A 72,089-nucleotide genomic window follows, 5' to 3' on the forward strand; every position below is an offset into this window, starting at 1 on the left:
CTAAAACGAATAAATATCTGAAAAACTGGAAAAATTAACGAAATTACAGACAGCGGACCCCCTACAACTTTATTTATATAGATTCCCACAATTGTTATCAAGTCCCCGGTCTCGAAAGCCAAGAATAACGGCCGAGACGATTCGTCGTGCTGACCACACGACACCTCATAATCTGCAGGCCTTCGGGCTGAGCAGCGGTCGCTTAGTAGGCCAAGGCCCTTCAAGGGTTGTAGTGCCATGGGGTTTGGTTTTTTTTCACCGGTATGAAGTAATTTAATATTTATAACTTCAATTTTTAACGTAATGTCACTTAATATTTGAGCCGTTGCTATTTAGTGGCAGGGTTGAATGCCCTACAGCGTGTAGACACTGTAAGTTGATAGACTTCAGTATATGCTAAACTCGAGAGTCAACCCTGCTGGAAAATATTTATTTAATTAATTTTCTTTCTTTCCTTCTTAACCTGTTTACCCTTCAGGGTTGGTTTTTCCCTCGAACTCAGCGAGGGATCCCGCCTCTACCGCCTCAAGGGCAGTGTCCTGGAGCGTGAGACTTTCGGTCAAGGGATACATCTGGGGAGGAGGACCAGTATCTCGCCCAGGCTGCCTCACCTTCTATACTGAACAGGAGTCTGGTGGGAGGATGGGAAGATTGGAAGGGATAGACAGGGAAGAGGGAAGGAAGCGGCCGTGGCCTTAGGTTAGGTACCATCCCGGCATTTGCCCTGAGGAGAAATGGGAAACCACGGCAAACCATTTCAAGGATGGCTGAGGATGGAATCGAACCCCTCTCTACTCAGTTGACCTCCCGAGGTTGAGTGGACTCCATTCTAGCCCTCGTATCACTTTTGACATTTTGTGGCAGAGCCGGGAATCGAACCCGGGATTCTGGGGGTGGCAGCTAATCACTCTAACCACCACGCCACAGAGGCGGACTAATTAATTAATTAAGTTGATTTAATTTCAGCTGCGATGAAAAGCTGTAAATTGATAAGTAAGTCAGGTTTCTTGCCTGGCTTCCGATGAGAGTAACAGGAATATTGAATTGATAGCCCTTCAACCAGGTAGCAGCCCGGCTTTATGGCTAAATGGTAAGCATGTTGGCTATTTAAACATGGGTACATGGGTTCGATTCTCGGCAGGATCGGGGATTTTAACCTTAATTGGTTAATTCTAATGGCTTGGGGGCGGGGTATGTGTGTGTGTGTTGTCTTAAGCATTAGAAATAATCCAAGGTAGGGCTCTATTCTCAAAGAAGTGCAGGTCGCCTATAGGGAGTCAACTAGAAAGGCCTTCACCAGGCCTCTTCAGAGGTCGCACGTCATTATTATTATTATTATTATTATTATTATTATTATTATTATTATTATTATTATTATTATTATTATTATTATTGTTATTATCATCACCAGGTAGCAAATCAAGGACTGATCTTACATCCTACAGTACGCTTCGAATCACACGTTGGCCAGTATAAAGAGATGGATGCCCAGAAGACGTTGATTTACCAGCCAACTGTAAACTATTATCTAACTATTACATTTTCATCCATGGACTCGTGATTGGTGCTTGGGGTACACTCCCCAAATTTCTCGTGCAACAGTGGGATTCTCTTGGACTGTACCGGATACGACTTCACGACGCTATCGCCGCAATACGAGGTTCATTAACCAAAATCCTCAATCATCTGAGTAGCATTCGTCGAACTGTACATCGTACTATATTGACATTAATACAGTATGTCTTAGGGCTGGAAGTCACCCGAAAATTTGCGCGACGTGAAGTGATGCGACAAAATGTATAACATAAGTGACGTCACTAATTTTTTACCTAGGAACAGTGACCTTGAGAGGTGCACGGGCTGTAGATTTGTATAAATAGAGTGGGTAGTAGACCTACTAACATTCAGTTCGATGGCCTTCCCCTTATGGTACACGCTGTAGGACTAATATGTAAATCCACAGCCTCCTGTTTAGGCTATGTCTTATGACTGGTGGTCATCAGAAATTATCAGCCGTTGATGGATGGCCATGACCGAGAGACATATTCATGATCACTTGATTTTCGCGAAGGCAAAAATGCTTCCTTTTGATATAGCAGGTTTAAAAGTTATTGAAGCTCTGTTTTCCATAATGGATTAATGCTGAAATTAGTATTTTTTTCAAATTTATTTCATAACGTTTTGTTCTTCTCCATCTGAGTCATTCTATTATTTAAACCAGTGACTTTCAAAGACGTACAATTTCCGTTACTTTATTATGTATTGTGTTTTGTTTATGCATTGCTTATATTTTCAGTTTGTATGTAACTTTTTCGTTTTCACTTTGTCTTATTCCTTTTTACTTTTTTATCTTATGTTTATTTGATGAGCTTTGCCTTGGTTCTTCTTTATATGTTGTAACCGTACAACAGGGTTACAGACTCCATTCTGTATTTATTATTATTATTATTATTATCATTATTATTATTATTATTATTATTATTATTATTATTATTATTATTAACCCGATTCATTAGATTTTATATATTCTGTTTCTCATCATATAGACTGTAATAATTAGGTATCACGTATATTATTGTATTTCATCATAGGTTAAGTGAATATGTTTGTAATTATTCTGGATTGTAGTAAGTGAGATTTGTTGGTTTCATATTGTCATGCTGTGGCTTGTAACTTTGGCTAGATGAGCTGGCATAGTATTTTGCAATCGAGGCTATGTTTAACTGTGCAAGGAGATTTCCCGGTGACGCATTCGGTATAGTCATTCTCGGACCGCTTGGGTACGCTTAGACGACACATGACTGATGACATCAGTGCGTGGACACGTGATTGCGACCAAGTGTCAGTATTCGCCAGCTACTGTATGTGGAAGTGGAAGGGATGAACAGGAGTAGGGAGAGGAGTCGTCATCGCGAGGTTATATAAAGTCAAGGCGACGGTGGGGAGAGGTATTCTGTTCTTACTCAGTTCATCATATCTATTCAGTTGATGGTACTCAGTTCATAAGCAGTTCATATCGTGCAGAACATATGTAACAGTCAGATGTATCAAATGGAAGAAGTGGTCTTAGTGTGATGGTCAGAGCTAAGAGTTGTGTTTGAAGAAGTAATAATCGAGGAGGTCTACAAGTGGTGCTTGTATCCGAGCAGAGACGGGTACTATGCTGATAAAGAAACATCATCTTCTTGTGAGGATGGACTTCACAAGATGTTTCAATAATATTTTCCAATTATTTAAAATATATTGAGTGGACGTAATTACATTGGAGCTCCCTACACGCGTACATGGTATGTAGGCCAACTCCTTGTTATATAAGAAGATTACAACAGACGGCTCCCGACTTCAGCTCACAGGTTTTCCCAAGAATTTCAAGTTCAACAGCGGTGTATGCAGACAACAGGTAATTAAAGCATCAGACATGTTATGCATTCATAACATGAAGAAGATAGTAATCAGCGGCGATATCACATCTCACTTCAAGTTCATGCCAATAGTTTTTTTTTTGTTTAGATTAAATTTTCCTTTTCTTTGTACCGCAAATCTCACGATATATTTCTTTTGTTAAATTAAAAGACGTAAATGATTGTTCATTGTGACGTAAATTATAGTCATAAACTCAGTTTTATTTTAATTATAATAAGTGATTCCAGTTCCATGTACAATCCTCAATTGTGGAAATGCAATAGTAATTTAATATTTTCCTGATCCATATCCCTGTATATTGCCAGATATGTGAGTTTATCACCTCACGCCTTGAGATAATTGATATAAGAGGTATGCTCTACCGAATTTTGTTGTTTTTCTTAAAAAAGCAACTGGCGCTCAAACAAATGTTATGTATATTGTGTGAAGGAGATGTAAGTATAAGAGTAGTGGTCGGAGTAGCCACAACGTGTCGCCAGCAACGTGGGACTCGAAAGGTTCAGAAAAAGTGTTTCTGAATGGCAACATACATGGATCAGTTCTTTTAATGAGTACGCACATGTTAAATTCACCGAGTAATGTTAGGAAGGTCATTTTGTTGAAGTTTGTATTTAAGGGGTAATGTCAGAGGAATTGCAAGGGGAAATAGCTTTGAGATCGCGAAAAATTAGTAGGAAACCGAAGATGGACAAGGATAGCAATATGCAGTCAGGTGATGAGGCTGAGGTTATTGTGTCCAAGGAAATCCAAGGTGGTAACATAAATAGGAAGTTGGTGACTAAGGTGGGACCTACTGAAAGTCAGAAAATAGTAGAAACTGAGGAAAACGCTGTCACGCAAGATCAAAGTAAAGGGGTGATTGACCTGGGTTTACTTAATTTGCTGATGTCCAAAATGACTGAGCAGAATAATATCATTAGTGAGAAAATTGAATCTCAGAATATTATTATGAGTGAGAAAATCGAAACGGTTATTAGTGAAAAAATTGAATCTCAGAATAATATTATGAGTGAGAAAATTGAAGCGGTCATTAGTGAGAAAATTGAATCTCAGAATAATATTATGAGTGGGAAAATTGAAGCTCAGAGTAAGGTCATAAATAGTATTAATAAGAAGATTGATGATGTTAGTAATAAGATAGATCATAAGGTGTTAGAAATAAGTAAGCAAATTAATAATTTAGAAAGTAAGGTAAATAGGGAGTGTAGTGACATCAGAGCTGAGATGGAATTGGGTCGGAGCAATCTCCATACGGAAATCGAGCAAATTAGTGAGACATGCATCAAACAGATTGATGAATTAGGCGCCAAGATCGAGTCCAATAAAGGAGAAATCAATGAGTTAGTAGAAGAAAGGTTTGAAAAGATAACCAATACAGTGGGGCAAGAAACTAGGAAATGTATTATTAGGGTAGAACAGGTGGAAAGAAAACTTGGAGAAGTAGGTGATCTAGGGAGTGAGCAGAAATCATTATCACAGAAGGTGAGAGAATCGGAAAAAAAGTTGAAGGAATTAAGAAAAATTCAAGAAAAGACTGAGGAAACAGTGGAAGAAAAATTTCTGAGTTGCCAGAGAGTACTCCAGCAAGAAGTGCGTGATAGTACGTGAAATAATTGTAAATAATGGTTTAATCACTAGAGATCATGACTTACCTAAGTTTTCTGGGAAAGAATTTAACCCGATGGAATTTATGAGAGTAGTAGAGAAGAAATTTGCTGTTCAATTAAGAGACAATATTATTAGCTGGGAAACTGTATTGGAGATCTTATCTAATGCTTTCGTAGGAGAGACTAAGTCTTGGTTTCAAGTATATAAAAGCTCGATGTCTAGTCTAACTGAATTTAAGGAGAAATTCATGGCTAAATTTTGGAGTGAAGGTGTTCAGAGTAGAGAGAGAGAGAGAGTAATGTTTGGCAGGTATAATTCTAACGAGGGTGTTAGAATGACTGAATACTTTTTGGCTCATGTTTTGGTGTGGAGAAATTTAGAATGTATTGGACCTGAGGCTGATATAGTTAAACTTATGGCTAAGCACTATCCCGATAGAATAAGAGAAGCTGTTTGTATGCAAAGAGTGGAGACTATTAAGGAAATGGAGATTTTGTTGGAAAGTTTTGATGCTTTAAGTAGTAGCTTGAATAATAGTAGGACACCTAATAGGAATGTAGAAGGAAGGGGTAACCAATCTAATAATCAGGACAGGACTATGAATAATCGTAACTACAGAAGAGAATATCAGGAGAGACCTAATAATAATTTCCACAGGGAGAGAAATTATCAAAATAGTTCGGAAAATTTCAGGACTGGGAGGCGTGATTATGGTAATCAACCAGAAGCTGGGAGGCGAGAGAATACAGGCCATAATAATAATAATAATGACGCTAGAGGAAATAGGCAACATGGGAGGCCGACTGAGGTGTGTAACCAACAAGTCGTAACCGAACCAAGTACTTTAAACGAGCAACGGACTGTATAAACAGGTCACTGAGACAGTCCGTAAATGGTAAGTTCACGTATAAGGTAGATAAGTATGACAATGTCGACCAGCCTATAGTTGTAAGTGAACATGATTGTGACCTAAGTAGCAATAATTCAAATGTTTTAAGTGACGACTTAATCGTAGACAATAAATTTTATAAGTGTAATTTAAATTTAGATATAAGGCAAGATTTGTTAAGTGATCTTATATTATGTAATGAGGATAATTTAAGTAGTGTTACTGTTACACCGACGATTGAACTGCTGATATGGGGCAGAAAAGTTAAGATTTTGTTGGACTCTGGTAGTGAGAAGTCATGTGTAAATTCCAAGCTGTATGAGGAAGTTTTGAGAGAGAAGTATGAGGTAGCGGAAATTCCAGTGAGGAATACGTTCATCGTAACAGCTGTTGGAAACAAGTCTCAAAGAGTGAATAAACAAATAGCTGTCCCCATTAACATAAGTGGAGAATGTATTTTCCAACCATGCTTAGTTGTGCCTAATTTAGTTTATGCCGTTATTTTAGGTACCGACTGGTTAACGTGTCACAAGGCTAAATTAAATTTTGATCTGTGTAATGTCAATCTTATTTGGGGAAAGAGTAGCAGGGAAGTCAGTTTACCATATGATGTTTTGTCAGAAATTAGTGCGAATAAAGTGTGTTCTAGTACGGAAGGATCTTGTGAAATTCCTAATATGAGGAAAAATATTGATGTCTGCCATGTGTCTATACAGAGAGATTCTAGAGATGAATTGTATGAGACAGTGGAGAAATGTAAGTTAGCGGAAAGTCAGAAAGACGAATTGTGTGAATTATTGATATCACATAGTGATGTTTTTAGCGATCGGCCTGGTAGAACACATCTTTACGAACACAAATTTAATGTTATTGATAACTCAACTTTTGTAGGACCGAAATATCCCATTCCGTTAAAATACGCTAGCGCTGTTGAAGAGCAAATTGACATTATGCTAGATTATAATATAATTGAACCATCATGTAGTCCTAATTTAAATCCACTTGTTATTATACCTAAGAAGGATAACACGGTAAGATGGTGCATGGTAATTTTTGAAAGACTACATTGGATGAATTTGAGCTTGGTGACAAGGTTTTACTCAGAGTGCCACTCCCGTCATCAGCAGAAGCTGGTCAATTTTCTAAGTTTTTCTTGTTATATCAGGGATACTTCACCGTAGTGAAACGGATTGGGAAATGTGCTTATTCATTAGAAGACAAGGAAGGAAATATCGTAGGCACATACAATATAAGAAATCTTAAGAAATATATCATGCGAGTTTGTTGATTAATTCTCATTACTATGTTAATTCACCATATTTTATGAAGCTGGCATTGCGAACAGGACTTCAGTGAAATTAGCGTGTGTTGTGATAATAAGTGAAGCACGGTAGTGCAATAAACTCCAGTGCTTGGAGACAGTGTATATAATGAAATGTCTTCGAGAATTACTTTTGAACACTCAATGAACGTTTGAAACGACAGAAGTGAGAAAGAAATGTAATCTGTATGTAAATAATACTGTATAATCAAAGTGAAAATGATAATTGATAAATGTTTTATATGTGTAACAACGAACATCCAGATGGATGATACTATGTACCAAATTTGTAAAGGGCATTTTTATACATGTATCTATGGTGTACTCGATTTCAGGTGATTATGTATAGATTTCATGAATCAATCGATTCATTTAATCGATTATTTCACGAGGGAGGCGTTCTGTAACCGTACAACAGGGTTACAGACTCCATTCTGTATTTATTATTATTATTATTATTATCATTATTATTATTAGTATTATTATTATTATTATTATTATTATTATTATTATTATTAACCCGATTCATTAGATTTTATATATTCTGTTTCTCATCATATAGACTGTAATAATTAGGTATCACGTATATTATTGTATTTCATCATAGGTTAAGTGAATATGTTTGTAATTATTCTGGATTGTAGTAAGTGAGATTTGTTGGTTTCATATTGTCATGCTGTGGCTTGTAACTTTGGCTAGATGAGCTGGCATAGTATTTTGAAATCGAGGCTATGTTTAACTGTGCAAGGAGATTTCCCGGTGACGCATTCGGTATAGTCATTCTCGGACCGCTTGGGTACGCTTAGACGACACATGACTGATGACATCAGTGCGTGGACACGTGATTGCGACCAAGTGTCAGTATTCGCCAGCTACTGTATGTGGAAGTGGAAGGGATGAACAGGAGTAGGGAGAGGAGTCGTCATCGCGAGGTTATATAAAGTCAAGGCGACGGTGGGGAGAGGTATTCTGTTCTTACTCAGTTCATCTTATCTATTCAGTTGATGGTACTCAGTTCATAAGCAGTTCATATCGTGCAGAACATATGTAACAGTCAGATGTATCAAATGGAAGAAGTGGTCTTAGTGTGATGGTCAGAGCTAAGAGTTGTGTTTGAAGAAGTAATAATCGAGGAGGTCTACAAGTGGTGCTTGTATCCGAGCAGAGACGGGTACTATGCTGATAAAGAAACATCATCTTCTTGTGAGGATGGACTTCACAAGATGTTTCAATAATATTTTCCAATTATTTAAAATATATTGAGTGGACGTAATTACATTGGAGCTCCCTACACGCGTACATGGTATGTAGGCCAACTCCTTGTTATATAAGAAGATTACAACAGACGGCTCCCGACTTCAGCTCACAGGTTTTCCCAAGAATTTCAAGTTCAACAGCGGTGTATGCAGACAACAGGTAATTAAAGCATCAGACATGTTATGCATTCATAACATGAAGAAGATAGTAATCAGCGGCGATATCACATCTCACTTCAAGTTCATGCCAATAGTTTTTTTTTTGTTTAGATTAAATTTTCCTTTTTTTTGTACCGCAAATCTCACGATATATTTCTTTTGTTAAATTAAAAGACGTAAATGATTGTTCATTGTGACGTAAATTATAGTCATAAACTCAGTTTTATTTTAATTATAATAAGTGATTCCAGTTCCATGTACAATCCTCAGTTGTGGAAATGCAATAGTAATTTAATATTTTCCTGATCCATATCCCTGTATATTGCCAGATATGTGAGTTTATCACCTCACGCCTTGAGATAATTGATATAAGAGGTATGCTCTACCGAATTTTGTTGTTTTTCTTAAAAAAGCAACTGGCGCTCAAACAAATGTTATGTATATTGTGTGAAGGAGATGTAAGTATAAGAGTAGTGGTCGGAGTAGCCACAATGTTCTCCATATATGTTAGGCCTATTTAGCCCAGTTATCCTTGATTTTATAATAGAACAGCACATATCTTTTATTAAATAAATAAATAAATAAATAAATAAATAAATAAATAAATAAACTTTGTCCTTGTGACAGCCTCCACATGGGGAGAGTTGTATTCATAAAAAAATACGTAAATCTACATTTTAGAATGTCATGCCTTCCAGCTTTTAGTTTGCAAACCTCTGTGGATTTACTGAACGCTTCCACATCCCCTATTTGTAGCGAAATTTAGCTCTGTGGCGTCGTTTAGTTCCATACCTCTTATAATCATTAGAAACTGAGTCTAACAATCTTCACCTAGGTCTCCCTCTCCTTCTCTTACCCTCCATGACCGAGTCCATTATTCTCCTAAGTAACCTATCCTCCTTAATTTTCCTCACATGACCCCACCACCGAGGCTGGTTTTTGCGTACCGCTTCATCCACAGTGTTAATTCCTAACTTAGCCTTTATCTCCACATTCCGAGTATCCTGCTGCCATTGTCCCTCCTGTTTGTACCACCGACCATGCTCGCTACTTTCATGTCTGATAGTTCTAGCTTATGAATAAGATATCCTGAGTCCACCCAGCTTTTACTCTTGTATGACAAAGATGATCCGAAAACAAGCCTGTGTAATGATAAATTCATGACTTCACTGTTGATCGCAACTGAAAACCCACTGCATTACCTTTGCTGCACCTTGATTCAATCTCACTGCTATCCCGGAAGAACACACATCCTAAATACTTGAAATATTCTACCTGTTCCAATTTTGTACATCCAAATAAAAAAATGTTTAATTAAAAATCATTTTAAAGAGAGCAATATATGAGAGAGGTGGGGAAGGTTGATACGGCTGGAAATCATGTTTGTCCTTGACGATACTGACTCTAGCTTAAACATCAGGCTACACACATTCGAACCTTGGTGTAACGAAATCTTGTGGTCTTATTCGGGATTATAACTTCGAAACTGATCCAATCTCAATAATAGAGGTGCCATTTGATTGAAAATGTAGGACATGAGAGACAGTATGATACTGGTGCACCTCAGTTAAGTACTCAGGGGGCTTTAAAGAGAGTGACGATTTATAAAGGTTTATGACATGGTTTGCGATTAATAACTTCGAAATCAAAAGATATATGAAGGTGGTTAAGATGTCCAAAGATAGAGAATTTGACGCCTTACATTCGCATAACAAATAGGTCCAAACCGCAAAAGAAAAACCCTGTGTGTAGGTGCGGTATCCGCTGCCTGTCGTAACCGCCACTAATAAGGATCAAAGGAGCTCTCAGCTTGGAGCGTGGGTTGGTTTTCATCGGGCCCTTAGCTGAGTTCTGGCATTACTTTCACTCACTTGTGCCAGGCTCCTCACTTTCATCGACCCTATCCTACCTCTCTTGGTCAACACTTGTTCTTTTCCTACCCCAACGGTATTAGGTTTGCGAATCGTAGGGAGTCTTCCATGGAATGTAAAGCCAAAAAACATTATTAGGAGTCTTTCATTTTCAGCCTTTCATGGCCCTTGTCATTCTTTATCCGATAATTTCATTTTTCCCCTTCCAGTTGTCTCTCTGATTAATGTTAACAGAGGAGGGTTGCGCAGTTGTACTTTCTCTTGAAACAATAATCACCGCCACCAACACCATCACCACAAAAAGAAAAACACCGTAAGGTAAGGGATCAAAATTTGAAGTTGGATTTGTCTTTTGATTCGGAAATTTGACCGTCTAAATATGGATTCCGCTACCGTTAGAAAACTCTTTCAGAGCCCGAGATGTTGGTACTACAACGGTTGACCTACGATTCCTAGGGGCAAAGTTATATGAGGTCGAACATATGTGAGATCAGCCAGATGAGTTATCAATCAATCAATCAATCAATCAATCAATCAATCAATCAATCAATCAATCAATCAATCAATCAATCAATCAATCAATCAATCAATCAATCAATCAATCAATCAATCAATCAATCAATCAATCAATCAATCAATCAATCAAATAATCAATCAATCAATCAATCCTGATCTGCGTTTAGGGCAGTCGCCCAGGTGGCAGATTCCCTATCTGTTGTTTTCCTAGCCTTTTTTAAAATGATTGCAAAGAAATTGGAAATTTATTGAACATCTCCCTTGGTAAGTTATTCCAATCCCTAACTCCCCTTCCTATGAACGAATATTTGGCACAATTAGTCCCCTTGAATTCAAACTTTATCTTCATACTGTGATCTTTTCTACTTTTAAAGACGCCACTCAAACTTATTCGTCTACTGATGTCATTCCACGCCATTTCTCCACTGACAGCTCGGAACATACCACTTAGTCGAGCAGCTCGTCTTCTTTCTCCCAAGTCTTCCCAGCCCAAACTTCGGAACATTTTTGTAACGCTACTCTTTTGTCGGAAATCACCCAGAACAAATCGAGCTGCTTTTGTTTGAATTTTTTCCAGTTCTTGAATCAAGTAATCCTGGTGAGGGTCCGGTACACAGGAACCATACTCTAGTTGGGGTCTTACCAGAGACTTATATGCCCTCTTCTTTACATCCTTACTACGACCCCTAAATACCCTCATAACCATGTGCAGAGATCTGTACCCTTTATTTACAATCCCATTTATGTGATTACCCCAATGAAGATATTTCCTTATATTAACACCTAGATACAATGATCCCCAAAAGGAACTTTCACCCCATCAACGCAGTAATTAAAACTGAGAGGACTTTTCCTATTTGTGAAACTCACAACCTGACTTTTAACCCTGTTTATCATCAAACCATTGCCTACTGTCCATCTCTCAACATTATCGAGGTCATTTTGCAGTTGCTCACAATCTTATATCTTATTTATTACTCTGTACAGAATCGAAAAAAAAAAAAAACACCAGTAACAATACATTCGTGAATGATGTAATACCTATAAATTGGTTTTTATTTATTTCGTTCTGTTTATTTATTTACACAACGTTGTGCCGAACTAAGGACCGCGACTGAATTTATTTAGCATATGAATTTGGTTTCTTCTCTTCCTTGGATCTCTTCATCCTCTCGCTGTGAATTTTCTTCCGTTCTTCCGGCCTTGCAGTGGTGGTTCTTTTCAGCAAAATGATGTTTGTTCACCAATGTTCTAAAGCCAGGTCCATCCCATATAGTTTCACTTTTTATGCTGATTTCTTGAAGGTTTCTTCAATTTCGATTATCCCATTATACTTGACTTTAGTGAGGAGGCATACATTAAGTCTTTCACTGTCCACTTGTAGCATAACTCACAGACCTCCTTTGCATCCACACTTCTTCTATGCATACTGGGCCGAAGATTTTAATAAGGATCTTCATTTTTTGTTGTTTTAAATGTTAGTTCCACTCCTTGGCCGAATGGTCAGCGTTGAGGCCTTCGGTTCAGAAGGTCTCGGGTTCGATTCCCGGGGGGTCAAAGATTTTAATAGCGTGTGATTAATTCTTCTGGCTCGGCGACTGGTGGTTTGTGTTTTGCCCAATACCTCCTCTTCATATTCAAACAACACGCCACACTACCAACCACCACCCTCCACATAGGGTTGCGTCAGGAAGGGAATTCGGCCGTAAAACAGGGCCAAATCCATGTATGCGACGAAGTTTGCACAGCGACCGTACAAGGTGTGGGAAAAGCAATAGAAGAAGTTCTTCTAAAATTTTAGTTAGTGATCAGCCTCCAATGATCAAGGTGTCTGATGCATTTAAAGCTTCAGCTTAAATTACCGTGTTATAGTGTTTTAATTTAGCTTTGCGAGTTATTGAATTTTATTTTACCTGTTCCATGTTATTATATAGCCGTGAAGAAGGTAAAGAAAATCTGTTACTAACTTGAAGAATATTTAACAGGAAGCAACAGAAGCTGCGAGGGGATAAAAGAGAAGGTGAAAAAGATGAGGACGACCTACCTTGCGACCAGAGACAGCTTATGAATGGACGTGAAGATCAGGTACTAAAAGGCAACAGTGAGGAACGCAGTACTGTACGCGGCCTAGACGATGACACTAGGAAGGTATGAGGCAGAGAAACTGGGGAAAGAAGAGAGAGAGACAACCTGATGAAGATACTGGGACCGAAAAGAGGAGGTGAATGATATTAAATGAAGACCAAGGGAAGAACTGTACCGAAATTTGAAAACGATCACAGTAGAAATAAAAAGGAGCAGGACTTGCTGGACATGTGATCGGGGTGGATATGGAGAGAATGACCAGAAGAATACGGGAGACAATGGGTAGAACGAGAGGAAAGGCGGGGACCACACTGAAGGACCGGACTGAGATGCGGATCAAGGTGGAAGGGACGGACAATATGCCAGAGCTCAATAACAAAGAAGAGTTCAGGAATAGGATAGAAGAGCACCAATGAGGCAGACAAGATAAGAGGATACTGAAAACCTAAGCTGAAGAACGGGTGAGAAATAGAGAATTAAGATGTTTTGGGAAGAGAAAACGCAAACTATGACAAAGCTACCCGTGGTCCTACAGAGGCCGTAACGAAAGAAGAAGAAGAAGACGGTTAAACCAGGAGAAAGAATTAAATAGGAATTAGCAAGTTGTTTAGAAAATATCTATTTCTTTAGCTTGAAGAGTAAGGGACGATTAGAAATAAAGAAAGAACATTTCAGTGCTCAGTCAGTCGGATTCGTAATGGATATAGCTAACCTTAGTGGAGGAATTGTTGAGTGTCATTGCTTCCTGAGAGGCATTTCAATTCCATTTGAGATCAGTGGTGTTTGAGGGTGTTTGAATGCGAAATCTCCATGTCTCTGTGTTCCGATGCTTAAATAACTCCAGTTAAATAATTAAACTAATATTACTTTTGCCAATTAATTAAAAACATAGATAATAGCTGTAAAATGTATGCTAATATTAATCCTATTGGCTTTACGTCCCACTAACTACTTTTACGGTTTTAGGAGACTCCGAGATGCCGTAATTTAGTCCTACAGGCGTTCTTTTACGTGCCAGTAAATCTACTGACACGAGGCTGACGTATTTGAGCACCTTCAAATGCCACCGGCCTGAGCCAGGATCGAACCTGCTAAGTTGGGGTCAGAAGTTCAGCGCCTCCACCATATGAGCCACTCAGACCGGCTGAAAATGTATACGGTACGTGCTACAAGCCAGTGTTTTACTCCCTGTATTCTATGAAATACACGGAGAAATGTCAGAAAATTGATTATATTTCAGAGCAGGGTAGACAATCCTCTAAATTAAATTAATGTGAAGTGGTTTTCTACCATCTTAATCTACGACGACTTAGTTATGAACCTGATTTTGACATTCATTGCTTATATTTATTATATTTTACTATCAAAGTTACGTTCGTTAGTTAGTCTGTGCTCAATTTGGTCTATCTTGTGCAATCTGGGAATTTATGACGTAATCATACAGAAGAAGGCGCTCATGTTAAAGTGTTTATCTCTGTGACATGAAATCACGAAAAAACTGAATTCATAAAGGTTAATAAGACTGACAAATGTAAGTTGTGAAATATTTAATATTTTGGTATTTCCAGCAAAATGTCTAAATATATCCAAAATAAAAAAGTGAGTGCCTGGAGGAAGAACTTAGAGTATCAAATTATAAATCTAAGAAGCCCTGAAAATCATCTATAGACCGTTCCAGAAAATTTCAGAGCAGAACATAATAGGAGAAAAAACGAAGTATGGACAAACTATTTGAAGTGTACGCACACAATTATAAATTTATTTATATAAATTTACTGTTGCTCCATCATAGGCCCTATGTTCCAAATTCTCTGACCTCTTGCCAGGTGATATGTCACATCCGCCCCATGGAAGACAATCAGCTCGTAGGGGTGTACGTGATCTGCTGGGGTGAACACATAACAAAATATGCCGAGACTGCCTTCCACATGGGTAAGAGGTTCCAAAAACTGCCACGAAAGTATTCCCCATATCATAACGCTGCCCCCATCAGCTCGTGCTCTCACAGCTGCAGTTTCAGTGTCTTTGTTCACCGCTGTTTCTCGCCTTACTCGCCTAATTCCACCTGCTCAATGGAGCAGAAAACAGGAGTCATTGGAGATTTTTCAATATGAGGTGGACTAATTCAAATACTGTCGAACAAATTGAAAACTTTTCCATCGGTGCACCCCTCTTGGAATAGCTACAGCGACCATTCATTTATTTCAGTACCCCATACTCAAAAGGGTTTGTTGAACTGTTGTTTTACGTGTAGATACGTCTTCGAAACTATCTAGTAGTGTTTCCACGTTGATAGCAGAGGGAAGAACAATGGGAACTTCGAACGACTGCCCCGGGTATTGGCGTATGCGTTGTCGTTGTGTAAGTTTAATATATAATATTTTCCTCTAGATTCATATTGCTTACTCAGAAAATAGTTAACTACAGTGTGCTACACATCGGGACGATTGATTGAGGCACCTACTGCATAACATTCACCATCTCTCCAGAGGTGGTGGCGAGGCTGATGAAGAGGAGAAAGGGCATAATTCTCTGATAAGACCCCAGTCAGAGTATAGTTCCAGTGTATGGGATACACACCAGCATTACTTGATACGGGAACTGGAAAAGATCCAAAGGAAAGCAGCACGAGTTGTTCTCGGTTATTTCCGACGGAAGAGCAGTGTTGCGAAAATGTTTCATTTTTTGGGCTGGGAAGACTTTAGAGTAAGGAGACGGGGTGCTCGACTAAGTAGTATGTTCCGGGGTGTCAGTCGAGAGATGGGGTGGAATGGCATTAGTATAGAAGTACAGTAGAGTGGAGTTTTTAAAAGTAGGAAAGCTCATAATATGAAGATAGAGCTGGAATTCAAGAGGACAAATTGGGGGAAATATTTATTGATAAGGATTGGAATAATTTGCCAAGGGAGATGTTCAATGAATTTCCAAATTCATTGCAATTATCCTAGAAAATACTAGGTAAACAACAGATAGGGAATCTGCCACATGGGCGACTGCCCTAAGTGCGGATCAGTGGTGATTGATTGATTGATTGATTGATTGATTGATTGATTGATTGATTGATTGAAGCAGTATGTTTCGAGCTGTCAGCGGAGAGATGACGTGGAATAACATTAGTTGATGAATAAGCTAGAGTGGAGTTCGTGCAGCCGGCCCCGTGGTGTAGGGGTAGCGTGCCTGCCTCTTACCCGGAGGCCCCGAGTTCGATTCCAGACCAGGTCAGGGATTTTTACCTGGACCTGAGGGCTGGTTCGAGGTCCACTCAGCCTACGTGATTAGAATTGAGGAGCTATCGGGGTGAGATAGCGGTCCCAGCCTCGAAAGCCAAGAATAACGGCCAAGAGGATTCGTCGTGCTGACCACTCGACACCTCGTAATCTGCAGGCCTTCGAGCTGAGCAGCGGTCTGTGGGTGGGGGAGTTTTTGCAAGTAGGAAGGATCATAATATGAAGATAAAGCTGGAACTCAAGAGGAAAAACTGGGGCAAATGTTAATTTATAGCACGAGGAATAAGGGATAGGAATAATTTATAGGAAAACGTTCGATAAATGCCCAAATTACTTGAAAACGTTTATGAAAATGCTAGGTAAATAAATGAGAGGGAATATGCCCCCTACCGTGCAAGCTGGCCGTGCAGTTAGAGGTGCGCAGTTGTGAGATTGCATTCGGGATATGATGATGATGTCATCCGTTCAGTCGGATACGACCCTCGCCGATTCTATGAATTAGCACTCTCCAAGTTATCCTGTTCCACACTGCCTTCTTTAGTTGTTCCAGGGTGAGGGTTGTGTCTGTTTTAATGGTGTCTGACCAACGAGTCCCCTGGCGACCTCGTCTTCTTGTACCGCTGATCATTCCTACCAGGATTGCTTTCTCCAATGCATCTGATCGCACAACGTGGCCAAAGTTGATAGTGGGTACTGATCCCACTGTCGGCAGCCCTGAATAAGGTTTTCCGTGGTTTCTCCATTTTCACACTAGGTAAATTCTGGGGCTGTGCCTTAATTAAGGACATGGCAACTTCCTCCCTACTCCAAGCCGTTTCCTATCCCATCGTCACCAGGAGACCTATCTGTGTCGGTGCGACGTAAAGCCAATTGTAAAAAAAAAAAAGAAAAAAAATCTTTCCCCCTGGGCGACAGCCCTAAATGCAGATATTGATGATTGATTGATAAATGATTTATACAAAAAGAAAGGGCTGAAGACGGCTATCCTGAATACACGTTCCCACGTGCTTCTCCGACTCAATCCATGAAAATGTTGTATACTACTTCATTCAAGATTCGGACCACCGATCGAATCCTGAATACACAAACAACACAGGTTATCAGACAAACTGAATTAAATACCATAACTTTTCTGAACAAAGATTGTCAGTTAGATCGGTATTCATTTACTTTTGAGGCAGGCTATACATCATAAAATATGGCTTAGTTGCACAGTATAATACAAAGCTCTGGGCTTGATCCATCCCACTACGAACTATTTACCAAACTTTGTTTTAGTTTAATTAAATTTTAGCTGTGATCATTTGTGTGAGTATAGACGACCGACTTGACAAATGAATGGAATCTTTGTTATGTCATCCGCTCCACCCTCCACACCTACCCTATTGTCTCAATGAAATAACTCCTGTCCCGTGATAATTGTGTTGGATGAACAATGGAGGAATAGAGAAGCCTGGCAGCAGGTGCGGCACAGATACGATTAATTTTCTGAGGCTTTTTAAACACCACCATATTCAGTGACAGAAATTATTTTATTTTATTTCATTTCAGTTGGGAGTAACGCGATACACGATGACCGCCCTACTCTAGTGGTTAGAACCACATGCTGATGATCGTGAAGTTCCAGGCCCATTTTCAGCCTCTTTAAAAAAAGTAAGACTTATTAGAAGGCTCGGAATGGTATGCACTCATTATCAGATACATGAAAATACTGGATGGGCAAAATAAAACTCGATCGGAAAATATTTACAATAGGGCTGATGCGGAAAATGGCCTCATCTGAAGAAAAGTCCCCAGTTCCAACCCTATAGGCAAAATACCCAATGTTGAAAACATCCTAGGGATATGAGCTACGAATTTTAGGTAAATAAAATATAATAAAGTATGAGAATATATTCTTTATTTACTCCTAAAAATTACAATCCTTTTCTTAATCATCGCTATCCAGTCGATTGGATTAGCAGTTTGCCTTTTTCTACCACTACGAGGTCTGATGTGAGTCACTGCATTGTTTCACTTAAGCACCACTACGAGCGCTAATGTGGGTCATTGCAGAGTTTCACTTAAGCCCTTATACTTTATTCGGTGTGGACATTTTTCACAAAACCATAAAAACCGCCCGAGGGTGTTGAACCAACGAACACCTTGCAGAAAGAATTATAAGTTATTAGGCTAGGATTTGAATAAAAAAAGAAAACCAGTAAAAAAGGTATTTTAGGCTGTTTTTCCGGAACTGCATTTAGGCCCGAAGTTATTTTCGAAATTTGGCATTTTAGTTTAATAGACCTATCCAAGATTCACAATTTGAAACATTTCCTGGCTCTTTAACACCTTCAACCTTCGGCACAATTGAGGAAAATGCTTAATTTTACGTTTTTCGTAGTATGTTAACCCTTATTTTGTCTCCTAAGGAATGTTTTCAAAATTAAATATTGAGGATGTTCGCTTCTGTGGTGTAGAAGTTAGTGTGATTAGCTGCCACTCTTGGGGGCCCGGGTTCGATTCCCGGCTCTGCCACGAAATATGAAAAGTGGTAAGCGGGCTGGAACGGGGTCCACTAAGCCTCGGGAGGTCAACTGAGTAAAAGTGGGGTCGATTCCCACCTCAGCCATCCTGGAAGTGGTTTTCCGTGGTTTCCCACTTTTCCTCCAGGTAAATGCCGGGATGGTACCTAACTTAAGGCCACGATCGCTTCTTTCCCTCATCCTTGTCTATCTCTTCCAATCTTCTCATCCCCCGCAAGGCCCCTGTTCAGCATAGCAGGTGAGGCCGCCTGGGCGAGGTACTAGTCATACTCCCCAGTTGTATCACCCGACCCAATGTTTCAGGCTCCAGGACACTGCCCTTGAGGCGGTAGAGGTGGGATCTCTCGCTGAGTCCGAGGGAAAATCCAACCCTGGAGGGTAAACAGGTTAAGAAATAAATAAATACTGAGGATACAAAAGTCCTGACTTCACTTCACTCAAGAACTACCGGCAGAACTCAGCACGCGAAGGTTCGTCAGGACGCTTTAACGCATGAACAACAGTGCATTTGTAAGGATACAGATGCAGGTCCTTTTGGATAATGTTTCGACACGACGATAACTTAATTCCCACTTGTACAGATAAACGGCGAAGAAAGTTCCTCGGACTTCATTCCAGGCTTTTATTCACTCGAGCAATTTTCAGGTGTTCGAAATCTTTTTGGATAATTACAGTTTTTATCTGCTACAGAGCCCATTTCACGCCAATTTGCCACTAGGTTTTGCATCGCAGACTTTGTTGGACGTTTTGCCAAAACACTTCCAGTCTTAAACTCTTGCGAAAACAGTTCCGTGGCGGGCGGAGTGGTTCAGACAGTTGATGCGCATGCCTTCTGACCCCAACTTGGCGGCAGGTTCGATCCTGGCACAGTCCGGTGGTATATGAAGGTTCTCAAATACGTCAGACTCGTGTCGGTAGATTTACTGGCACGTGAAAGTACTCCTGTGCGAATAAATTCCGGCAAGTCAGCGTCTCAGAAAACCGAAAGAGTAGTTAGTGGGACGTAAAGCCAGTAATATTAGGCCCTATTATTATTATTATTATTATTATTATTATTATTATTATTATTATTATTACTACTACTATAAACAGTTCTGCACAGGTTTTCCACGAATCGTGCTTCGCATAACACTCGGCAATGAACACGCGCTGTTTTATCCTGAGAACCATTTTGTGTTGCATTCAACTGGTCACTAAACACGTCAACTCCTCTCACTCCATCATACGTAATGACACAGCGACGTACTCGGGAGATGCGGGAGATGCGCAGGGGAAGACAAGTGGCAGCAACCGGTTGGTGCATCGAAATCACGGTTTCCAGCATTTCCTGTGACGGGCAGTTCTCCTGATCATTAACAATGGTCAATTCCACGTCAGTCTTATAAATATTTTTCGGGTCCGTTTTATTTTGCCCATCCTGTATAAAGCTCTAGCTGCCCATACCTTGTGAAGAGTGTCCTAATAGTCAGGAAACGACCCTTTCTACCAGGATCCTCTATGGCAGGGCCTCTCAGGGTGCATGCGCGTGATGCATGCACTGTGCACGGTGCAAAAGGCGACTTCGCTTGGTTGACCAGAGTGCAGACCCCCCACTCCTCTCTCCCTACACCTGTCTCCCCGTTCGGCCTGTCTCCGCGTTCCTCACTTTCACTGCTGTTTCTCCCCCACTGCGAAATGTTTACGTGTGGTGAGCGGAGACGCACAGTTGTATGGGACAAGGTTACCAGTGTTATTAAAAAAATTAAAAAAGTGAATTAGAAATACACATACATGTTTGAGAGGAATGTAAACATAATTTAAAAAAATGCAGAACCTGTAACCAAAATGAAAATGCTACAGTACTGGAACAAACCTCATTTGTGGATATAGAATGCTCTTCTTCAAGCTGTTTTAACTTCCTTAATTCTTTCTCTCTGACGTCTCCTATGATTTCACAATAATTTTCCGAATGTAGTCTGTTGTAGTGTCTTTCAATAGACGATTTTCTTACGCACGTAATTATCGTCCCACAGAATAAGCATTTGGCGTTATCGTCACGACAAACAAACAAAAAAAAAAAAAGTTCCCAGTTCGATTGAAATGGACTTTCGGAAGTCTTTGCTTTCTTCGAAAAGGGTTGCTCCATTATTATGTTGTAGTCGTGCGCTTATCTATTTCACTGATAAACACGTCGTCTACCATCAAACGCTTCGTCGCTCTCAGCACACTACACCATCCGAGTCAAGCCGAGTTGAGGCGAAGCGTACCGATGCACAGTGCACAGAGCCTATGCACCTCGCTCTGCACGCGTGAGAGTTTGGGCGTTTGAGAGGCCCTGCTCTATGGCATCTTCTCTGTTCAACCTCCGTTAGTCAGCTGTAGTTCCCACCTTCCATAGCCCTTGTTAAACTTACAGGTTGAACATTTCTTCTTATTTTTTATTTCTCCTCAGTCATGGTACTGATGACCCGGTATGTGATTAGCGCCGTCACCCAGCTGCTGGCTTTCGACTAAGATGGCCGAATTTCAAATCCTGGTGGATCTTTGGATGGTATTTTACGGTGATAAATCACGTTGCGGTGCTCCTCTGTTTTGTAGTGGTTAGTGCGATTAGCTGCCACTCCCGGAGGTTCGGGTTCGATTCCCAGCTCTGCCACGAAATTTGAAAAGTGATACGAGGGCTGGAACGGGGTCCACTCAGCCTAGGGAGGTCAACTGAGTAGAGGGGGTTCGATTCCCTCCTCAGCCATCCTCGAAGTGGTTTTCCGTGGTTTCCCACTTCTCCTCCAGGCAAATGCCGGGATAGTACCTAACTTAAGGCCACGGCCGCTTCCCTCCCTTTTCCTAGTCTATCCCTGCCAATTTTCCCATCCCCCACCAAGGCCCCTGTTCAGCATAGCAGGTGAGGCAGCCTGGGCGAGGTACTGGCCATCCTCCCCAGTTGTATCCCCGACCCAGAGTCTGAAGCTCCAGCACACTACCCTTGAGGTGGTAGAGGTGGGATCCCTCGCTGAGTCCGAGGGAAAGCCAACCCTGGAGGGTAAACAGATTAGGCCTAAGAAGAAATCACGTTGCATCACGAAGGGCATTCGGCAAAAATTCCTAATGGGCCACGGTACATCGAGCTACTGCACAAATGACTGGTAGGCCTATAGCTGAATAAAGTTAATTTTTACGACTTGTTTTACGTCGCGCCAACGCAGATTGGTCTTACGGCGACAATGGGATAGGAAAGCGCTAACATTGAGAACGAAGCGACCGTGGCCTTAATTAAGGTGCAGTCTGGTCTGAAAATGGGAAACCACGGAAAACCATCTCCAGGGTTGACGACACGGGTTTCTAACCCACTATCTCCAGAATGCAAGCTGCCCAAACCGCGTAGCCACTTGCTTGGCTCCTCCTTTTTCCAAACTATCACTTGTTTTTCGTTGCGGTTTTCTAACTTCACCTCAAGACGAATGTCGTGTGGTGCCTAACGTAAATGACATGGCCACTTTCATAATTAATTACAATACACACACTAGAACAGGGCCTGCCTGACCGAAGCGGTAGAGGAGTGCTCGGTTCAGTCTGAAGGACGTGGGTTTGATTCCCATTCAGGGAGTCGAATAATTAAAGAAACGAGATTTCCACTTCCGGAGGTGCACATGGCCCTGAGGTTCACTCAACCTACACAAAAAATGAGTACCAGGTTAACTCCTGGGGGGCAAAGTTTGCCGGGAGTAGAGCTGACCACTCTACCCCATTAAGTGCCGAGGTTATGGATAGTGGAAGCCTTTACCTTCTACGCCTCCAAAGGCCTTCATGGCCTGTACGGAGATGACTTTGCTTTATTTTTTACACAAACTAGAACATGTACTGCATCTGCAGAGATAATTTATGTTCATACATGATGTAGCAGGGCCAATTTATAATGTAAATCAACCGGGTAAATGTATCCACAAACTTAATTACCTGAGATAATATTTCTTAGTGACTGATAATGTACGGCCAATCTATATATATACAGTATATATAAAAGTCATTGTATGTATGTGGGTGGGTGGGTGGGTGGGTGGGTTTGTACCACATCTCCTCCCAAACCATTGCAGCGATTTTAACCAAATTTGATACACTTATGACTCGGTATCAGGAGACAAACCGCGTGGGGGTAAGACATCCCTAACACCCCCTGGGGGCGGGGGGGCGAGGGGGGTCATATATAAAAATAAATGAAAATAGTGTCGAATCCATACTTTTCGGGGTCGCTGAGATCAATAGTGACACTCCAATTTTTTTAAAGTCCAAGTTCAGCCCCCCTTTGTGGTGGGGGCGAGGGGGGAGTGATATATACAAATAATCGAAAATAATGTCGAATACATAGTTTTCGGGGTCGCCAAAGTGAATAGCGACACTCCGGATTTTCAGTATCAGGAGACAAACCACGTGGGGGTAAGACACGCCAGGAACCCTTAGGGGCGGGGGGCGAGGGGGGTCATAAATAAAAATAAACGAAAATAGTGTCGAATCCATACTTTTCGGGGTCGCTGAGATGAATAGTGACACTCCGATATTTTTAAAAGTTCCAAGTTCAGCCCCCTTTGGGGTGGGGGCGAGGGGGGAGTGATATATACAAATAATCGAAAATAGTGGCAAATACATAGTTTTCGGGGTCGCCAAAGTGAATAGCGACACTCCGGATTTTTGGTATCAGGAGACAAACCACGTGGGGTAAGGCACCCCAGGAAACCTTAGCGGCGGGGGGGCGAGGGGGGTCATATATAAAAATAAATGAAAATAGTGTCGAATCCATACTTTTCGGGGTCGCTGAGATGAATAGTGACACTCCAATTTTTTTAAAGTCCAAGTTCAGCCCCTTTGGGGTGGGGGCGAGGGGGGAGTGATATATATATAAATAATCGAAAATAATGTCGAATACATAGTTTTCGGGGCCGCCAAAGTGAATAGCGACACTCCGGATTTTCAGTATCAGGAGACAAACCGCGTGGGGGTAAGACATCCCAAACACCCCTGGGGGCGGGGGGCGAGGGGGATCATATATAAAAATAAATGAAAATAGTGTTGAATCCATACTTTTCTGGGTCGCTGAGATGAATAGTGACACTTCAATTTTTTTTTAAAGTCCAAGTTCAGCCCCTTTGGGGTGGGGGCGAGGGGGGAGTGATATATACAAATAATCGAAAATAATGTCGAATACATAGTTTTCGGGGTCGCCAAAGTGAATAGCGACACTCAGGATTTTCAGTATCAGGAGACAAACCACGTGGGGGTAAGACACACCAGGAACCCTTAGCGGCGGGGGGCGAGGGGTTCATATAAAAAAATAAATGAAAATAGTGTCGAATCCATACTTTTCGGGGTCGCTGAGATGAATAGTGACACTCCATTTTTTTTAAAGTCCAAGTTCAGCCCCTTTGGGGTGGGGGCGAGGGGAGAGCGATATATATAAATAATCGGAAATAGTGTCGAATACATAGTTTTCCGGGTCGCCAAAGTGAATAGCGACAATCCGGATTTTCAGTATCAGGAGACAAACCACGTGGGGGTAAGACACGCCAGGAACCCTTATGGGCGGGGGGCGAGGGGGTCATAAATAAAAATAAACGAAAATAGTGTCGAATCCACACTTTTCGGGGTCGCTGAGATGAATAGTGACACTCCGATTATTTTAGAAGTCAAATTTCTGCCTCCTTTCGCATAGCGGTGAGAAAAAGTGAAAAACAAAATTTCGAAAATGACCGAGAGAATGGACGCATGTGTGTATACTGGACCTACTGTCTGGAGAAATATACCCTAGGGGTAAGAGACTCCTAGCCTCTAAAGTAGGGGCGAAATGTAAATATTAACCAAAATGACCGAAATTTGCGTCTAATCCATAGTTTTCGGGGTCGCTGAGATGAACTGTAACACTCTGGATGCCGTTTAAGATAAAGCTCAGTCCTACTCGGCAGGCGGATGAGAACTGGCAAAAAACTGAAAACGACCAAAGGGACAGATTTTAAGGATGTGTGTATGTTTTAGCATATCTCTCAATCAAACTTGGTATACACATGACTTACTATATAGAAAACATTACTGTGGAGGTCAGATACACCTAGCCCCCGCTGGTGTTGGGGAATGAGAGGGGCTGACGTGCAAAAATAAGGAAAATAACCAATATTAATGTCGAAATCCATTGCGTATGTGTCGCTGATACGACCTGTGACGCTGTGGATAGCGTTTAAGTCCACGTTCAGCCTCCATCGAGGCAGGAGCTGAGAAGGGCTTAAAAGTAAACAGTATAAAATGACCGAGATTAGTGTTTACTCGGTAATTAAATAATCTAAAACTTGAAGTCAGATACATCTAAATAACTATAAAACTACGTGATAAGTCGTAAAATCAACATCTCAAAAAGAATTCTATAAGCATTCACTTCACACTCAACTAACTGGTAATACAAATATTAAAAGCAAACATTCAAAAACTATCCGGGCAACGCCGGGTACTACAGCTAGTATATCATAAACCAAGCTCTCGAGATAAGTTGGCACACATATTGATAGTAAGAATAATTTCAAGGAAGGAATTTACGGGTTACGAGGTTATCTTCAGCGTGTCAGTCACATGATTAGACAAGCATACGCTCTGCAGAGAAACACAGACCACAAATTCCCCTGTCCTTCTATCATGATATAAAACAACGAACGAAGCTGTGATGCAATAGTAACATAACTGATAACATAAATCAAATATTGGTAAGTCTCGGGTTCACTTTCATTATTGTTTTACAGTACTACAGTACTGTAGTGTAAGATCGTGTATTCAGGATGATATTCTTCTTCTTATTATTATTATCTCTATATGTAAACAATTAAATGTCTGTCTGTATGACTGTCTACCTTCTTGAACGACATGTAATCGACAGAGTGGAATTTCATGAAATTTTGCACGAACATCCTCAGAGGGATGTCCGACTTCTTGGCTGAATGATCAACATTGAGGCCTTCTGTTCAGAGGGTCTCATGTTCGACTCCCGGCCGGATCGGTGATTTTAATCGCGTGTGATTAATTCTTGTTTCGGGGACTGGGTGTTTGTGTTTTTCCCAACATATTCAGGCAATACAGTACCAACCGCCAGAGAAACACGCAATAGTGACAGCATCCCTCCATATAGGATTAGCGCCTGTAAGGGCATCCAGCCATAAAACAGGGCAGAATTAACATTTGCGACACAGTTCGCACCCGCGACCTCACAGGTGTGGAAAAAGTGGTAGAAGAATAAGATTCTCAGAGGGATCTGTCATAGGCTACAACTAATTGTGTATTATTTGAAAATAAATATAATTTGCAAAATCATTTGACGCTGCGAGAGAGAAGGTCTAGATTTCGGAAGGAAGCAGATGAGATTGAAACTGAGGTGGAACCCGAGTGTTTGCCTCATATGAAAATAGGAAATAAAGGAATACTATCTTCAGGGTAGTTCGAACCTACCATCTCGTAAATGATAGAACTGCACAATCCTTAAGTCTTAGCCACTTCATTCGGTTTATCATCATCATCGTCATCATCATCATCATCATCATCATCATCATCATCATTATCACTGTCATCATGTTCACCTTCGTAGTGGAGGATGGAAAAATGTCTATTTGACATTGCATATCGTACGATGTCGGTATGTAAACGAACTCTGGTGAAACATTTTTGTTCACCGACCAAATTAATTAAAACTGGCATAGATCGTCCACCAGAGATCTGGCTTATTTCGCCATCTGGCAGAGTAAAAGAGAACGACGAAATTGACGCACAGGCTGCCTATTTCTGATCCCATTAAATGTCTGCATATAGTAGCTGTGGTGATAAATTATTATTATTATTATTATTATTATTATTATTATTATTATTATTATTATTATTATTATTATTATTATTAGATGCAAAAAAGACCAGAAAACTGATCACGCAAAGCTCACTTAGAAGTTGTGCATTTCCTTCTTTGCCAGGCAACCTTCAATTTTTCTCTCATTGTGGTTCTTCGTTCTTCTGTCCACTTAGCTCCTGCCTTCTTCTTGTGGTTTCTCTCTGATTCGGCCACTTTGATTCCTGATTTTTCCAGGCCTTGGTGGATTTCCGTTGTCCACCTATTTGTTTTGATCTTTTCTGTTGCCTCAAGTAAAATACTTGTCAGTCTGTTTTCCGGAAGGCGTTTGATGTGTCCGTAAAATTTCAGGCGTCCTTTTCTGATGTCGGCCGCAAGGTTTGAGAGATCCTCGGTTTTTATGTGAGATTGCAGTCTGTATCCTTCGTCAGTCAGTTTTGGGCCGAGAATTTTTCTGATGATTTTACGTTCCTCTTTCAGGATGTCTTCGAGTACTGTTTTTCTGTGGAAATCCAGTGTTTCACTCGCGTGTAGTATTTCAGGTTTAATCACAGTGTTGTGATGTCGAATTTTGGTGAAGATTGAAAGGCATTTTTTGTTGTAAATGTTTTGCGTTCGGCCGAGGGCTCTCTTCATTTTCTGGATGCGGACCTCGAGGGCCTTCTGTTCTTTTCCTGTTGGTATTACTATTATTATTAATATTATTATTATTATTATTATTATTATTATTATTATTGAAAAGGAAGGTTTTTAGTTTTACGGCATTATTGATATGATCATAGCTACGGGGATCCGAGTTTTACGTGGAATCCAAACCAATGGAACGCGGTATTTAAAAAATTCCACGCACATTTGTCGGAATTCGAACCGCTCCACACTTTTCCAAAATATTAATGCACTTCTTTGAAATAATTTAAGAAATGACTCGGTAAACAATTGATAGGGAATCTGTCACCTGGGAGACAGCCCTAAATTCAGATCAGTGGTGACTGATTTGCTAGCGTGCATGCATGCAAAGGGTTAGTACTTTAGAGTCTCAGAATATCATCTCCGACATTGGTCGTTACCGAAGTCGTACGAGCTGAAAATGTTGCTTCGTTATGGACACGAACTCAATCCCATAGCGTTCATCAGTTCCGCAAGGGTTGTCGACTTAAGATCAATTTCATCTTTAGGCTTTTTCAACCCGAACTTTAAAGTACTTTATGTGTGGTTCGAAAGTGAATTCCCTATTAAAAATAATGTTCAAATATACTACGGTCAGTTTCAATACCCTCTGACCGGGCGAGTTGGCCGTGCGCGTAGAGGCGCGCGGCTGTGAGCTTGCATCCGGGAGATAGTAGGTTCGAATCCCACTATCGGCAGCCCTGAAAATGGTTTTCCGTGGTTTCCCATTTTCACACCAGGCAAATGCTGGGGCTGTACCTTAATTAAGGCCACGGCCGCTTCCTTCCAACTCCGAGGCCTTTCCTATCCCATCGTCGCCATACGACCTATCTGTGTCGGTGCGACGTAAAGCCCATAGCAAAAAAAAAAAAATACCCTCTGAACTTTGCGCTCGTAGGTCAGGCCTTAGGAAAATGTGATCGCTGAACGCTTGACCACTTTCAGCTTCTTTTCTCGCTGAGAATCAATTTAAATCCTTCGGTGCAAGGAGTGATGACATTTGAAGCACGAAATAATTATGTAATTCCCCGAATTCCTACAAAATGTTTAGTGTTTTGAATAAAATATGAGATTTGGTTTCACTGAGTACGGTATTCAAATATATCTTGGGACAAAGTCAGAAATGAAGAATTATGCATGCGCATGAATTATTTCTATTTAATATCATTTTTATTTTTTTGAAATTAAGCTTAATAAGTGTAATCAATTTTCAGTCTTCATTAATTCTTGAAATTACTGAGGGGTTAGTGTTTAGGACATAGTATTAATTCTACTATGAATGCAACATTATAGATTTGTGTCATCTTCTAATATTAGTTACAACCACTGTCAGTTTCATCCACTACTGTGTAAAAGTCCCTCTCTATTGAGCTATATTCTATTCTATACCACAGGATTCCGAGTAGTGATCATGGCAGCTCCACACCGTTCTTTACCTCTTTACTGCGCTGTTCTTCTAACGATGATTTTCTGCAATTCTTATGCTCTCGCCGAAAAATGTGGCTTGAATACGGAATTCAACATTATCGTCACCAGCCGACGCAATCGCACGGGTCACTGGATCACATCCGTGAGTATACATTTCAGAGATATTTCATTAAATAATATTTACTCAATTAAAATCTTTGTATGACTCCTTGAATTTACGGTCAGAGTACTGTCCTTATATTTAAAAGAACCCCTGGTTCGATTCTTGGTAGGGTCTGGGATTTAACTGCCTATGGTTAATTCCCGTCAGCTCGGGAATTGTGTGTTAATGTTCCGCTTAGTAGACACCTCTTCACATTCAGAGGATACAATGCAATGCCTACCATCACAAAGAAAAAACACAATACTAAATAGATCCTTCCACACACGTTTGGCGTCAGGAAGGTCAACCGGCCATAAAACATGAATATGAATTGGGGACTGCAATTGGGAAGAAAAGGAAGAAATGAAATATGAAGTAGGGACTCCAAATGGGATGAAGAGGAAGAAGAAGAAGCAGAAGAAGAAGAAGAAGAAGAAGAAGAAGAAGAAGAAGAAGAAGACGTACTTACTTTCTTCATGATTGTTCTTGTTTTGATAGTAGTAGTAGTAGTAGAAGGAGGAAGAGGAGGAGGAACGGGCGAGTTGGCCACGCAGTTAGGGTCGCCTAGCTGTGAGCTTGCATTCGCGAGTTAGCCACTGTCGGCAGCCCTGAAGATAGTTTTCTGTGGTTATCCATTTTCATACCAGGCAAATGCTGGGGCTATTCCTTAATTAAGGCTACAGCCGCTCCTTTCCTACTTCTAGCATTTTCCTACCCGTCGTCGTCATAAGAAAGGAAACTAAAATAAAGTAGTTGTAGTATACTCCAGTATTACTGCCTTACATTTTTAGTCGTAACGATGTAGATAAATATCGGTAGTCGTTGCGCCTGCGAAAGCCGCTATGTGATGATGATGTCGGAGAAATACTGACCCGCACTAAGTATATCATAGCGAGAATATTCTTTGTATAACTCGTCCTGAATGTTTCTGTCACTTCTTAATGTGGGATAAGTTGTATGCTAGATTTTCCGAAATTCGAACAACTGCCGAGTATATCCAGCATGGCTTTTAAATATTGTAGAGAACTTCATTTAGATGGAATTATTTGGATATGTATGATGGTTTATTGATTACCGACCAGAAAATAAAAATATGATTTAACACAGCATTTTCAAGAAATAAAGACGAATAATCGCAAGGAAATTCACATGTTTGGGATAGCCATTGCCAGTTAAGACAAAAGTGACTTCGTAGTTGGACAGAATTATCACATAGATTTACCACGATCGAGGTGCGATTGACATGCGGCGTGTCAAAGAAGGATAGAATCAGAAATTATACTGTACTGGGCTGGGTAAAGGTGACCAGATAGGATCCAGGATTCAAGGTAGGTCCTGCAGGAGATCCAGGGACTCTGTCATTTCGGATCTCAAAGAACTAAACTTGGAGGGGGCACCATTGCATAATATACAATAGAAATGAGGAAATGGAGAAGATGGTTCTACATAAACGACCCCGCGTCTCAATTGGACTAATCACGCTGGAGAAGAATGGAGAAAATACGAGGGTCATCCAGAAATTGTTTCCTATTTTTAAAAAGATAAGAAACCATAGTTTCATGAAAAACTTTATTGGCACTCGATAGAGAAATGTTGGAGCTAATTTTATACACAATAACCACCAGAACTGCGACACTTGTCATATCGCGGGATCAAATTTTACATGCCGGTGTCGTAGAAGTCTGGCGCCTGCGAATGGAGACAGAGTGTGGCAACCGTCTTCAGCTCTTCGTCCGTGTGAAAATGTTGACAAGAGGGCGAGGATTTCTTGAGGCGTAAAAAAAAATGAATATAACTGGGAGCAAGATCAGGACTGCACGGTGGATGATGAAGCACCTCCCAGCCGAACTCCTACAGAACAGGTGGTGAGTGCCAAGCCGCATGTGGGCCAGCATTGCCATGGATCAGCACAACACCTGTACTGAACATTCCACGCCTTTTATTTTGAATGGCCCATCGCAGTTTCCATAAAAACTTTATGACAGACCGAACCTCGCAGGCGGCGGGAGAAAGAATATGAGCCGCCATTTTGAGGCACTGCTGCTGCGCTACTGACACCAGGTGAGACTTGTCCAGCCGGTATATGAATGGCTATGTCATAGATCTGTAGTGGATGCACTTTTCTCCGGCTAAATACGTTTACTTTACAAGAAAAGTAATAGGTAAACTTTATTTCCGGGTAGCCTACGTATTGTAGGAACCCTAAGAGGACTGAAAATGCCCGACCAGACCATTTTTATACTCCTGCAATCAAGCGACCGTTCGAGTTTTAAACGTCATTAGATTACGACGTGAAGTATAGTTACTAGATCACTTTAGAGTTGCACTTGTCGGTCATCCCTACTATTTTCTACAGAGTGATAAGGCTTGCTTTACTTCGGTGTGTGGTGTTGTTATCATGGGCCCTCGCGCGTTCATTTTCCGCGTGCGGTTCGAAGTCAGTAGTGCGAAGGTAAACCATATAACAATATCACAGACATTTTTAAGAAGTTCGTTACTTATCAAATCACGAAAGGAGAAGTTGAAACTGCACGCTTTCATTCTCCACACATTTCTGGCACTTCGTTAGGAAATTATTCATCACTCGCTGTAGTGCACGTTGAGGAACCGGCAATTTATTGTCGAATATTTTATTTCAGTTCTTGTATGATGTGCGCGTTTGTCTTATACCAAGCATTTTAAAATTTACGCCAGAAATACTAATCACAGGAAGATGAATCGGGAAACCCAGGGGGCCAAAAATCCCTACTAATAAGTCTATTCTGTAGAATCACCTTGTGAATTTCGCAGTTTGAGCAGTGGTGGAGTCCTGTTGAGAAAAATGCAAACTCATGGTCCTTGTCAGTTAATAATCTGAAAGAAGGGTCAGTATGATATTCACATAAGTAACAGAATTAAAAGATCGATGCTCTCACGGCTCGTAATTGTAGATTTTGATTATAAGCTTTTGGGCTTTCGCTGTGCCAAGAAAACAAGGTAAAAATATTTACGTTTCGCAGAGAAAATCTCGTCCATTTAAGAGCAAGACTTCTCATCATTAGAAAAGTTCTCTGAGAAACGTTAAGATGTTTACCTTGCTTCCTGTAACTGTAGAAGTCCAAAATCGTATTATCATGTCTAGAATTAACTGTATTTTAAAAAAGGTCGTATAGTTCATCCACCACTGATGACACTCCATACACCGACTTCTGCTTCACTCCAGTGACGATTGTTTTGTGTGCATACATAACCATGGAGCTGGAACGAGTCTCGTCCGAGAAGATTTATTTGGGTCTATTGTACATTGCATACATTTTCCAGTCTCCACTAACAAAATATGAGCCTACATACAGGTCAACTGCTTGAAGAGTGTGTCACAGTTATTTTATACGGATTTAAGTACAATAATTTAGTAGACTTTTGTATAAAATTCTCACTTATTTTGCAAGATCGCGAAGTGATTTTTAGGAAATTTTCGAAACGATGACCAGTGTCATCTAACTTTTTCATTAAGAACCCTAAGCTGCTTTTTCTGATTTCTGAGGCTGGATATTTTACTTTTAGTTTCTTGAAGTTTGTTATAAAGATTATGGATTGCGTTACAACTCGGCAGATCTGCACTCGGAATCATCTTGAACCGTCTTTGAACTTCACGAGCTGATTGAGTTAGCAGATATGAAACCTACGTTAGTACATGCTGTGACGTTGAAAACGAACTAGCTTTCTTTCTTTCGAACAACCAAAACACGACTGCGACATCGGACACGTATACAAGATCACGTAGCAGGCATGCGCGCGCGCACACACAAAAATAGATGGGGTCAGGGAACGAAACATATGATGGCATATGGCTCGGTTCCCTTCCCTTGCGCGGTGAACGAGTGAGAAGCTCACTCCCGCAGGAAAACACCGCCTGCAGGAGTAAAACATTTCTGATCGCGCTATACCAACTTAGAAAGGCAGACCCTCCCATTTTCCCCCCAAATAATCTCATCAGCAGTCAGTGTCAATGTACCTTAAAGTTCTTAATATTGTCGAATTATATTCATTAATTACCCTATCCGTCCGGCTCTGTGGTGTAGTGGTTAGTATGATTAGTTGCCATCCCCGGAGGTCCGGCGTCGATTCCCGGCTCTGACACGAAATTTGAAAAGTGGTATGAGGACTGGAATGGTGTCGACTCAGCCTCGAGAAGTCAAACGAGTAGAGGAAATTCGATTCCTACCTCAGCCATCCTCGAAGTGGTTTTCCGTGGTTTCCCAATTCTTCTCCAGGCAAATGCCGGGATGGTACCTAACTTAAGGCCACGGCCACTTCCTTCCCTCTTTCTTGCCTACTCTTTTCAATTTTCTCTTTCCCCCACAAGGCCCCTGTTCAGCATAGTAGGTGAGGCCGCCTGGGTGAAGTACTGGTCCTCTTCCTCAGTTACATCCGCTACCAAATATCTCACGGTTCAGGACACTGCCCTTGAGGTAGTAGAGGAAGGATCCCTCGCTGAGTCCGGAAGGAAAACGAACACTGGAGGGTAAACGGAACAAATAAATGAACTAAATTACCCTATCCGACATCAAAACCAAACCCCATGGCACTACAGCCCTTGAAGGGCCTTGGCCTGCCAAGCGACCGCTGCTCAGTCCGAAGGCCTGCAGATTGCGAGGTGTCGTGTGGTCAGCACGACGAATCCTCTCGGCCGTTATTCTTGGCTTCCTAGTCCGGGGCCGCTATCTCACCGTCATATAGCTCCTCAATTCTAATCACGTAGGCTGAGTGGACCTCGGACCAGCCCTCAGGTCCAGGTAAAAATCCCTGGCCTGGCCGGGAATCGAACCCGGGGCCTCCGGGTAAGAGGCAGGCACGCTTCCCCTACACCACGGGGCCGGCCTAAATTACCCTATCCGAGATCAAAACCAAACATGAAGTTAATATTCAAACAGTAGATAGATGAATGTTTGTATATATCAAGAAATTGTATAACTTCCTTTTAATTATCATTTAATTATTTCAGTTCGAAGCGGAGAAGACTGAGCCCACTAGGACATCTAAGGAGATAAGTATCAACGTGACACAGAGCACTTCTTCTTGCCATGGACTGGAGACGTACAAACTAACGAGTACTGCTACAGGTAAGAGAGACTATCATATTCTGTAGTCACTTTTGTTCATTTCATCTTTTTATTTGATAACTTACTTGATTCACATCGACACAGACAGGTCTTACGGTGACGATGGGATAGGAAGGTATGAAAATGGGGAACCACAGAAAGCCATCTGCATGGGTGTCGACATTGGGGTTTGAACCCGCTATCTCCCGAATGTAAGCTAAGACCTACACGCCTCAAAATGGACGGCCAACTCGTTCGGTTAATATAGCATGTGTCTGTATATTATAGTAGGCCTATATGTAGTTTATACTAACTTAAAAACCTCAACTTTCGGCACATACGTCACATGTTAAATTTACATTACGGAAACGTATACGGGGTGTAAAAATAAAGTAGTACCGGATTCTTAGGACACATTCCTTATACATACAAGAAGAAAATATGTTATATGGACATGGCTTAGAAAACACTTTATTTACATTTAAGAACTCATTTTCTACAACTCTACATCGTGCAGTACATTAAACATAGGGAATACACAGGAAAAGAAAGTGTCAGCATACCACTTGAAACTCTTTCTTACATGGAATGTTGAAAATGCCCTCGGTTAGCAGTCAATGTGGATTTTGAATATTCGTCATGTCCTTGAAATAAGTCAAAATTCACCTAAATAATGCAAAACTTCCTTAACTTAGAGTTGTTGTGTTCACAAAAACGCACACTAATGCTGTTAGTTGGCACAATTATTTATTTACAATTAATTATATACAAATACATATATAGCTTTTATAGACCTGGAAAAAGCTTTTGACAATGTTCAGTGGAAAATACGTTCAAAATTTTGAAGGATATTCATTTGGACTGGGAAGACAAAAAAAGCAATACTAAACCTCTACATCAATCAAAGAATAAAGCTCGAAAGTAATGAAAAAGTATGCAAGGTGAGGATCAGGAAAGGAGTAAGGAAGGGGTGTTCCTTATCGCCATTTCTATTTAATTTGTACATTGAAGAGGCCATGAAAATGTTTAAATCAAAGACACCTGGCATTAAAATAAATGGAACAACTGTACACTGTATTAGATTTGCCGACGATATTGCACTTCTGGCTGACAATGAGAAAAACATGCAGATCATGCTCAACAAATTAACATTCATCTTAAAAGATTTCCAACTTAACATTAATGTGAGTAAAACTAATGTTATGGTTGTAAGCAAATCTAAAATGAAGCCAGAGGCACATCTCAAAATTGGAAATATTTTAATAAAACAGGTTCATAAGTTTTGCTACTTAGGATCAGTTATTACCGATGACAACAGATGCACTGTGGAAATAAAAAGAAGAATTTCCCTGTGTAAGAAATACTTTGAGGAGAAGAAGCAGCTCTTAATTAATAAATCTTTAGATAATGAACAAAAGAAATTGTTTATCAAAACATTCATTTGGAGTGTGCTGCTAAATGGCTGTGAAGGATGGACTCTCTTGAAGGAGGACGTGAAACGACTAGAAGCAGTGGAAATGTGGCTATGGAGGAAGATGACAAGAACTAGCTGGATTGAGAAGAAAACTAATGAAGCAGTGCTTAGAGAAATAAACACCCAGAGACATTTAATAACAGCGATAAAAAGGAGAAAAGCGTCAGTTTTTGGTCACATTCTCCGGCATAATGACTTCATAAAGAACTTGTTCGAAGGCAAGGTGATGGGAAAAAAGGCAGAGGGAAACCACGGAAGATTATTGAAGAGGTAGTTGAGATGATGGGATGCCAAGGTTATGGAGAGATGAAAAGGATTGCAGAGAGAAGAGATCAATGGTTGCAGCGACAAGGCAAAGCCTTTAGATAATGATGATGATATATACAAGTTACCCCTTACACACGCACATAATCTAAATCACTGCTGTCGCAAACAAAACACTTCACTCCGAATACATCAACAAACGACCATTTTAACAACTGGCTATCACGGAACCTATGGATATTACAACCTTGAAACAGTTTATTACTGACTGCCACAGTATGTCAGTACAAACACAACACGTGTTTACAAGTACAACTCCTGCTAAACCATAACTCCAGCTAAACAGTAACTCGTCTCTGCCATCAAGACCACCCCCTTACATAGGTGCCTAGACAGGCTTCTAGAAAGATATGTTACAAAATACCTTCTCGAAAATTCTAGAGTGCTTAATACATAGACATAATGTACAGAATATTCTACCATCATCTAGTGTCAAAGATACGTCATTCTGGATATTACAGTGTGCTTCACAATACTGTAGTGGATTACAAATCATATATGCAGGTAATAATAAGTTATACACTATTAATTATAGGTTCCTCCATTAACTGAACTCATATAAATATCTATATACAATACATGTTTCATGATATAACCTCACAAACAATGCGATCATCCGACTACGTAAATACTACTACTACTACTACTACTACTACTACTACTACTACTACTACTACTACTACTACTAATTCGAGCTCGATTATTTCATTATTTACCCATGAGTGAGAGAATATTGTTTTCAAGCTGTGTAAGTTTATCACATTTATATCAGAGTTTACAGTATTCTAACGTATCCGATAATCCCTTTTTAAAAAGATCCTGCTCAACATATCGTTAAACGCACTCTCTCCCTAGTCTAGAATAGTTTACACCGGGCGAGTTGGCCGTGCCGTTAGGGGCGCGCAGGTGTGAGCTTACACCAGGGAGATAGTGAGTTCGAACCCCACTGTCGGCATCCCTAAAGAAGGCTTTCCGTGGTTTCCTATTTTCATACCAGACCTTTTAAGGCCACGGGCGCTTCCTTTCCACTCCAAGGCCTTTTCTATCCCTTCGTCGCCATACAACCTACCTGTGTCGGCACGATGTAGAGCAATATTGTAAAAAAAATAAAAACAATGAAATGGCGTATGACTTTTAGTGCCAGGAGTGTCCGAGGACAAGTTCGGGTCGCCAGGTGCAGGTCTTTTGATTTGACTCCCTTAGGCGACCTGCGCGTAGTGATGAAGATGAAATGATGATGAAGACTACACATACACCCAGCCCCAGTGCCAGCGAAATTAACCAATCATGGTTAAAATTTCCGACCCTGCCGGGAATCGAACCCGGGTCCTTTGTGACCAAAGGGCAGCAGACTAACCATTTAGCCATGGAGACGAAGGGAAAGTTAATCTTGATCTCTGGTATCATAATTTTTCGTGTTTCGGTTGGTTACTATCTTAGATGCTCTGTTTCTTAGCAGAATGCTAACTTTAAATATTGTTACGATGGACACATTCATTGTGAACTTAATCCTCAGGAAATGTTCTCATTCAGCGTGAAGTGGTGGAGATTAAGCTGAGGACATTGTGCGCCATATCCTAAATAGACGAATTATGAATCGAAGGGTATACAATTAATCATTTCTCATAATTATACATAGGATTTATATGCTGTATAAATCACCAATGTAAGCATGAAACTATGCTGCAAAACCTGGTGAAATATGCATTTATGGACGTGTGGTTAGGGACGCGCGGCTGTGAGCTTGCATCCGGGAGACAGTGGGTTCGAATCCCACTGTCGGCAGCCCCGAAGATGGTTTTCCGTTGTTTCGCATTTTCACACCAGACAAATGCTGGGGCTGTACCTTAATTAAGAACACGGCCACTTCCTTCCAATTCCCACGCCTTTCCTATCCCATCGTCGCCATAAGACCTATCTGTGTCAGTGCGAAGTAAAGCCACTAGCAAAAAAAAAAGAAGAAGAAAGGATTATCGTAAATTAGGTAAAAAGTAAAATATTCATTGAGAAACTCAACGATTTTCCGGTCATTCTGGATTATCACAAGGACAAAGTTTAACTACATACAAGTAAAAAAACCCATCTGATAAATAACTCTAAAACTTCAAAGATGAATAATGCAATATAGAGTCTACGGCATTAAACATTTGCAAATACAAAACAGTAATTAAAGAAAAATCCGCTGATTATTACGACATTGACGGGTATACAGGCTGTATCAAAACTCAACGGCAAAACTTTTAGAATGAATTTCTTATAGAGAGAAAAGAAAACTCAATGTGCTTTGCGTCGCATCGACGCACTTAGATCTTATGGCAACGATGGAATAGGACAGGCTCGGGAAGGAAGCGGCCGTGGACTTCATTAATGAACAGCCTGATGCCTGATGCGAAATGGGAAACCATGAAAAATCATTTTCAGAGTTGCCGATAGTGGGGTTCAAACGAGGATATGACTACATGGGTTCGGAAATGCATTATTACAATTAACCGATCTTCAGTAACGTTAGTGCAACCCGACACACTGTTACGCTGAATACGTCTGTGACACCAGCTGGAACACACTGTTCACGTGTCGGGTGAAATGTTCAGCGCGACTTTCTCCTGCCCGAACACAAGCTACGGTACCGCTCTTCTTCGCATTGAACGATCATAAATGCCTGCCTCAATGCGCACACGGAGAGTTGGTTCATTATCAACAGCAATCAAATACACGACAGACATAACGTCTCTCCAAAGGTAAAAGTCTAGTAGAACGTGGTGGCCGAGCAAAGGTCGGATAACTCTGCAATATTGTTCATTTCCGGACCCAAGTTGTCGTACTATATTTTTCTTCTCCCTACTTGATGAATCCATTCCTGAAGTTTTGTCGTTGAGTTTTCATACATCCTATATAAAGGGATCAACTGTAAATGCAGTTAACATCAAACACACATTTAGAAGAGCTGGGTTTCTCAACAAGTGACAGACAGAGAGCAGATTCCATCAACATAGTCATGAAACCCGCGAGGTGAGACAACCTGCTTTTTCACCCCGTTTATCATCATATCATTGTCTGCTGCCCATTTCACAACTTTGTCGAGGTGTACTGTCTGGAAAAAGACTTTACATAATTACAGCAATAGTATTAAGAAAATAATCATACCTAGTGAAATTGGCCTTAAATCGGACGGTATATTCCAAACTGTTAATGAAGAGGACAGTTTTCTCCTTACGTAACTGTTTGTATTCACAATAATGTCATCTTACGTGTTTCCTTTGCAGTATCAAACCATGTCTTCAGGCCTCCGTCTGACTATGAACTGGTTGATGAACAGTACTACTACAAACTGCCACACGTTGCTGTATCGTGGCACGATGCTCGGACAACTTGTGAAAAAGACGGAGCCCATCTTCTTATAATAAACTCAGAGGACGAAGCTCTGACTGTGAAGAGATATAGAGACCGAAAACCCAAGCTATCTGGAGATGTGGGTATCCACGACACATGGGTTGGAATCAGCGATGAGGAGAAAGAAGGAGAATTCAAAACTATATTCGGTGAGATTAACTATTTAGTTATTTCTATTACTTCCTTTCAGTTTTATTTCATCAAATTTTATGACTTACATGGATCAACTATAATAATAATAATAATAATAATAATAATAATAATAATAATAATAATAATAAGAATAAGAATAATAAGAATAATAATAATAATACCTTACATTAATGCCCCAAGGTACTTTTACTTGAAGATGCGTACCGGTACTTTTTATCTTTTTAAAAATATTTTTGAGAATTTTTTGATATATCCGTTTTCTTTTTCTATCGTCAAGCAGAAGATTTGTTTTACAAATAAAATACTACTCTTTGATTTTTAAAGTGGGGAACCTCTAAAAATCCCACAAATCTTCCAAATTCGTATGTTGCTTTGTAAATTTTTATACGTGTTCATTCCAAGTACGTATTATGTCCATGTCATCAGATTCCTTCAAATTACTCAGTCCCCAAATTCCTTACCAGGCGATGTCATTGCATATTTACATTAGCCATGAATAGTATTTCGGAGAATATTCAAGTACCGGTATCTAGTTTCATGGTCTATCCGGGAAGTTAAGAAAAGATGCTTGAATCTCCTTGTTGGTCAGTTATAACATTCTGCCTCAATCAATCACCAATAATCTGCATTTAGGGCGGTCGCCCAGGTGGCAGACTCCTTATGAATTTATTTACCTCACATGTAGATTTATGTATAATTGTTTATCTATCTTTTCTTAAATATTTTCAACGGACTTGGAAACTTATGGAACATTCCCCTTGGTAATGTATTCCAGTCCCTTACTCTTCGTCCTGTAAATGAATATTTGCCCCAATTTGTCCTCCTGAATTCCAACTTTATCTTCATATTATGATCTTTTCTACTTTAAAAACTCTACTCAAGCTTATCCACCTACTAATGTCATTCACCGCCAACTCACCACTGACAGCTCGAAACATATCTACCACATAGTCTACCATTTCGTCTTCTTACTCCCAAGTCTTCCCAGCCCAAATTTTGCAACATTTTGGTAACACTACTCCTTGTCGGAAATCACCCAGAACAAATCATACTGCTTTCCCTTGAATTATTTCCAGTTCTCGTATCAAGTAGTCCTGGCGAGGGTTCCGTACACTGGAGCTATACTCTAACCGCGGTCTTACCAGAGACTTATACGCCCTCTCCTTTACAACCTTACTACAACCCCTAAATACTCTCATAACCATGTTTAGAGAATCGTAACCTTTCTTAACTACCTCGTTAATATGGTTACCCCAATGAAGTTCATTCCTTATATTGTATTAACACCTATGTACTTACAGTGTTCCTCATGAGATACTATCACCTCATCAACACAATAATTAATACTGAAAGGACTTTTCCTCTTGGTGAAACTTACGACTTGACTTGCATCCCATTTACATTCATACAATTGTCTGCTGTCCATCTCACTACATAGTTTAAGTTTCCCTGCAGTCGCTCACAATCCTGCCGTGTAACAAGAAAGCGGTAGTAAGGAAAGCAACGGTAAGGGTCAACACTCAATGTATCGTATTTCCACCAAAATAGATGTATTAAAGTTAAACACGAGGATAAAGTAAAAATAAACTAAGCTATATCCGGACAGGTCATGATGGTCCATCCATGATTTGAAAATTAAGACTTTGACTATCCGTAACTTCAGAACTAAGTGAGGTAGAGTGTGTCACCCTGCTTCCGGCCTTCCCCCCCACAAGAATGAAACTGCTACTCACTTTTAGAACAGGATGAGTGAACCTCAGCATCACGTGCCTCTCCATAACTAGGAAGCTCGTTTCTAAATGTTTCAATTTCCTGATGGGTAACTGAATCTCCTTTCTTCCGGCAGAACTGAGCAGACCACCTCCTTGGTTAGTAACAACTCAATGTAGAACACACAACTCACAAATTCTAAATGTCTAATTTTTACCCCATGGAAGGACTTTTCATAAATTCGCTACTTTGTATGAGTGTTCACGTACATATAAATAATTATTTGTTCTTTTACTTGCTTTTTGTAAATTGTACTATTATAGTATATCTTGGTTCCAGGTCAACCATTTGCAAGCACCGGGTACCCAAAATGGCAGGGAGGATCGCCTCAAGATGGAACATCATTTAACTGTGTGTACTTTTCGACTTGGAAAGGGTATTTAGGTTTGGCCGTTAGAGATTGCAAAAAATTGCAACCCTTCATTTGTGAATTTGACGTCCTGCTGAGTCCAAGCTCGTAGTAAGGCACATGAAGAATTCGGAGTATCTGCTTACGATCATTGAATTTTTATGTAGGAAATACACTATACTCAATATTCAAGACTACTTCTCTGCCTCTTTTGATTGACGAGTTAGTACAACATTAGTTGTGAACTGTGTTTTTGTGATCAATTATGTCTGATGGATTTGTGGATTTTGTCTGAATCAATTTGAACCTAAACTTCTACTCACAAGATGAAAAATATTTTCTATGACATACTGGCTCCTATAGGCAACATGATCACCCTCATCCTCAAAATAGGTCTTAGAAATTATATTGCTATTTATGTTTATGTTTATGCAAAAGTTGCCATTATATATGCCATAGTTTATTTTTAAGCGGTACGTATTTTGTACAAAAGGTGGATTATTTTCAATATATTGTGATTAACTGTATTCTCATTCTTATTATTATTCTACCGCTTTCCCTCACGTGTGGTGTCGCGGGTGCGAAGTGAGTCACACTTATGTGGATTTCGTAATGTTTCATGGCCAGATGCCCTTCCTGAGTCCAACCTTATGTGGAGGGATTTAATCACTATTGTGCGTTTCTGTAGTGGTTGTTAGTGTGGTGTGTTGTCTGAATATGAAGAGAAGAGTGTTGGGACAAACACAAACAGCCGATATCCGAACCAGAAGAATTAACGAGACGCAATTAAAATCCCCGATCCCGCCGGGAATCAACCCGAGACTCTCTGAACCCAGCATCTCAACGTTGACTATTCAGCCAAAGATTCGGATACAGTAAGTAACTGTACAAAATACATTTGAAAGTTGTTAAATTTCCTTAATATTTGCCGGGCTTACGAATTAATGAAAACAAAAGGGACATCCCCTCTACGTTTCAACTTTGTACTACAGAAGGTTATCAGGGTCCGCCTCTGTGGTGTAGTGGTTAGTATGATTACCTGCCACCCCCGGAGGCCTGAGTTCGATTCCCGGCTCTGCCACGGAATTTGAAAAGTAGTACGAGGGCTGGAACGGGGTTCACTCAGCCTCGGGAGGTCGACTGAGTAGAGGTGGGTTCGATTCCCTCCTCAGCCATCTTGGAAGTGGTTTTCCGACGTTTCCCATTTCTCATCCAGGCAAACGCCGGGATTGTACCTAACTTAAGGCCACGGCCGCTTCCTTCCCTCTTCCTTGCCTATTCCTTTCAATCTTCCCATCCCCCGCCAAGGCCCCTGTTCAGCATATCAGGTGAGGCCGCCTGGGCGAGGTACTGGTCATCCTCCCCAGTTGTATCCCCGACCCAGAGTCTGAAGCTCCAGGACACTGCCGTTAAGGCAGTAGAGGTAGGATCCCTCGCTGAGTCCGAGGGAAAAACCAACCCTGGAGTGTAAGCAGATTAAGAAAGAAAGAAAGAAAGAAAGAAAGGTTATCAGGAAAATATACTTGGGGAAAAACATGACGGCCTCAATTCCTGGAAGCGAGCTGGAAGCCAGCAATCAATCACACCCAGCCCCCTGCTGAGTTAACGAGTTCTAAGTGATCCTTATTTGGTGTGGGGAGGTTGCCAAGCCAATTTCTTCCACACTCTCTGCACTTTTTACCCTTTCTTCATGTCGAGAGCAGTAGATGATTTGACAAATCCGGCTACAGTACGCGTAGTAAATCCTATAAGCCGCTATTAGACACCGGGCTGCCGTTGGAGAGTAGTAGTGTGAGGCGAGTTCGTCATGTTTTGTCCCCAAATTTACCAGCAAGCGGCGGTGGACTCCAGCTTAATGAACTCCACAGGCTTCTGCGGCATGCGGGCAATCGAAATGGCACATCGGGCAGAGGTGAAGACGTGAAGAGGATCACGGCATTGAGTAAAAAGTCCGCGCAAAATGTAGGACTTAACATCAGCACAGTGAAGGCGACGTACCTGAACGTCAGCAGAGGACACTCTTGAACCTACAGCATTAAAGTATTCGGCAGAGAGGTTTCAAGTATCTGGGAGCTGTACTTATCCAGTACAACCTCGAGGACGTCGTGCTGAAACGCAACAAAACCACCGGAACAGTGGTTTTCTCGTGCAGATCACAGTTCGAGTCGTGCTTCCTATTTAACATCGCAAAATTCGAATCTACGAGACTGTTGCCCGACCCATGCTAATCTATTGGGTGTAAAAACAAGGTAGGCCAAACTTTCTAGACACATTTCTTACTGGTGGAAGAAGAAAATAGGGTAGGCTATATGAACATGGTCGCGAAATGAAATGGCGTATGGCTTTTAGTGCCAGGACAAGTTTTGCTCACGAGGTGCAGGTCTTTTGATTTGACGCCCTTAGCCGGCCTGCGCGTCGTGATGTGGATACACCCAGCCCCCATGCCAGCGGAATTAATCAATGATGGGTAAAATTCCCGACCCTACCTGAAATTGAATCCGGGATCCCTGTGACCAAAGGCCAGCACGCTAAGCATTTAGCCGTGGAGCCACACATGGTCGCGAAGACATGCCTACATCGTACAATATGAAGTGTCGAATGGACTTTCTTCCACCCTTCAAAAACCCGACTATCTCTGCCGGGTTTGAACCCGCTATCTTGGGATCCGGAGGCCGACACTTTAGCACTGATCCACAGAGGCAGCTGTATATAAATATGGGAAACGCAAAGGAGCAGGCCGGATCAGCATATATGAAATGTTCAAAATATCCTCTGTTAGCATCGATGCATGCATCAACCCATTTTCGCGACGTTCTGAATCCCGGATGTTCGGATGTACCCCTGGAGTCTGAGGTATGGTCTCATGGTTACGTCTGGTTACATTTCATGCAGGGCTTAAGAAAGAGTTTCATGTGGTATCTTGATACGTTCTGTTCCTCTGTGTTTCCCATGATTAAGGTACTTCTTATACTTCTTTATCTGTTTACCCTCCAGGTTCGGTTTTTCCCTCGAACTCAGCGAGGGATCCCACCTCTACCGCCTCAAGGGCAGTGTCCTGGAGCGTGAGACATTGGGTCGGGGATACAATTGGGGAGAATTACCAGTACCAGTACCTCGCCCAGCCGGCCTCACCTGCTATGCTGTACAGGGGCCTTGCGGGGGGGATGGGAAGATTGAAATGGATAGACAAGGAAGAGGGAAGGAAGAGGTCGTGGCCTTAAGTTAGGTACTATCCCGGCATTTGCGTGGAAGATAAGTGGGAAACCATGGAAAACCACTTCGAGGATGGCTGAGGTGGGAATCGAACCCACTCAGTTTACCTCCGGAGGCTGAATGGACCGCGTTCCAGCCCTCGTACCACTTTTCAAATTTCGTGGTAGAGCCGGGAATCGAACCCGGGCCTAGTTTAACTAGTTTACGCAACGTAAACAACACTGTAGATATATAAACATGTTTTAATTGTTGCCATTGATGCCATTAATTCTGATTATTCGGTCAGCTTCCGCTTCGAACGAAGCGCTGTGCCACGTCCGGGGAGCCATCTGGTGACGAAATTCTTTACGTTCCTCAGAGAAGGTACCATTTCTATTATAACATCTAAATTTCAAAAGCTCATTGTTCAAGAAGCCTTTCTCGTGGACAGTCGAGATTTTCTTCTGATGACGCAGAGCACAGCTCTCTGAGGAACGTAAAGAATTTCACCTTATATTTTGACACGGCATAAGCCCAAAAGCCTATATAGTGTCATGTTTTAAGTGATTTGATAGAATCTGAGGATGTTCTTGTAGAATGAAACATGTAATTCTTTGTGTAATAGTGTGTATGTTTACAGGTATGTTTACAGTGTTATAATTTATATTGTAATTGCTGTTTGACAGCCTGAATTTGTTTTGTGGCATTCTATGCATAATTGTATAAAATGAGTTCTAACATGGATATCAAGCGTTTCCAGTCCCATGTTTTTATAACATACTTACTTCTTCTGCGTGTGATGAATATGTCCAGGACGTTTGATCGTGACTTATTGTTACAACCTTTATATCCCAAAGACATTGTCCGTCACGAAGTCTTGATGGACACCGTCTGGTAGTGTTCGAATACAAGGCGCTGTGACAGATTCGTGGTACTGAGTTTGTCGATGGGGGATGGAAAAAAAATGAAGAATAGAGGATAAGCACCCAATATGTTGTAGACCATGCATGAATAACTTCATACACGATCATGTGGAGGGGCTGCCTGGCTGAGGCGGTAAGGGCGTGCTCGGTTCGCCCGGGAGAACATGGGTTCGAATCCCCGTCAGGAAGTCGTCAGATTTAGGAAATGAGATTTCACTTCCGGAGGTGCACATGGCCCTGAGGTTCACTCAGCCTACACCAAAAATGAGTACCAGGTTAATTCCTGGGGGCAAAGGCGGCCGGCTGTAGAGCTAACCACTCTAACCCATCAAGTGCAGAGGTTACGGATAATGGAAGCCTTTACCTTCCACCCCTCCAAGGGCATTCATGCCCTGTACGGAGATGACTTTGCATTGCTTTGCGATCATGCGGAGATTTTAATGTAGATTCTTACGCTTTTCAGCTTTCAGTCTGCAATGTGAAACAGAGCGTCCACAATTCTCTATTAACAACTAGCTCTGTGACCTCATTGAGTTCCTCACCTCTTATCATTAAATGTTGGGCTCCTTGACTGAGTGGTCAGCATAGAGACCTGTAGTTCAGAGGGCCTCGGGTTCGATTCCCTGCCGGGCCGCGGAATTTCATCTTTAAGTGGTTAATTCCCTTCTCTCGGGGACTGTCATCAACATCCTTGAAACTCATACACAACACACGACATTATCCGCCACTACAATAACACGTAGCTTCCCATACAAGACAGATGCTACCCACTCTTTTCGCTGGGTCTGTCTTACAAGGGTAGCACCAGACTAGCAATAGTCACACGAAATTATTATTATTCCTGTTATTTTAATTTGAGTTTTCTTAGAACTACAGCACTAGCTCTGTGCAATTAGTGTGTCGGTGGCGATATATACGTTCCTGTACTTGACGCTTGATCACCCGAGTGTTTGCATTGTTTCTCGATGTAGTAATGACAATGCCTCGCTCGAGGCTGGAACAAGGGATATACTGACAGAGATATTAGCGCTGTTCTGCTAACATAATGGCACCACATGCATATGCATGCTCTGATCCGGCTTAGAATCGGGGTCCACAGTGATATCTCAAACAAAAGCCTTCCATTCCCTTCCGTCAGCACCTTGCTTATCTTAATCCCTTAAATACACATGTTAGGGCGATACCAGCACTATCCTAGTGAACTTTTAAGAATGATCCCATGTTACAACAAACTGAGCATCGACCATTACTTTCCGGACGAATACTTCATCAATATGGAAGACTATAAAAATAATCACTTCCCAGATTTCTTTTCTAGATTTTCTTTTCTTGCTAGTTGCTTTACGTCGCACCGACACAGATAGGTCTTATGGCGACGATGGGATAGGAAAGGGCTAGGAGTGGAAAGGAGGTGGCCGTGGCTTTAAATAAGTACAGCCCCAGCATTTGCCTGGTGTGAAATGGGAAACCACGGAAAACCATTTTCAGGGCTGCCGATAGTGGGGTTCGAACCTACTATCTCCCGAATACTAGATACTGGCCGCACTTAAGCGACTGCAGCTATCGAGGTCGGTTTTTCTAGAATTTGCTGTGTGTGAGCAAAAAGTGGAATGCGAATTTTCTATACGAAAACAAAAAAAAAAGTCTTAAGGGTACATATGTATCAAATATGAATCTTTTAGGACCCAATTTATAGATTCTTATCTAAGAAACTATTTATTCCAAGTCTATCAAACTGCGCACAGGTGTTAATAACAAACGGGGAAAAATACTTGAATAATAACAACTGAGCAGTGTCAGTTCAAAACGTGTTATTTCTACCTTAAGAAAGTTGTGGGAAGAGCGCAGGAAACATAAAATAAAAGGTACAAGGAATGTACACATAATCGGGTTTGGTACTTCTTTTTTTTTTTTTTTTTGCAAATTTACTTTACGTTGCACAGACACAGTTAGGTCTTACGGCGATGATGGGGTAGGAAAGGGCTAGGAGTGGGATAGAAGCGGTCGTGCCCTTATATTAAGGAACAGCCCCAGCATTTGCCTGGTCTGACAATGGGAAACCACGGAAAACCGTCTTCAGGGCTGCCGATAATGGGGTTCGAACCCACTATATTCCGAATGCAAGCTCAGAGCTGCGCGACCCAAACCGCACGGCCACTTGCTCGGTGGTACAATTTTCGAGGAATTGCAACTTTCTGGTCAGGATTGCTCATGACAATCGATAATAATTAACAACTGTAATACATGTGGACGAAAACCTCCGTGGCTCAGGCGGCAGCGCGCCGGCCTCTCACCGCTGGATACCGTGGTTCAGATCCCGGTCACTCCATGTAAGATTTGTGCTGGACAAAGCGGAGGCAGGACTGGTTTTTCTCCCGGTACTCCGGTTTCCCCACTCATATTTCATTCCAGCAACACTCTCCATTAACATTCCATTTCATCTGTCATTCATTAATCATTGCCCCAGAGGAATGCGACAGGCTTCGGCAGCCGGCACATTTCCCATCCTCGCCGCTAGATGGGGCTTCATTTATTCCATTCCCGACCCGGTCGAATGACTGGAAACAGGCTGTGGATTTTTTTCAGTACATGTGGACGAAACATTGATGTTTTTTTTCTTGGAAGTGGAAAGAAGACCTTTTGAACAGACACAGACACGCCATAACTATCTGCATCCCTTAGTTCGGTATGCAAATGGCAACAAGTCGCATTTAAATGGTTAAATGTTTTCGCAAACTAATGTACACTTTTCACGGATACTACGAGAGTCAGAATATTCTTCTTGTGCAACTTAATGACACAAGTACCAACCATACGAAAACCTACAACCTGTTTTCCAGTCAATGACTGGATCAGGGATGTAATGAATGAGGCGCTGACCTTCTGATCCCAACTTGGCAGGTTCGATCCTGGCTCAGCGCGGTAGTATTTGAAGATGCTCAAATACGTCAGTAGCTTTACTGGCACGTAAAGTAACTCCTACAGGACTAAATTCCGGCACCTCCGCGACACCGAAAACCGTTCAAAAATTATTTAGTGGGACGTAAAGAATAACGTTATTATTGTAATCATTCCTCCCAGGAAGGGGAAGGCAGACCTCCTAGACGGTGACACCGTCTCTGAGGCCAGGATATTTGTTTCGGAGAAGGATATGTGAGAAGAAGGTGAGAGGGTTGGCGGCGGTCCTGGTATTCACTTTAGTGCAGCAGGATGGAAAGCCATTCTCAGGAAAGCCGATGTTGGGGACCAGCCCCTCTCCGTCTCCCGAATACAGAGGCGTAGAGCCACGGTGGAGCCGTGGCCACTCATTCTCTGCTCTGTCGGCGGGTTGGAGTGCAGAGTTTTTAGAGCACGGACCAGCCATGGCCACTTGTGGACCGAAACTAGAGTGACCAACTGTTGAAGGAAGGAATGAGGGACAGAACACTAAATCAAGGGAGACATTCCACAATTTTGGGGGCAAGCTACATTTTAAGCAATAATTTTAAAACGGTCCACCTCTGTGGTGTAGTGGTTAGTGTGATTAGCTGCCACCCCCGGAGGCCCGGGTTCGATTCCCGGCTCTGCCACGAAATTTCAAAAGTGGTACGTGGGCTGGAACGGGGTCCACTCAGTCTCGGGAGGTCAACTGAGTAGAGGTGCGTTCTATTCCCACCTCAACCATCCTGTAAGTGGTTTTTCGTGGTATTCCTACTTCTCCTACAGGCCGGGATGGTACCTAACTTAAGGCCACTGATGCTTCCTTCCCTCTTCCTTGCCTATCCTTTCCAATCTTCCCATCCTCCACCAAGGCCCCTGTTTAGCATAGCAGGTGAGGCCGCCTGGGCGAGGTACTGGTCATCCTCCCCATTTGTATCCCCCGACTCAATGTCTCACGCTCCAGGACACTGCCCTTGAGGTGGTAGAGGTGAGATCCCTCGCTGAGTACAAGGGAAAACCCAACTCTGGAGGGTAAGCAGTTTAAGAAAGGAGAACTTTAAAACGACAAAAATGTCACATTTTCTAAAGCATTGTGTTGCTTCATTCCTTCTTTTTGAACCAAAAGTACTCTTACTGAAGAAATAACACAGAAAGAAACATTTAATTTATCTTTATTGTACAATTTCGTTTCCAGTCTGTGGGCTGAGGACTGTTCATCCATGAAGTATAGTGAACGTCTTCTTGTAAAGTTTACAAAACGCCTTGTGGACATTACTTCGATAAGGAGATACGTATGGCGTGATTGTTCCCCACTTTGCATTATATGCACTTACGCGTTTATTTTTCCCTTTTGCCTTCTCGAGTTTAAATGATGGCGTTCTTTTTTGCGACGAGGTAGAAGTACAGACATCACACTCTCCAAAAACTTAAAAATAAAAACACCAGTTAATATAACAAGTCTATGCGCTTCGTGCTACAGAATGGCCGCACACGCGACGCCACACACTACGGTAACTTGAAAGCTACATCCGGAACACTTCTGAAAATATGCTATAAACTGTTTTCCTTGTACTTTCAAAGATCATACTGTTGGCAACGGTTACTCTATGTTAGTTGAAACTAGGTGACAGGACGATTACTTGCGTACGGTATTGTGAAAATTCGTACCGTGGACAATTACACGAAAGTTCATTCAGACAAAAAACGAAAGAATTGCGGGAAAAATGTCGTGCCCCCGCGGGATATTTACAAAATACCTTAAAATGCGAGACGGTTAGTCATTGTACCCGAAACCCACTCTGCATGCGCCGACCAGACAAATCGATAAAAAATTGACAGGTTCATAAGAATTCTCTTGGGTATAGTGTTCATTTCTGGCATTTAACAGTTCCTTGAGAACAATAATGTTGCTTGTTTTAATGCTCGTTCAGTTGTAATATACTTTGCTATACAGCATATATTTTAATAGACGGTGAGAAAGAATCCACGACATAGAGTTGCCACATTTAAACAACCTCAAATGCCACTAACCGCAGCCAGAAAAGCCCGTCATCTTTAGAACTATAAGCCGACTAAATAAATGTGCGTCTGAGGTTGACAGTTAATAACTCTTATTTCTTCTTTGGGTTTGTAGAGCTTAATTAAACGGGATTCTCATTGGATGAAGAAATAGCCACACGAAATTATTATTATTATTATTATTATTATTATTATTATTATTATTAGCTTGAAGTAAATTTCGGCACACAAGCACTAACCTAAGAACAAAGGAAAGGTCTAGATGTGAAGTGAAAGGAGAAGAGTAAGGAAAAGATAAACCTGAGTAGTTGAAACAGACTGCCTTGTAATTTTATCGTTTAGCTATATTGACCTCGTTAAGACGCTGCAACCCGAATGTAAAGGTAGGCTGCCAATCAACACTAGCGAACTGCTAGAACCCAGTTAAGGGGATAGTCCTGAGCAGGGAAGAGGTGATGTAACATTCCATTACAAACGTAAATCACTGTTTCTATATCGGCAGGATTCCCTGCACGAGGACAGAGAGAGCTTGTGTTATACGGTAATTTTGTTACTTCGCCTTCCAGAACTTAGTGTTGACTGCAACGCTTTGAAAAAAGATTGAAACTCACCGCCTAAAGGATTACAGTCGTCCAGTGGCGCTGAATGCGTGTCGGACGTGGACAATAAAGGAGTGCGACAAGAACTTTCTACGGGTGTTGGAGGGAAAAATCTTAAGGGAGATCTTCAGCGCCGGTCACGATTGAGCTGAGTGGCGCATCGCGAGCAACGGTAACTTCGAGAGTGTCACAGCGACTGAAAAAAAGGGGAGGCTGAGGTACCTCGGGTACATCATAAGTATGAAACAGAACCGAGCAGCAAAGAAATACCTCGCCCAACATTCAGGCGGCCAACGAAGGAGGGGAGACCAAGGACAAGATGGTTGGACAACGTTTCGAGAGATCCGGAGTTGTTAGGGATCCGGACGAGAGAAAGGATGGCTCTGGACCAAAAGAAGTGGAGCTGATGACCTAGCTGTTAGGCCCCTTTAAACAACAAACAAACAAACAAACAAACAAACAAACAAGAAACAAACAAACATCAAAAGAAGTGGACGATTGCTATTGGAGAGGCCAGACCCTTCACGGGCTGTAGTGCCAGTGAGAGTGAGTGAGTGAACGAGTGAGTGGACATTTCAATAAAGGAGCATGCGACTTCCTTTTTAATCAGCTTTGATTGTGACATTTACTTTTCCTGGCATTATTCTCGTAGAATCGTTGGGGCAGCACACTTCCGATTCTCTTTCTGCGTGTTACGCCCCGAACAGCGTTTGCGGATACCATTGAACTTCATACCTTCACTGATTCAGTCAAGTCATTCTTCTTTGTTTTTCTTCGAGATCGTAGTGCTGTGATGGCAATCCTATTCGCGGTGCTTATAACCATTGTCCAACTCATCTCAGCCTCACCCTTTGCATTAACTCCAAGATCATTTTAGGGTGGATTGGAATTTTAATTTCAATTATTTAGTTCCTCAGGCTCGGGGACTGGGTATTTGTACCGTTTTGCAGGATCGGAAATCATCTCGGAAGGCCCCACACTCACAGTCGCATAGGTCACCTATACTGCGTCAACTCGAAAGACTTGAACTGGGCCTCTCCGGAAGCCACGCATCTTTATTATTATTATTATTATTATTATTATTATTATTATTATTATTATTAATGCGTTTACCCTCCAGGATTGGTTTTTCACTCCGAATCAGCGAGAGATCCAACCTCTATCGCCTAAAGGGCACTGTCCTGGAGCGTGAGACTTCGGGTCGGGTTGATACAACTGGGGAGGAGGAACAGTACCTCGCCCAGGCAGCCTCACCTGATATCCTGAACAGCGGTCCTCTGAGGGATGGGAATATTGGAAGGGATAGACAAGGAAGAGGGAAGTAAGCGGCTGTGGCCTTAAGTTCGATACCATCCCGGCATTCGCCGCGAGGAGAAGTGGGTAACCACGGAAAACCACTTAGAAGATGGCTTAGGTGGGAATCAAACACCCCTCTACTCAGTTGACCTCCCGAGGATGAGTGAACCCCGTTCCAGCCGTCGTACCACTTTTCAAATTTCGTAATAGAGCCGGGGGAAGAAGCTAATTACACTAACCACTACACCACAGAGGCGTATTTTCTTCTTATTATTATTATTTTATTGATAAAAACGATTCAAAACATGTTATGGTGTCATATTTCTTTCAGTAGTGTATAGGTACTTTCCCTCGTGACTCGTAGATATGGCATGGTATGGATTTTTCACCCTTCAACCCGCGATATTGGGTTCCAGAACCATTTGATCACCGGCGTCGGCTAATAAGTAACATATTTATCACTGTATGCTCAACACCATACATCGTTTAGCACAGAAAGTCGAGAGTCCTACTCTGATGAAAATCATTCGACGTTTCCTCCTTCATCTTCATCATGCAGGACCAATGCTGAATATTGTCTTCTCGTCAGTAACTTGTTATATTGGCCATCTTGCCCTAGGTATAGCACATCTTTTACATTAATTCCTTTCGCATAGAAGTTATGTTCAATGAATGTGAAATGCAGAATCAACTTTAATCTCGAAGAAGGAGTCTTGTAACTGCCGCAACACCAATAATGCTTCCCTTTCATTCTGATGGCTTTGAAGATTGACTAGTTAGATAAGCTACTGATTGAAATTTATTCTCATTCTCTCACTCTACAACGTTAATTTCAACTGATCCCTTTCCCTTTCCGGTTCTTTGAAGTCGACTCATTTCAGTTCCGCTAGCAGTTGTACATCCGCCACTCTTTATATACACACATTTCCGAACTCAGTGTTTGACTTTCAAACTGATTGGAAATTTTAGTCCCTTTTTTTTTTGGTCTTTCCCTTTTTAATCACAACCACACTTTCACCTTCATTTCTTCACACTCTAATACCCTTAGTTAATTTCACTAGCATTAAAAAAAAAGAGTGAAGGGGTGTTTTATTTTGATACACGCTAAAGTGAGTGACTCAGACGGTAGTGGGTTGGCCTTCTGAGTTCAAGTTGATGTGTTCGATCCTGGATAAGTTCTATGGTATTTACTGGTCTTTTTTTTTTTTTTTTTGCTAGTTGTTTTTTACGTCGCACCGACACAGATATGTCTTACGGCGACAATGGGACAGGACAGGGCTAGGAGGGGGAAGGAAGCGGCCGTGGTCTTAATTAAGGTACAGCCCCAGCATTTGCCTGGTGTGAAAATGGGAAACCACGGAAAACCATTTTCAGGGCTACCGACAGTGGGGTTCGAACCTACTATCTCCCGAATACTGGATACTGGCCGCACTTAAGCGACTAGCTATCGAGCTCGGTATTTACTGGTCTAAATACGCAAGCTTTGTATCGGTAGATTTACAGGTAAATATATAACTTGTTTTTTAAAAATATTTGCTTTATGTCGCACTGACACATATACATTTTATGGCAACGACAGGATAGGAAAGGATTAGGAGCGGGAGGAAAGCGGCCGTGGTCTATGAAAATGGAAAACAACGGAAAACCATCTTCAGGGTTGCCAACGGCGCGATTCGAACCCACTATCTCCCGAATGCAAGTTCACAGCTAAGTGCCCCAAAAGCACGCTGCTACTCGCTCGATAGTAAGAGAACTCCGGCAGTACAAAAATCTCAGTACATCGTGACCAAAACCGTCAAAAGTAGTTACAAGTAAAATGATGTAAAAGTTCTTACCTCACGTAAAACTTACCTTTTTTTTCACTTTGTGTCTCTCTCATCATATCATCACTACAGTACTAAATCCGTTTCCTCTCTTAACACGCACTGCGCTCCTACCTAGAACTTTTCCCTATTCGCTGAACCTACTGTCAGTGCATCGAATTCCCTTCCTGTCAACTTTAGGGAAATAAATTTAAGATGAATTGCCGAAGGTATTTGCTTGATTCATCAAAATGACTTATGAGATGAGAGATCAAATAGTAATGTACTTTATTATTATTACAATTTGTTTTACGTCACACCGACACGGATAGGGAAAGGCCTAGGAGTGTGAAGGAAGCGGCCGTGGCCTTAATTAAGGTACATCTCCAGCATTTGCCTGATGTGGAAATGAGAAGCCACGGAAAACCATCTTCAGGGATGCCGACAGTGGGGTCCCAACCCACTAACTGCCGGATGCAAGCTCACAGCTGCGCGCCCCTAACCGCACGGCCAACTCTCCCGGTAGTAATGAACTTAGATTATAAATAAATATTAGGGTTAGCTTGAGAATTGTTGATTTAATTAATTAATTAATTAATTAATTAATTAATTTATTTATTTATTTATTTATTTATTTATTTATTTGGTGTATGGCTTTTAATGCCGGGAGTGTCTGAAGACACCTGGTGCACGTCTTTCTATTTGACGGCCGTGGACAACCTGCGCATATGGATGTGAGTTGATGGTGATGAGATATGGGGAGGATGAAACTTGCTGTTGGCACATAGACTACTCCTGTTGAATGACACCAAGAAGTCCGCTCGTGGCTCAACGTCCCCATCCGATGAACGAATCACCGTCAACAGCCTCATATGCCCTCATTCCTCATAAACACAGAAGAGAGTTTTGAAACTAAATCCAATTTTTTGCACTCAATTTAGGTGCTTTTATGGTTCTTCTTGTTTGGATTTCGGCCTACGTTGCACCGCGAGAAGCAACTGGTTTACTGGTTCTCCTTTTCTTCTCCTCCCAGAATTATTTCATCCTTTTGCTGAGGTTCCGCCTCGTTTCTTCTGGTCAGGTGGTCTTGGCCTTTGCATGTTCTTCTTAGAACTCCTTGAAATTTATAATTTGAAACACTGCTCGATTCCAGATCTCATTTGTACTGAACCATACAGTTCATGTGCCAATAGTCTGGATTTTAGCACTAGATATTGGGATTACTTGAGACCACCCTGGAAGTCATTGTATAATAGTTTATTTCATAAGAGAGTCCTGAGGAAGCATTTCTCGTGGGAAGATAGCTGCAGCATCATTATGAAAAATTCCAGAGACTCATAAAAGGAATTTATTGCCCAAGCGAAGCTTCTTAATTGAGAGCGGGGACGCGCACCAGGTCGCGGGCAAGCCATAATTTGGAGGGAAGAAGGAATTAATTTAATATCTCTGGCTACGGAAGAGATGCATTGGATCTGATAAGAGAATTGCAACCTGCATAATTTCCGCTAAATTTTGATATACAACATGGCTGTAATTATAGATGCATACGTTAAGTATGGTACTTGACGTACTTTGTGCGGGAGAACTTCGAGCCGCGGGCGCGGGTTATCCCATACGCAACCAAGCGGGCGTGGTAACGCTAGCCTGATTATAAATGCAGGACCGCCTGGCCCGTCAGCTTCATTCTTAGCCTGTAAGGCTGCTTGAACCAGATCGTCACGCTGCGAGTCGGTATCGAAAACAACGTCTTATCTTCGAGCTGCCCACACACCTAGCACTATTGAATCTGGGAGAAATTGCCCCTACATCGACCCAGTATGAGCTTCTGCACACTCATAGCGAGGAAGCAATAACGGGAGCTGAAGCCGGCACGACATCGGGAATCGACCCGGGAACATCTGGCGTACCTGCTCAGCACGATGTCGAAGAGGACATCTTCCAACCATCTAAGAAGCTGCAAGAAATGTTCTCGCCAGCTAGAATGTCTCCAGTCGTCCACCTGTATCTGCTGCCAGCGTCACAGTCTATCATGATGGGGTAATTCCAGTGGTCCATACGGGGAGCCGTTCCGTCATGGTCATCGATCATTTCAGGTCAGAGCTTTCCAATTTGTAATAAGCATGTAATTTAACGTCAAGGTAGGAACAAGGTTGGCCGTCAGCCAACATGTAAATTTATATCAGGAAAATTCTTTGTAAAGTATAGCTATGTCCCAGTCTCGAACCCAGTATATTAGCGTAGGTAGTAGGTTGTATATTCCTTGTTGGCGTGATTACATTTCTATTCGGTAGTATTATGTTAGTGTACTTGTTGTCTCCATGGGTCATATTGGATTCTCTTGGTCATGTTAGTGATGTCAGACAGACAGATACTGTTTATAGTGCAGCGTCAGGGCATATTTCTTTGCGGTCGTATGTAGTGTATTGAAGATCAGGATTTACCCCCATAAACTCACCTAGCTTAACGTATCAGGGTTGGCGTGTTCTTATGTTTGAGAAATTTGGGCATTATGCATGTAGCTGACTGTGTGTATTGATATGGAGAAAGCCCCAGCACTGATTAAGAATGTGTTAGATGCGTTTGAGACGCCTTATTATGGCTATGTGATTATTGCGCACTGGATTGTGCCCTTGTATACTTATGGATGAGCCCAGTGGTGGCGGAAATGAGATTATGTTGTATTGTTTGTGACATTGATACGATGGCGTGTAGCCCATGTGTAATTAAGAGAGCGCTATAGAAGCCAAATTATGTGAGGTACGATGAAAGCGAAACTTTCCTTGCCGTCAGCCTACCGGGCCGTCAGCTGAGCTACTCATAAATAAGAAGGGCCACCGCCTGTCTAGTGCGAAGTGCTGATGAGGGTGGAGTGTCTGACGTCACAGTCTTGGAACTCGGCAATATAGCTGCCTGCGGTTTGTCGAGTGTTTTGAGGGGAAGGACGACCTTGATGTTACGCTGCTTGTCGAGATTACATTTCCGTTTGTTCTGCTTCATTTTAAACGACTTGCCCGTTATATGTTGACCCTAGGATGATGGAGTTGTGTTCCTATTATTTTTTGTATGTGGTTATTGGATGCCTTGCTCTTTACTGGACCAGGGATCTATACCGGGTCAGAGCACTGTACATAGTGTGTTTATATTTGTTAGCTCCAGGGTTCGATGCTCCGAGGCATAGTAATTTTATGATCAGGAGGTTACTGTTAGACGTGTATTTGTGCAGATATCCGTTTTTTCTTTACTCCATTACTTACGCCATTATCCCATGCTTGTTACAGCCTTGCTGTTTCGCGAAGGCAGTGAACTGGTAGTCGTCGGCTCAACATTATATTTATCCCAGTTATATTTGGAAAGCTCTTGTATTTGTAAATATTTTATTTTATGTAATAAATCCCTTATTGTAAAACTTTGAATGCAGCAAAGTTTTCTGGTAGATATTTTTTGTAGGATTTTCTCTTACCCTGCACTATTTCGTATCCACCTATATTACCTAATTTCGCCCTCGTTTATACCCCGATACCCTGATTCATGTTCTACTGAGCTGCAGAATGTAGACACGCATCGCAAGGTAAACTATATGCCAAAATACATCCTTTTGTGGGCGTATTGGTCACTATAATGTTCTTGGTTCGAACTCGGCGTTTGCCTGACGGGAATCAAAAGCATTATAGGGCACAGTACGTAGCCCAACTTCCATATCTTTTCTTGTCTTCTGAACGCATTTTGTGATCGTCTTAATTATTTTTGACGGCCTACGTTTATCCATTCTCACAAACTGTCCATAAAATTTCAGTCTTCTCTTGTGCATTGTGTCTATAATATTCTCTGCATGCTTGTATTAAAGATCTTCATTTTTCTTCTTCCACATGTACCGTCCTTATCCCTAACTGGTCCTAGGGTCTTTCTTATAATTTCTTCTTTCTTTCTTTCTTTCTTTCTTTCTTTCTTCTCTAGATCCTTGATTTCCATTTTCATATTCAGTATCAGGCATTCTGAACTATACAGTGCCTCTGACTTGACAACTGTTCGAGCACCATAGTGGTCAGCCAGGGGAAGTCAATCTAGAAAATATTAAAAACTACAACCTCACTAGCCCTTACAACGAATCTAAATACCACCTCCAGAATATTGAAATAATAGGGAAAATGGTTGGAACTCGTGGTACCATACTTCGTCACTTTGTCAAGGTCATCCCCGAAATTGTGACTCTCGTCCTCCGAGGATCGAACCAGATCCTGAGACACCACCTCTACAGCACTGAAATGCCGCACTACTGTTTACCTATCTCTTTTATAATTTAGAGTTTTCTTTCATTAATAGACCTGTATAGATAAATGATGATATGTTTTACTTTGTTTCTAATGGCAGCCTGGAATACAGGAGGTTGTCCTTAAATAAATGGAAATGTATATAATGTCTAAACTTTGATTAGAAGATGGTGATGGTGGTGGTGGTAGTGATTATTGTTTTAAGAGGAAGTACAATTAGGCAACACTCTTCTATATATTGTAACACTAACCAGAAAGAAAAAGTGGAAGGGGTGATGGTGGTGGTAGTGATTATTGTTTTAAGAGGAAGTACAATTAGGCAACACTCCTCTATACATTGTAACACTAACCAGAAAGAAAAAGTGGAAGGGATCCGACACTTCGAAAAATGAAGGTATCGGCCAAAGGAAGACAATGGCCACGAAGGGCGTGAAAATGAAGGACTCCCTGGGCCTCCATACGTAATACCGTCGGGGTCGGAAAAGAAAAAGAGTTGACCAAGGGAGGTCGGATAGGATAGATGAAAGTGATGAGCCTAGCACAAGTAAGTTAAAGTAATGTCAGGATTTAGCAGAGGGCTCCGTGGTCGCCAACCTACGCTCCCAAGTTAAGAGCCACTGGGTCCCTTTTAGTCGCCTATTACGACAGGCAGGGAATACCTTGGGTGTTATTCTACCGCTCCCGCGCAGTCATAACATAGACTGTTAGCCTATGTGCTACTTCCGTCTTTCTAGGCCATTCTTTATTCGCTTTCTGTTCAAGCCCATTTGGTTGGATTCATTCACCCAAATATTTCAATGTATTATTATTATTATTATCATCGTGAAAGATAAAATAATTGGAGAGAAACAAAGGTGATGACGGGTAGACTCGGTTGTTAGTGATTTAATGATAATAATTTCGTGTGGCTATTTCTAGCCTGGTGCAGCCCTTGTAAGGCAGACCCTCCGACGAGGGTGGGTTTCATCTGCCGTGTATAGGAAACTGCGTGTTGTTGTAGTGGAGGATAGTATTTGTATTATCTTTGAGTTACAGGGATGTTGGGGACAGTACAAGCGCACAGTCCCCGTCCCAATGGAATGAACGATTTAAGGCTAAAATCTCCGACACGACCGGGAATCGAACCCAGGGCCCTCTGAACCGAAGGGCACTACGCTGACTATTCATTCAAGGAGCCTGACATCTAATGTTAAGAGGTGAGGAACTCAATGAGGCCACAGAGCTAGTTGTAAACAGAAGATTGTGAACGCTTTTCTTCACATTGCACACTAAACGCTGAAAAGCATCACAATCTATAATTAAGATGTATCTGCGATATTATAGTCATTATTAGTGACAGCAGTCCGCCTCTGTGGTGTAGTGGTTAGCGTGATTAGCTGCCACCCCCGGAGGCCCGGGTTCGATTCCCGGCTCTGCCACGAAATTTGAAAAGTGGTACGAGGGCTGGAACGGGGTCCACTCAGCCTCGGGAGGTCAACTGAGTAGATGTGGGTTCGATTCCCACCTCAGCCATCCTGGAAGTGGTTTTCCGTGGTTTCCCACTTCTCCTCCAGGCGAATGCCGGGATGGTACCTAACTTAAGGCCACGGCCGCTTCCTTCCCTCTTCCTTGCCTATCCCTTCCAATCTTCCCCTCCTTCCACAAGGCCCCTGTTCAGCATAGCAGGTGAGGCCGCCTGGGCGAGGTACTGGTCATACTCCCCAGTTGTATCCCCCGACCAAGAGTCTGAAGCTCCAGGACACTGCCCTTGAGGCGGTAGAGGTGGGATCCCTCGCTAAGTCCGAGGGAAAAACCGAACCTGGAGGGTAAACAGATGATGATGATGATGATGATGATGATGATGATGATGATGATGATTAGTGACAGCATTATTATTTGCTGTAGTACCATATCATTTTTCTGTAATTATGATCAAATTCTCTATTTCATAGCGGCTAGAAGTGAAAGCGTGCGGTGCCGAAAGTTCGCCACCAATGAAGACGGATTTTAATATAATATAAATCCAATAATATCATTATTATACAAAACAATATCGTATGGTCATATTAACTGGCAGAAAGTAAGTTTCGAAGGCTAAAACATGGCACAAAACAACCCACATTGTAAAAACAATTGCGACAGGAACTCGACAAGAAACAGAACTGAAATCCGATTTTAATGACGAAAGCACAATGCGTTTGTGTACCATAATGATTCCTAAATTACCTGATGTGACAGTATGCTTCTTAGGAGAAGATAATTTATTGATTTATTCGAGTGTGCATCACCTGGTTTCTGTCTTTTGTCGGCGAGACACGTATGCCTTGACTATGACAAGCGAGGTTTTATTTGTTTTACTTGTGCAGCTTGACAGGAGACAGAGCTGCCCGGTACAAAAGAAAATATTAAAAACCATGCACCACTAACAACTGACTCTCACCTGATAAATGAAAAGTGTAGTGGAAGATTTCATCATCGGAAGAAATTAACAGCACTATCTGCAGTAAATATGAGTGCACGTGTCAATGTGAAATTAGGTCATACAAGTGGTAATAAAGTCTTGTCTCAGTTACAACATTTAGAAGATAATTTGCGTTTAATTTTATGACAAATTACGAGTGTATTTAATGTTAAACAAAAAGCAAAGTAAAGTCATCTCCGTACAGGCCATGGAGGCCCTTGGAGAAGTGGAAGGTAAAGGTTTCCACTATCCGTAACCTCGGCACTTCATGGGGTTGAGTGGTTAGCTCTACGCCCGGCCGCCTTTGCCCCCAGGAATTAACCTGGTACCCAATTTTGGTGCAGGCTGAGTGAACCTCAGGGCCATGTGCACCTCCGGAAGCGGAATTAATGTTAAATAAATCAGACGATAATATAAGAATTCAGTATCTGAATTGAACATGTACTTGCGGTAATCGTTGGAATGTACTCTACTTAAATAAGAGTAGTCCGGCTCCATGGCTAAATGGTTAGCGTGCTGGCCTTTGGTCACAGGGGTCCCGGGTTCGATTCCCGGCGGGGTCGGGAATTTTAACCGTAATTGGTTAATTTCGTTGGCACGGGATCTGGGTGTGTTTGTCGTCTTCATCATCATTTCATCCTCATCGCCTACGGGAGTCAAATCAAAAGACCTGCATCTGGCGAGCCGAACTTCTCCTCGGACACTCCCAGCACTAAAAAAGCCATACGCCATTTCATTTCATTTCAACTAAGGATAGTGGAAGCACTCACTCTTCCGACCTGAATATCATTATATTTGCATGGCCTAGGGCGGGGATGGCAAATTTTAACCGACTAGCACGTCAATTAAGGTCTTGTTTATTATTTTTGTACTGTCCAGCGTGCCATCTGTTATTTTACTTTAAAATCATCATAAAACCCACTCTTTGACTTCATTTACAGTAAGTATTAGATTAATTACATATAAATCCATTACACTGAATGTTACTGATTTTATTTTGCAAACATCACTCAAATTTACATTTAAAAAAGGGTACATTTTAAGAATAAAGTATATTTTTACTTTAATCTAATAAAATTTGTAAAACAATATGGCCATAGAGTGAATTGAGTCATAGTTCTTTATTAAAGCATAATATTAAAATATGCTATGTTGCTAGATTTTCGACCTATTAATTACATGTTCGAAACATGTTAATATGTTGGTATGCTGCCTGACGTGCCACACAACTCGTGTTCGCGTGTCATCTAGTGGCACGCGTGTCATAGGTTCGCCATCCCTGGCCTAGGATGCCTTTCTCACATTTCTTTGCCTTTACCCGGTGCTTTCAACGATTCGTAAAACGTCATCCTCATCATTAGTCGTTGTGCTCATTACTGAGCGTCGTGACCTCATAACTCCATCATTTCCGTGTTGCAACGTTGACAAGATGTCTCCATCCCGAGCGGTTTTCACACTACGTTAATATGACCTGAAGTGGTAGCCCAGTGATCTTCTTTGCCTGATCTATCCATCTGCTTGCTGTTCTTCCTCGTGGTCTACTGCCTTCAATTTTGCCTTATAAAATTACCTTTCCCAAGTTCTCTCCTTCTCGTCTTAGAATGTGGCCACGAAACTGGAGGTAACGCTCACTCACACGGGAAGATAGGCGTTTCTTGATGCAGAGTTCGTCCAGAATGGAAACATTAGTTCTTCTTTCTGTCCAGGATACACGTAGCATTCTCCACCAACACCACATCTCAAAGGCATCAATGCGTTTTTTGTCTTTAGCATTCACGGTCCAGGTCTCACAGCCGTACAAAAAAAGACGGAGAACACTAGTGATTCTACCAAGCGCATCTTCGTGGCTTTTGATATTGCCCAGTTCTGCCAGATCTTAGTAAGTTTAACCATTGCAGCACGACCTAAGACAATACGTCTTTTTACCTCTTTATCACAGTTTCCCGTGTCGTTGATGACAGACTCCAAGTATACAAACAAAACACAGCTCAAACACCTATCAAAGTCGTTTCGATAGAACAGCATCTCATTGTCAGTGTAGATACGTGGGAATATCAAATGTGTCACTCTTATGTTTTTTCTCATGGTCACACATGCCTTAAATTATATGGCGTCGAGCTTGTACTGATCTGCTTTGTTTCTCTGATGGAGGAATTTTAATATACGCGCTAGGAATTCTCATATCGAAGAAGTTATTGACGTAAAAGGAAGGGCACTGGAAACTATTGTTAGAAACTGTTGTTAGAGTCAAAAGAAACTCGAAGGGACAGAGAAGGATTTGATTTTTTACAATATCAAACGTATCAGATATTACAGCACTCTCCTTCCCCTCAATCTTTCGTTTGCTCTTTTAAGAAACCACAAGTTATGCTGGTGTGGAGGACATCAATATAAAGAAGAATCTATAGAAGCTCTCCATTGGAAAGTTATATTAGAAATGTTTTATTGAGTTCACGTTGTGGAATTTAATATAATCTGCGGAATTTTTTAATCCTACGAAATAAAACAAAATACGTTTTTACTCTTGTCAAGACGGTTCGATGTAGCTGCTGCTTGCTGCGAAATGAGAAAAGTTCCTCTGTATGTGTGCTAACTTAATTCGTTGTTATTACCAAGTAAATCAGAATTAGTTCCTAGTTTGAAATGGAGGAACATAATTGATTTCGTGTTTAAACGCTTCCTTCTTTATATTGTTTTATAATAACTAAGACGAGAAGCCAATAAATTATGTGGGTAGTAAGATAATAATTGAATAATCATATTAAGGGCTAGCCGAAGTGGTTTTGATTCCACACAAGGAATTCAACATCTAGAGAAGGTATTCCCACGTCTTCAAAGACTCGTGGTGACGAGGTTCACTCAGTCTACACCAGGTATGAGCACCAGGTTAATTCCACGGGCGAAATTGCCGGTAATATGGCTAACCATTAATTTCAGTTAGGGCTGAGGTTACTGATAATGGAAGTGATGGCTTTGCTATAATAACATCTTTCATGCCAGGAAGTAAGTGTACGTTATGTTATATCCGGTCCTTTTTAAAATATTCTGAACTTCATTCATTTTAACAATATATATTAAATTGAATTAAAATATTAAATACTCGGTTTGAAGGTTACACCAAAAATACACCAACATTACAACAAAATTACTCCGATGTTGTAACACATTTCTTAGGGTAAATACGAAAGAATATACACCGACTTTGCACCAAGGTGGCACATATAACCATGTAAAGTTTAGTAATTTTAAATTCCAATACGAATACAAACTTTTGTTGTCTAAAAAGTGAAAAATCAAGGTGGTGCGCGTCAGTGTGCAGCAGAGAAGTATGACGTTAGCGTTGTTGTTGTTGTTGTTGTTGTTGTGTTCATCGAGGGTCGTGCGCTGCTGATGGGGGCGATAGAGTGAGCATGGTGTAAATAACCAGGTGTCGCACTCCCAGCGTTGCGCAGTGACTAGTCAATCAGCACCTTGGACCTAAATCTCAAAATAGGAGGTGGCAAAAGATGACGGCATTTGCTATAAGATCTTTAGATCGTTACGTGGAAACGTGTTACGCGTAAATTAATGTATTTAATGATTTATATTTTCCTTATTTAATTTATGTAATTGTATTTTAATAATGCATGTTATTGCTTTATAATGAAATGAAATGTCGTATGGCTTTTAGTGCCGGGATATCCCAGGACGGGTTCGGCTCGCCAGGTGCAGGTCTTTCTATTTGACTCCCGCAGGCGACCTGCGCGTCGTGATGAGGATGAAATGATTATGAAGACAACACATACACCCAGTCCCCGTGCCATTGAAATTAACCAATTAAGGTTAAAATCCCCGACCAGGCCGGGAATCGAACCCGGGGCCCTCTGAACCGAAGGCCAGTACGCTGACCCTTCAGCCAACTAGTCGGACGCGTTATAATAATATATATCATTGCATTTTAATAATAAATTAATGAATATAACCTAACAGACAAACATTTTTCAAAATATTTTTAAAAAGTATAAATTTATGACAATATCCACCAAAAGTGGTGGTATTAGTAGCCTCTTAAACATATTTTCGATATTGTATTGTCTGTAAGAGCTCTAAATAGCAAATAATATTCTGGGAACGTTTGAAAATATTCTGAGAAGATTAAAATATTCGCGGGTCAGTTATCAAATATTCAAATATTCTGAACTTCGTTCATTTTAATAATATATTAGATTGAATTAAAATATTAAATCCTCGGTTTGAAGGTTACGCCAAATATACACCAACATTACGGCAGAATTACACCAATTTTGTAACACAGTTTTTGGGGTAAATACGAAAGAATGTGCACCAATTTTGCACCAAAATGGCACAAAGTTTACTCTACAAATGTAACATAATGCTTTTTTCGAAGGATACACTAAGAGTTTACCAATTTTGAACTATTATATTTGTGGGGTAAATAAGAAAATTGCACTAATTTTGCCCTAAAATGCGATTTTTTTTGCTTAACGTCGCACCGACACAGACATGTCTTATGGCGACGATGGGATAGGAATGGTCTAGGAAGTGGAAGGAAGCGACCGTGGCCTTAATTAAGGTACAGCCTCGGCATTTGCCTGGTGTGAAAATGGGAAGCCACTGAAAACCATCTTCAGGGCTGCCGACAGTGGGGCTCGAACCCCACTATCTCCCGATTACTGGATACTTTCCGCACTTAAGCGACTGCAGCTATCGAGCTCGGTGCCCTAAAATGACACCAAGTTAATTCCACAAATGCATCCAAATCCTTGGTGTAACTTTCGAGAATTTTTTAACCAAATTTGATTCAACAGTGGTTTTGACAACAAAGAAGGTTGAAAGAAAACTTTGGTGTAATTTTGGCTCGAACTTGGTGCAGAAATTGCTTGATTGATGTTGGTGTAAAATGGTGTAAATTAATGTAGTAAATATGAAGCGTAATTATGATGCAGTTTTGATGCATTTTTCGTTGGTGTTAAATCGGTGCATCCGTTGTTACTTTTGCACCACATCAGCACCACAAATATACCACGCTTGCACCGATAAAATTTTGCACCAATTTTACACTATTATTGCACTAATTTTTGGTGTAAACTCTGCCGACAGGGGCTGATAATTAGGAAGTCTTGTTTATAAAATAACCTGCAAGTTCGCAGTTCTGGTCTAAATTAAGTGAGGTGGCTGGGGTGGGGTGTACCGGGATTTGGGGGCCCGGACTCCTTAGTTACCCAGAATCCTGTTACCGAGCCTGCTCGTAATACAATTCACTGATCTAATTTTCAACAGTGAGCAGAAAAAATAATTTTTAAAATAGAAAATATAATTTCCTGAAATAAGTTGATGTAGGCCTATTCATTTCAAAACCTCACATCTGTTTTTAAAACTTTAAACTTGTTATGAAATGCAGCTACTTCTGACTTAAAATGTTATTCCCAGGCAAGAAAGATGTAAAATAACGTATGTTGAATCCTCAATTCGAAGGTGGGTTGGATCCTCAACAGTTTGCCCACTTCACCAGTCATATAGTGCCTATATTCGGAGTCTGCTGAAGTCTTAAGCGGTTCCTATGATGTTATACCTGTTATATAAAAGACGCTAACATTACCCGCCAGGTTCATAAGGAGACTCGAGATGGAGAGCGAGAAAGAGAGGAAGTCCTCACACGCAGAAGGATGTTTTCCTCGGTTCTAGAATTGCTTTCCGGAATACAATCAACTTCCAAGCGTTTTTATGGAATACTCTCGAGAGTGTACGTTTCCACATCATTAAGCATGACTGACCAACTGGGGTTATTACTAGAGTTTTTTTTAGAACTTGCTTTACGTCGCACTGACACGGATAGGTCTTACAGGGTCGAAGGGACAGGAAAGGCCTAGGAGTGGGAAGGAAGTGGCCGTGGCCTTAATTAAGTATACAGCCCCACCATTTGCCTGGTGTGAAAATGGTAAACAACAGAAAACCATGTTCAGGACTGCCGACAGTGGAGTTCAAACTCGCTATTCCCCGAATGCTTGATGATGATGCTGATGATGTTTGTTGTTCAAAGGGGCCTAACACCTAAGGTCATCGGAACCATCGGAACCTCCCGAATGCAAGCTCACAGCTGCACGCTCCTAATCGTACGGCCAAGTCGCCCGGTGGTTATTACTAGATATCGAATTGGTATACAAATGCGTATTTTGTTTGCCGATATGTAGACCTTCAAAACCGACAATGAAGTACGGTTGAATGTTAAATTGGATCAATTATTAAGCTTAATAGTGCATATAGTATATGTATATTTGCATATATTTGAAATTCAATCAATCAATACTGGTCTGCATTTAGGGCAGTCACCCAGGTGCCAGATTCTATATCTGTTGATTCCTAACCTTTCCTTAAATGATTTCAAAGAAATTGGAAATTTATTGAACATCTCCCTTGGTAAGTTATTTCCGTCCCTAACTCCCCTTCCTATGAACGAATATTTGGCACAATTTGTCCTCTTGAATTCCAACTTTATCTTCATTTCGTGATCTTTCCTACTTTTAAAGACACCCCTCAAACTTATTCGTCTACTGATGTCATTCAACGCCATCTCTCCACTGACAGCTCGGAACATACCACTTAGTCGAGCAGTTCGTCTCTTTTCTCCCAAGTCTACCCAGCCCAAACTTAGCAACATTTCTGTAACGCTACTATTTTGTCGGAAAACACCCAGAACAAATCAAGCTACTTTTCTTTGGATATTTTCCAGCTCATGAATTAAGTAATCCTGGTGAGGGTCCCATACACTGGAACCATACTCTAGTTGGGGTCTTACCAGATACTTATATGCCCTCTCCTTTACATCCTTACTACAAACCCTAAACAACAGATATGTGATATATAAAAGCCGCTAACATTACCATTCATTTACAATCCCATTTGTGTGATTATCCCAATGAAGATCTTTCCTTATATTAACACCTAGATACAGTAACCCCCAAAAGGAACATTCACTCCATCAACGCAGTAATTAAAACAGAGTGGACTTCTCCTATTTGCGAAACTCACAATTTGACTTTTAACACCGTTTATCATCATACCATTGCCTGCTGTACATTTCACAAGATTATCGAGGTCATTTTGCAGTTGCTCACAATCTTGTAACTTATTTATAAATAACATCATCCGCAAAAAGCTTTATCTCTGATTCCACTTCTTTACTCATGTAATTCACAGAACACACACATATATATAGGCCTATAGGTCCAATAATACCGCCTTGAGGAATTCCGCTCTTAATTATTTCAGGGTCAGATAAGGCCGCGACTACTTTAATTCTCTGAGATCTGTTTTCTAGAAATATAGCAACCCATTCAATCACACTTTTGTCTTGTCCAATTGCACTCATTTTTGCCAGTAGTCTCCCATGATCCACCCTATCAAATGTTTTAGACAGGTCAATCGCAATACAGTCTATTTGACCTCCTGAATCCAAGATATCTGCTATATCTTGCTGGAATCTTACAAGTTGAGCTCCAGTTGAATAACCTTTCCTAAATCCAAACTGCTTTCTATGGAACCAGTTATTAATTTCGCAAACATGCCTAACATAATTCGAAAGAATGTTTTCCCAAGCTTACATGCAACGCATGTCAAACTTTCTGGCCTGTAATTTTCAGCTTTATGTCCATCACTTTTTATACACAAGGGCCACTATAGCAACTCTCCATTCATTTGGTAAAGCTCCTTCATGCAAACAATAATCAAATAAGTACTTCAGATATGGTTCTATATTCCAACCCATTGTCTTTAGTATATCCCCAGAAATTTTACCAATTCCAGCCGATTTTCTAGTTTTCAACTTTTGTATCTTATTGTGAATATCATTGTTATCATATGTAAATTTGAATACTTCTTTAGCATTAGTCACTTCTTTTATCTGGACATTATCCTTGTAACCAACAATCTTTACATACTGCTGACTGAATACTTCTGCCTTTTGAAGATCCTCACATACACACTCCCCTTATTCATTAATGATTCCTGGAATGTCCTTCTTGGAACCTGATTCTGCCTTAAAGTACCTATACATACACTTCCATTTTCCACTAAAATTTGTATGACCACTTATGGTTGCCATCATGTTATCCTTAGCTGACTTCTTTGCTAGATTCAATTTCCTAGTAAGTTCCTTCAATTTCTCCTTACTTCCATTACCATTTCTAACTCTATTTCTTTCCCGTCTGCACCTCCTTCTTAGTCTCTTTACTTCTCTGTTATAATATAGTGGATCCTTACCATTCCTAACCACCTTTAAAGGAACAAACCTATTTTCCCATTCCTCAACAATTGCTTTAAACCCATCCCAGAGTCTGTTTACATTTTTATTTACCGTTTTCCAGCGATCACAGTTACTTTTTAAGAACTCACTCATGCCTGCTTTATCAGCCATATGGTACTGCCTAATAGTCCTAATTTTAAGGCCTTCTTTTCTATGACATTTACTTTTAACTACGACACAATTAGCTTCATGATCACTAGTACCATTTATGTGTGGTCCTCAGAACACCACAGAATCCTACAGAGGGGTAGCCCTAGAATGTGTACCATTCAAGATAATGAACAACATCTTACTTAAAAAGATCCATGACAACATAATGGCAGTTATACCTCGGGAACAGCACGGTTTTACTCCCGGAAGATCAACTATACAAGCGGTGGGACACGTACTCCAATTCATAAGCGAAGCCCTGGATAAACCCAAAGTCCATGCATATGCAGCATTCGTTGATTACAAACAAGCTTTTGACGGGGTTAACAGGGACAGAATACTGGAAAAACTAAAGCCTGTGTTAGACGAAGAAAGTCAGATCCTTAAGTTCATAGCAAGCATCCTCCGAGAAAATACAATCAGAATCCACGATGGCCTAATCCAATCCAAAGGAATCCAGCAAACAAACGGAGTACTCCAGGGAGATCCTATAAGCCCCAGTATGTTTAACGTACTTGCCCACGATGTGATACAAAGAATACAAACAGAAGAAGTGAGGATGTGGTTGTATGCTGATGACATGATCCTGCTCTCAGAAAGAAGGAGCCCCTGCAAGAAGCCATAAACAAATTGGAAGAGTGGTCCCAAGAAAATGACCTAGTTATAAATAGGGAAAAGACAAAAATAATGAAATTCAGAAAAGGAGGAAATTTGGCGAACACTGATAGATGCACTTGCGGGGAAGAAGTACTAGAAATATTCAAAAGCTACAAGTACCTAGGACTCACACTGCAAGTGACAGGACATGCCTTTTCCAAGCACATTGAAGACTAAGCTGTAAAAGCAATAAAGGCGACTTTCGAGATAAAGAAACTGAATCTACTATCCGTCACAACAGTTCTGAGACTATTCGACATAAAGATTGCTCCTATTGCCTCATACGGCATACAGCTTATATGGAGCCCTCACATACTCAAATCTGAAGCGATTAGAGGAAATTAAAACAGCCTACCTGAAAAAAAATGCTCTGTGTCTCAAAATACACGCAAAACAGAATAACTTATATCCTGACAGACACAACTTTCTTTATAGAAGACCTGATGAAAGATCATAATCTTATACCAATACCACAAAGCACCAGATTCCTAGAAGACAGGCGACAGAAAGCGAGGGACATCAATCCCGGACTCCTCACCACCCCAGCGATGACAGGCAACGAATGGAAAAAGGCCAACTACCAACAGCGCCATTTATATACGAGAGTGGCAACCCACGGACTACATCACCGAATATGTTCAAACAAGGAATACCACAGCTCCACCGACAGATGTCAGTGCACCATATGTGGAGGACCATGCAACACGTATCATCTCATTGAGTGCAAAGACAGGACATTGACTTTGTCACACTATGCAAATGATGCTAATTTCGTTTAATTAATACCTTGTACACAATGTGTTTCTTAAATTATATATAAATAATACCATTTATATTCAGTTTTTCTATAGAGCTCATCTGGTTTTATCAGCACCACGTCCAGGATTGTGTTACCTTTAGATGGTTCCGTCACTTTCTGAGCCAGCTGTCCTTCCCATATTAGCTTATTTGCCATTTGTTGGCCATGCTTCCTGTCGTTCGCAACACCTTCCCAATTGACATTTGGTAAATTTAGATCTCCCACTACAATCACATTCCCTTCCATGTTATTTCCCATATACCTGATTACATTATCAAATAATTCTGAATCAGCGTCAGAGCTACCCTTACCCGGTCTGTACACTCCAAAAACACCAAGTTGCCTACTATCCTTAGAAATGAGCCTTACACCTCGAATTCGTGATTGTCATCTTTAAATTTTTCGTAGCTTACAAATTCTTCTTTCACCAGAATGAATACTCCCGTTCCTACCATTTCTATCTCTACGATACACGCTGCAGTTCCGTGTGAACATTTTTTGCATCCATTATATCATTTCTCAGCCATGATTCAACTCCTATTACAGTATCTGTTAAGCATATCTCTATTAAATTAGTTAATTCTATTCCTTTCTTTACAATACATCTACAGTTCAACACTAACATTTTATGTCATACCTACTTGACTTCCAGATCCCTGTAACCTTAGCACTGCTCATTAGACCACCTCGTTTCTCTGAATATACCTCCCTATTACACTTTCAAACAATTTTCCTAAATTATACGTACCACTGCGGTTGAAGTGAAGGTCATCTGAGCGCAGATCTCTATCTCCTACCAACCCATTAGGATATAGAAATCTCACTCCCATTTTCCCACATACCCACTCTATAGTCTTTTCAAATCCCCAATCACAATCCAGTCAGTATCCCTCCTACAGAGTATTCCACTGATAACAATCTCCGCTTCCTTAATCTTCACCCGTGCTGCATTTACCAGATTCCACACATCCCCTATTATGTTAGTGCTTATACCAGCTTACCTTACGTACTTGGTACCAACATGAAATATTACCACCTTCTCCTTCACCTCCTCCTTCTCTTCTACTTTCCTCAACATATGCCTCAACCTAATTCCTGGTTCCCTTTCCTCCACACACTTTCCCCACATGCCTAACAATGGAATCCCCCGTGACCAGAGCCTCAACTCTATGCACCTCATTTGATCTCCTCCCCTCCTGGTCAGCCCTATCTTTCCTGACAGCTGC

General features: G+C 41.2%; 1 protein-coding gene across 1 annotated transcript; it reads left to right on the plus strand.

The window, feature by feature from the left end:
- The first annotated feature begins 25,531 nt into the window (after window positions 1-25,531).
- LOC136861491 (hemolymph lipopolysaccharide-binding protein) lies at window positions 25,532-42,024 on the plus strand. The gene is made up of 5 exons (XM_067138825.2): window positions 25,532-25,596; window positions 28,781-28,956; window positions 33,941-34,058; window positions 39,099-39,374; window positions 41,428-42,024. Exons 2-5 carry the CDS (start codon window positions 28,798-28,800, stop codon window positions 41,607-41,609), a joined length of 735 nt encoding a protein of 244 aa, XP_066994926.2. The 5' UTR covers window positions 25,532-25,596; window positions 28,781-28,797; the 3' UTR covers window positions 41,610-42,024.
- The last annotated feature ends 30,065 nt before the right edge of the window (window positions 42,025-72,089 follow it).

The sequence above is a fragment of the Anabrus simplex genome, chromosome 1 (assembly GCF_040414725.1).
Source record: "Anabrus simplex isolate iqAnaSimp1 chromosome 1, ASM4041472v1, whole genome shotgun sequence".
In the NCBI taxonomy this organism is placed as follows: domain Eukaryota; kingdom Metazoa; phylum Arthropoda; class Insecta; order Orthoptera; family Tettigoniidae; genus Anabrus; species Anabrus simplex.

Excerpts from the sequence above, each read along its gene's own strand:
- LOC136861491 (XM_067138825.2), top strand. The coding sequence starts at position 28,798 with ATGGCAGCTCCACACCGTTCTTTACCTCTTTACTGCGCTGTTCTTCTA. Across the intron at positions 34,059-39,098 it reads ACTAACGAGTACTGCTACAG|TATCAAACCATGTCTTCAGG; the intron begins GTAAGAGAGACT and ends TTTCCTTTGCAG. Across the intron at positions 39,375-41,427 it reads AGAATTCAAAACTATATTCG|GTCAACCATTTGCAAGCACC; the intron begins GTGAGATTAACT and ends TCTTGGTTCCAG.